Source organism: Zingiber officinale, chromosome 1B (genome assembly GCF_018446385.1).
Source record: "Zingiber officinale cultivar Zhangliang chromosome 1B, Zo_v1.1, whole genome shotgun sequence".
Lineage (NCBI taxonomy): Eukaryota > Viridiplantae > Streptophyta > Magnoliopsida > Zingiberales > Zingiberaceae > Zingiber > Zingiber officinale.
Window position 1 is genome coordinate 68,750,368 of NC_055986.1, and position 72,089 is coordinate 68,822,456.

General features: G+C 41.9%; 2 protein-coding genes across 2 annotated transcripts; one reads left to right on the top strand and one right to left on the bottom strand.

Moving 5' to 3' along the window:
• The first annotated feature begins 17,563 nt into the window (after window positions 1-17,563).
• Window positions 17,564-31,528, top strand: LOC122038739 (vegetative cell wall protein gp1-like). Its single transcript, XM_042598655.1, has 2 exons — window positions 17,564-18,341; window positions 31,440-31,528. Exons 1-2 carry the CDS (start codon window positions 17,564-17,566, stop codon window positions 31,526-31,528), a joined length of 867 nt encoding a protein of 288 aa, XP_042454589.1.
• A 14,571-nt stretch (window positions 31,529-46,099) lies between these two features.
• LOC121970647 (thaumatin-like protein) lies at window positions 46,100-47,489 on the bottom strand. The gene is made up of 2 exons (XM_042521527.1): window positions 47,245-47,489; window positions 46,100-47,129 (listed from the first exon to the last, which is right to left on the bottom strand). The coding sequence occupies exons 1-2, from the start codon at window positions 47,309-47,311 to the stop codon at window positions 46,444-46,446; spliced, it is 753 nt and encodes a 250-aa protein (XP_042377461.1). The 5' UTR covers window positions 47,312-47,489; the 3' UTR covers window positions 46,100-46,443.
• Window positions 47,490-72,089: the final 24,600 nt, after the last annotated feature.

A 72,089-nucleotide genomic window follows, 5' to 3' on the forward strand; every position in this document is an offset into this window, starting at 1 on the left:
TCCGTCTATCTCCTTTAGAATTTCTCTTCGTCTTATGAGATAAACGAGATTGTTCTGTGTATATGTTGATCCATCAATTTCCGAGCATACTCTTTTCCTATAAATGTCATACTGTTTTCCAAGCGTCAACTCAAGTTCCGAGGAAATCCCTTCACCTTCTCCTTCCTTATAAAAGGTCCGAGTATACCTCTATCATCTTTTCTTCAAGCTATCCTCTTGTTAATAGAGTATCAAGCATTCATGGAACCTGCAACGGAATCCAGCGAACTTGCTTCTTTGCTTCAACAAATTGCACATCTGACGGAGTTATTGGCTCAGAAAGAGGAAGCCTCGCTGGAGATAACTGCAAGCAGAGATCTTCAAGTGTCCCTTACTCATGAAATGAAAAACCTCTGGCTGGCCGCCAAATCCAGAACCCGGGCCGAGATTGCTCTCAAGCTTAAAGCTCAATCAGACTTCCAGAGCCAGGTTCACTAAATTATCCATTTGAAGATGAAACATGAGGACGAGGTGGCCCTCCTGAAAGAGGAAGGACAGATCAACGATGAGACTATTGGCCAACTGAAGCGCGCCATCGATCTCATTAAGAAAGATCTAACTAGAGCTCAAGCTCATCTGGCTAGGAAGGATCAAGCCTCTGGATCTGGTAGCCATGTAAACCCTTAAAAAATGTTCACCTTGTTAACGAAATAAAACATGTTTCTTGGATTCCGTTCATGGTGTAGCCCCATGTCCTCTTGCTCTGGTATCATTGTGTGTCTATAAAACACCTGCGTTCCTCTAACATTTCTAGCAAAAATAATAAGCATAACCTGCTTACCCCACCTTCCTCTTACCTCTCACCAGAAGATCCCAAGGATTGAGGAGTTAAGACGCCTGAGAATATGCCTATCAATTTTCATATTTAGCATAAACAATGAAAATATGGCTTACTGACCGGTTAGGCACGAGAACATGGCTTGTTATATTTTGACTCAGCGAATATAAAGGGTACCGACCGGGAGAGTCATTGCACCAACCAGGAAGATCGTTGGGCGTGAGAGCATAGCTCACTTATAACTCGCACTGGGGCGAGATTCTGGGACAGCCGACCGGGAAGGTCGTTGGGCGTGAGAACATAGCTCACATATAACTCGCACTGGGGCGAGAGTCTGGGACCCGACCGAAAAGGTCGTTGGACGTGAGAGCATAGCTCACTTATAACTGGCACTGGGGCGAGAGTCTGGGACAGCCGACCGGGAAGGTCATTAGGCGTGAGAGCATAGCTCACTTATAAGTCGTACTCGGGCGAGAGTCTGGGACAACCGACTGGGAAGGTCGTTGGGCGTGAGAGCATAGCTCGCTTATAACTCGCATTGGGGAGAGAGTCTAGGACAGCCGACCGGGAAGGTCGTTGAGCGTGAGAGCATGACTCACTTATAACTCGCACTGGGACGAGAGTCTGGGACCCGGCGTGAGAGCATAGCTCACATATAACTCGCACTGGGGCGAGAGTCTGGGACAGCCCACCGGGAAGGTCGTTGGGCGTGAGAGCATAGCTCACTTATAACTCGCACTCGGGTGATAGTCTGAGACCCGACCGGGAAGGTCGTTGGGCGTGAGAGCATAACACACTTATAACTCAAACTGGGGCGAGAGTCTGGGACAGCCGACTGGGAAGGTCGTTGGGCGTGAGAGCATAGTTCACTTATAACTCGCATTGGGGCGCGAGTCTAGGACAGCGGACCGGGAAAGTCGTTGGGCGTGAGAGCATAACTCACTTATAACTCGCACTGGGGCGAGAGTCTGGGACCCGACCAGGAAGGTCGTTGGGTATGAGTGCATAGCTCTCTTATAACTCGCACTGGGGTGAGAGTCTGGGATAGCCGACCGGGAAGGTCGTTGGGCGTGAGAGCATAGCTCACTTATAACTCGCACTGGGGCGAGAGTCTGGGACCCGGCCGGGAAGATCGTTGGGCGTGAGAGCATACCTCACTTATAACTCGCACTGGGGAGAGATTCTGGGACAGCCGACCGGGAAGGTCGTTGGGCGTGAGAGTATAGCTCACTTATAACTCGCACTGGGGCGAGAGTCTGGGATAGCCAACCGGGAAGGTCGTTGGCCGTGAGAGCATAGCTCACTTATAACTCGCACTGGAGTGAGAGTCTGGCATAGCCGACCGAGAAGGTCGTTGGGCGTGAGAGCATAGCTCACTTATAACTCGCACTAGGCGAGAGTCTAGGACCCGACCGGGAAGGTCGTTGGGGGTGAGAGCATAGCTCACTTATAACTCGCACTGGGGCGAGAGTCTAGGACAGCCGACCGGGAAGGTCATTGGGCATGAGAGCATAGCTTACTTATAACTCGCACTGGGGCGAGAGTCTGAGACATTCGACCGGGAAGGTCGTTGGGCATGAGAGCATAGCTCACTTATAACTCGCACTGGGGTAAGAGTCTGGGACAGCCGACTGGGAAGGTCGTTGGGCGTGAGAGCATAGCTCACTTATAACTCGCACTGGGGCGAGAGTCTAGGAACCGACCGGGAAGGTCGTTGGGCGTGAGAGCATAGCTCACTTATAACTCGCACTGGGGCGAGAGTCTGGAATCCCGACCGAGAGGTCGTTGGGCGTGAGAGCATGCTCACTTATAACTCGCATTGAGGCGAGAGTCTGGACAATCGACCGAGAGGTCGTTGGGCGTGAGAGCAAGTTCACTTATAACTCGCATTGAGGCGAGAGTCTGGAGGCGTGAGATCATAGCTCACTTATAACTTGCACTGGGGCGAGAGTCTGGGACCTGACCGGGAAGGTCGTTGGGCGTGAGAGCATAGCTCACTTATAACTCACACTGGGGCGAGAGTCTAGCACCCTACTGGGAAGGTCATTGGGCGTGAGAGTATAGCTCACTTATAACTCGCACTGGGGCAAGAGTCTGGGACTCGATCGGGAAGGTCGTTGGGCGTGAGAGCATAGCTCACTTATAACTCGCACTGGGGCGAGAGTCTGGGACACCCGACCGGGAAGGTCGTTGGGCGTGAGAGTATAGCTCACTTATAACTCTCACTGGTGCGAGAGTCTGGGACAGTCAACCGGGAAAGTCATTGGGCGTGCGAGCATAGCTCACTTTTAACTCACACTGGGGCGAGAGTCTGTGACAGCCGACCGGGACTTCTTAGGAAAGCCCGTTCGGGGGTAGATGCTGTCGACCTAGGGGTGAGTTCCTGACCAGGGATTGCTTAAAGGGAATACTCTGACCCCGTCTGCAGTCAAGAAATATATAGTGTCAGACGTAAGTAGTGAAGATAAAAAATATTAAAACCTTACTCAGCCCTCGGGAAAATGGCGTCGAGTAGCCTTGCAACATTCAAATTTATCTCCCGCCAATTTCCTTTGCCGCTTCCCAAGAAGAGCGCATGGCAAACGCTTTCGTACGCTTGCTTCCTCTCATGATTTCCTTATCACGTCTATCATTAATACGCTTCCTAGGGGTGTGACACCTGTCCCATGCCTTTATTGCTTACACCGTATGACGCCGCCGACTTAAGTCCTTTTTGTACACGACTTCCCATAAGAGTATGTCATTCTATGATCGGACGGCATGGGCGCTTTACCCAAGAATATACTCGACTCATCTTTCGATATTCCCTAGGAAAGACCGCTTAATAAGCCCTAAAGGCATACCTCAATCGTTGTCTTAGCGCTTCGACTACCTCCGCCGCCTCGTTATTCTGCTGTCCCCGGTGCCTTAGCCCTTCCCCTTCTCGATTCCCCACGCCTGGTTCTCTTCCTCCTTTCGTCTGATTTCTTCTTCAACCTTCCTCATTTTGATAATGGCAGACGGTAAGGCATCCTTCTGGTACTCTTATTACATTTCTGACATAGACGACCATGACCTGTCCATGATCCGATCTAACCTGTAACTTAAAGAAGATTATGAACTGCGACTCCCCACACCCAGCGAACATCCCTCCTCCCCTCCTGAAGGCTTCATGACTGTTTTCAAGGACCAGCTTCTAGGAGGCCTTCGTTTTCCCCTACATCCATTCAGCTCCTCCCTGAGCCAATACTTTGGTATTTGCTCTTCTCAATTCGCTCCTAATTTCTTCAGGGCTATATGTGACACCGTCATTTTGTGTCGCGTATACCAAATCCCCTTGACCATCCAGCTATTTCATCATTTTTATTCCTTCAAACGATCTGAACCAAGGGTATTCATGGTGAAAGCTAGACCTGGTTATAAATTCTTTTCTGACATGTCCTCTTCCAATAAAGGTTGGAAGTCTCGTTTCTTCTTTATTAGATTACCTGAACCGCTGATTGTACCAGCCCAATGGCATTCTGATCTTCCTACTAATCTTCCTGTGCACCATCACCAACCCTCCTGCCACTCAGCTTTAAAAAAACTCCGAGGCGTGAGTGTTCGCTTGTCTATAATACTATTGGAAGGATTTTTTGTATTCTTTCGGGTTCAGCCCAGCTCATGCAGAGATAGGGGCTCCGCTAGGTAAGACCATGCTTTCCTTCTTTCTATTCTTCGCTAACTGAGGTATTCTCTTCCACTTTGCAGAGGCTGCTATTGTCCGAGCCTACTCTTCAAATATAAATCAACAGTCCCTCGCCGTTTTGAAAGCCCTGAGCGTGGACCTTAAACAGGGCCTGGCAGCTTCCTCACAGTCTGTCCCTCCTGCGCCAGCCTGGGCGGAAGCCCCCCTACTCTTCCCCTGGATGATGCCCCTCTGGAAGACCTTGCTACACTAGAACAGACCGAGGAGGAATGGGTCGCTTCTCCCCCTCCCGCTAAACGACTACGTCTCCAGCGCAAAAGGAAGAGAGTTATTCCCGCGGTCCAGGCGTCTCCTCCGCCTCTTCCTTCCGGCCAGCGTTCATCCGTAGCCTCCTAATCTTCCGAGGCTAAGGATGTTACTCCCGATCGGGAGATTGCTCTCGGGTCGTAGGTTCCCACCTTGTCGCCCAGAATATCAGCCCCTATACCCGTTCGGGTTCTTCTCCCGAGCAGACTTCTCTTCCTGTTCGGGCCTTATCTCCTGGGCAGATCCCTCTTCCCGTAATGGACCAACCCGGGAGCTCTACAACTTTGTCCGCCTCGTTTCCTGTGGCTGCTTCGGCCTCCAGTTCTCAAACCCGAGAGAGAATCCCCAAAATGTATGCCTTCACCACTTCTTGGCGCCTGCCCTCCTCCACCGAGCCTGATGCCGACGAAGAAGCTGCGGAAAATGCTCCTCCTGCGGTTGGCTTGGTTCAGCTACAGGGCGAGTTAGCCACATCCAGGCGGTCAGGCAATCGAAGATTTTGGAACAATCTGCCAATGGAAGAGCTGGACCAAGCCTCTCACCAGATAATTTCTATGAGTTTTCTTTTATCAGGGCTCCTCCTATAGAATTCCTTATAATCCTTCCTTCTGTGTCTTATGCAGGCCTGCTCCGCCAGCCTGAGCGCGATCCAATATGCCGCTAATTTACAAAGGGAGCATGAGGTGTTGAAGGCTCGTCTTCAAGAATTGGAGCTACCGCTTGCACCCCGCGATCTGCTCAATCCAACACCCGGCGACTTGGCGGGGTATCTGCGGTTGATTGGGGAGTTTGCCAAGTTTTCCCGAAGCATCGCCCATGCAGCTTTTGACAAAATAAAGACCTTAGAGGTAGCTTTGTAGACTAGCGAGTCCAAGATGGCTTCGGAGGGGGAGCGTCGTCGCTCACTTGTGGCAGAATTAGATGAGAAAGATGCAAAGTTGACCTCTTTATCTTCCGATCTGAAGAGTTTACAAGAAACTCAAGAGACTCTTCAGAAAAACTTAACAGATGTTCAAGCTCAACTAGCTTCCAGTGCCGACCGGGAGAAAGCCATTGAAAGTCGTTGGGAGGCCAACCAAACTGTTGGTTGCTACTCGGAAACCCCAATGGCTCCACTGTACAAAAATTTTGTACGTAATCTGAACCTTTCCTAGCTACCATGTGTTCTTTTAAGTTAAACTTGTATCTCCTGCGGAACTTAAAATGTTTGATTCCAAGTTTAACTTATATTTCTTTTAGGTTTAGATTTGGATCTCCTGCAGAACTTAACACGTTTGATCCAAATCACCTAGGATATAAATTCAATTAAATATTAGTTTCCAAAATTGGCTTCCAGTACTGCATGGCGAGGCACTTGGCCTTCTTGGATATGGGAGCAACCACCGCCGACTAGACAAAGCCTTTTAAGGAAAGTTAATATTTAATTTCCTTATATAACTCTAGGTTAACCAAAAGGAACAATCAAATCACAAGGAAAAAGAAAAAGAACACAACATCAAAATTAAATTCGAAAAACAAGAATCGAATGCCTCTTGTATTTGGTATTTATACAAAGAAAAATTAACTAGTATGATGCGGAAATTAAATACTAGTTATACCTCTTCCTTGTATGCTAAAAACCTCGAGATCTTCTGCCGTATCCCTCGCCTCCTCTTAGACGTCGTGTGGGCAACGATCCTCCAAGATGAACACCATCCGGAAAGCTTCTCCTCCATCTCTAGAATTCGGCCACCACCACCACAAAGGAGCAAAAGAGAGCAAAGGGAAGAGAGGGAGAGGGGCCGGCCACTTGATGATCTCCAACAACACAATATCAATTGTTATGTTTCAAGGGCTCCCCTTCTCCCCTTTTTATATTAGTTTCCCAACGGAAAATTTTGGAAAGAGTTTTATAAAAAATTATACTCATTCCTATTTCCTTTTAATTTTTTCTTTTTCTTTCTTTTTAATTAATCAATCCTAGATTGATTTATTAATTAAACAACTATTTGTTGATGTTTAATTATTTGACCGGCCCCTTGCTTGGGCACCAAGCAAGGTGGCCAGCCACTTATTAAAAGGGAAAGAAAGAAAAAAATTTTATAAAATTTTAAAAGAAGAAAACTTCTAATAAAATTTTACAAACTCTCTTTTTTTTTTCTAATGTGGATATTAAAAGGAAAGTTTTAAAATTTAAAACCAAGTTTTAAAATTTAAAACATCTCTAATAATATTTCTTTTTAAAAGAAAGTTTTATAAATTTTACAACTCTCTTTTAAAACCTTGTGGCCTAATTTAAATTAGCAAAATTTTATAAATTTTTAAAATCTCTCTTTTTACAAATTGTAAATATCTGAGAAAATTTAAAAATTCAAAAACAACCTTCCTAATTTAAATATTACGGCCAGCCCCTTTGCTCAAGGCAAGGGTCGGCCACTTCTAGAGAATATGTGGCCGACCATTACTTGGTCACCAAGCAATGAACCGACCCCTTCTTGGACACCAAGATAGGCTTTTCTTTGGATGGACTTGAGGCTTTATTGAGGCTACAACAGGGACCTAGAGGAGAAATGGTTTTGGCCTTCCGATGAGCTCGAGTATCCCGTGCTCGCCCCAAACACACAACTCAAGTTCATCGATAATAACTCATTCCACTAGAGAGTTATTACCGCACTACCGCACCAATCCCAAATTACATTATGGGCTCTTTCTTATCATGAGTGTGTTAGTCTCCCTGTGTTTAAGATTACGAATGTCCACTAATTAAGTGAGTTACTGACAACTCATTTAATTAATATCTAGCTCCAAGAGTAGTATCACTCAACTTTGTTGTCATGTTGGACTAGGTCCACCTACAGGGTTTAACATGGCAATCCTTATGAGCTCCTCTTGGGGGCATTCTCAACCTAGATAACTAGGACACAGATTTATTCTATAATCAACAACACATACTATAAGTAATATCATTTCCCAACTTATCGGGCATATTGATTTATCGAGCTAAACCTCACCCTTTGATAAGTCAAACAAATAAATATTAAATATACATGCTTGTTATTATATTAGGATTAAGAGCACACACTTCCATAATAACTAAGGTCTAGTTCTTTTACTAAGTCAGTACAAAAAGAACTTACCTAAATGATCCTACTCAATACACTTAAAGTGTATCAGTGTAATTTATTAGTCAAGATAAACTAATACTTAATTACACTACGTCTATTCTGATGGTTTGTTCCTTTCCATCTTAGTCGTGTTTATAATTTATAGAGAACCGACAACATGATCTTCTAAGTGTGACTCCACACTCCATGTTATCTACTATATAAATTAATTGAACAATTACATTTAACAAATAAATGTAAACATTTGACCAATGTGATTCTTTATTTCAAAATAAATGTGTACAAAAGCTAAACTTTTAAGTATACACTCCAACAATCTCCCACTTATACTAAAAGTCTAATCTGCCATATCTGTTGCCATACATCTGATTCCCATCCCCTCCACATGTCGATCAAAAGCTTTCGTCGGAAGGGCCTTAGTGAAAGGATCTATCAGGTTATCTGCTGATGCTATCTTGGCGACAACAACTTCTCCTCGCTTGATGATGTTTCGTATCAGGTGGTACTTGCGCTCCATATGTTTACTTGCCTTATGGGCTCGTGGTTCCTTCGAGTTTGCAACTGCTCCACTATTATAACAATAAATTGTGACGATCTTGGGCAAACCAGGAATCACATCTAAGTCCATTAGAAAGTTCATGAGCCATACAGCTTCTTTGGCTACCTCAGAGGCTGCCACATACTCAACTTCCATGGTTGAGTCTGAGACGCATTTCTGCTTAACACTCCTCCATGCAATGGCTCCACCTCTTAAAGTAAATACATAGCCTGATGTAGACTTACTGTTGTCCCTATCTGATTGGAAGTCCGAATCCATGTAACCCACAAGAAGTAAATCGTCTGCTTGGTAAACTAGCATATAATCTCTAGTCCTTCTCAGGTACTTTAATATATGCTTTACTACAGTCCAATGTCCTTGTCCAGGGTTACTTTGATATCTGCTAACCATGCCCACGGTAAGTCTCGTACACAACATTGCATACATAAGGCTTCCTACAGCCGAAGCATAAGGAACTGCCTTCATGTCCTCAATCTCCTTTGATGTTTTTGGAGACATCTCTTTAGATAAGGCTACTCCATGCCTAAAAGGTAAGAAACCTTTCTTGGAGTTTTGCATGCTAAAACAAGCAAGGATTGTATCTATATATAAAGCTTGAGATAGGCACAACATTCTTTTCTTGTGATCCCTTATAACTTTGATCCCAAGGATGTGTGCACATTCTCCTAAGTCCTTCATATCAAATTGTTTGGACAACCATACCCTTACGTCCGATAATACCTTGACATTGTTGCCAATTAACAAAATATCATCTACGTATAGTACAAGAAATACCACCATGTTTCCGTTACACTTCTTGTATATACAAGACTCATCCGGACACTGAATAAATCCATATGACTGGATGACTTCATTAAACCGGATGTTCCAAGATCTTGAAGCTTCCTTCAGTCCATAAATGGACCGATTAAGCTTGCACACTAGATGCTCTTTTCCCTTTTCAATGAACCCTTCTGGTTGCTTCATATGGATGTTTTCTTCAAGACTTCCATTAAGGAAAGCTGTCTTGACATCCATTTGCCAAATCTCATAATTCATATGAGCGACAATGGATAAGAGTATCCGGATAGACTTAAGCATAGCTACCGGCGAAAAGGTCTCCTCATAATCGATTCCCTCTTTCTGAGTGTACCCCTTCGCAACAAGCCTTGCTTTGAAGGTTTCTACCTTCCCATCTGTCCCTCTTTTCCTTTTATAGATCCACTTGCATCCAATGGCTTTTACACCATCAGGTGGTTCTACAAGCTCCCAGACCTTATTAGAATACATAGATTCTATTTCGGAATTCATTGCCTTTTGCCAAGATACTGCATCTATATCTTGGAGTGCTTCATCATATGTCCGGGGATCTGGTTCATGTTTGCCTGGGATCAAGTCTGAAGACTCACCCAAAAACATGAATCTCTCAGTCCCACTATGACGAGGTACCGTCTGTGGTTGTGTATCATGTGTGACACGTGTTGCAGTCTCTTGTGGTACTTCATCTTGTACTGTTGGTACTGAAGTAGACGTGTCCTCTCTAAGTTCTTCTAGAACAATTTTACTACTAGGCTTGTGATCCATTATATAGTCTTCTTCTAAAAACTAGGTATTGGTGCTAACAATGACCTTCTGTTCTTTAGGACTATAAAATAAACCGCCTTTCGTTCCTCTGGATACCCCACAAACATACGAACTTCTGTACGAGATTCTAACTTATCAGCATCTTGTTTCAGCACATGTGCTGGACTACCCCAAATCTGAATATGTCTTAGACTGGGCTTCTGCCCATTCCATAATTCTGTGGGAGTAGAAGATACTGATTTAGAAGGTACTAAGTTCAGAATGTGCGATGTTGTTTCCAGAGAGTATCCCCAAAACGAATTTGGTAATTCTGAATAACTCATCATCGATCTAACCATCTCCATAAGAGTCTTATTCCTTCATTCTACCACACCATTCTGTTGGGGTGTACCAAGTGCGGACAATTGAGATTGAATCCCGACCTCTGATAAGTAATTCCTAAACTCTCCTAAGAGGTATTCGCCACCACGATCAGACCGTAGTGTCTTGATACTTTTACCTAGACGCTTCTCCACATCAGCCTTGTACTCTTTGAACTTATCAAAGCACTCAGACTTGCGGCGCATTAGGTAAATGTATCCATATCTTGAATAATCGTCTATAAAAGAGACAAAATATTCAAAGCCACCTCTAGCCTGGATAGACATAGGACCACACAAATCAGAATGAACCAATTCTAACGCTTCTTTGGCTCTATACCCCTTGGCCTTAAAAGGTCTCTTGGTCATCTTACCTTCCAAGCAGGATTCACACGTTGGAAAGTTTTCCAACTCTAATGGACCCAAAAGTCCATCGTCTACAAGCCTTTGAATCCTACTTAAGTTAATATGACCAAGCCTTAGATGCCAAAGATGTGTTTGGTTCATTTCCGAAGGTTCTTTTCTCTTATTAGAGTTAGAAGATGTGTTATTAATTTTCATATTTTGCTTTGTGGGAGAAATTAGATTTAAAGTATATAAATTGCCAACCAATGCACTAGAACAGATAATCACTTTATTTCTCTTTATAACCACATTGTTACTAAAGGAAACTGAATATCCATCCAAATACAGTTTAGAAACTGAAATTAAATTCTTTCTAAAACTGGGTACATAAAGACAATTCCTTAAAACCAATTTCCTATTCCTATCAAATGATAAGTAGACGTCTCCCACTGTAACAGCCTCCACCTTAGTAGTATTGCCTATGTAGACAGTTATCTCTCTATCAAATAGTCGTCGGGTTTCGAACCTAAGAATTGCAGACATGATCAAGGCTCCTCGTATCTACACACCAGCAAGTAGATAACACCGCTAAACATGTTTCAACTACTAGAGTATGAGATATAATCTGCTTGCAAATAAAGCACTTGCCCTTTGGCTTCTTTATTCCATGTCCTGCACCTTGAGGTTTATTCACCTTCTTTGTCGAGCCATTTTGTTTCTTCTTCTTCTTGCCTTTGGCTTAGAAGTAGAACCATTTTCAAAGATAGTGAATTTGAGAATATTGACGAAATAACCCTTTCAAAAGTTCCGCCAATGAATACATCCTTTTATTCATATTATAGTTCAACGAAAATGCTCAAAACTTTTGATGATACCTGGGTTTCCCCATCAATTTCCCTCCAAGAACTTGTATTTCGCTTAAGTAAGCCATCATCTTGAGAATATGATCCCTCACGGAGTCCCCTCACCATGGTGGTTGTCATCAGTTTTCTTTTTGATGTCCGAAGAGTTCCTTGAGATTGTTCATTATATCATAGGTTGTTGGTAAGTCCTGATGCTGATGTTGCAATACATTTGACATCGAAGCCAAGATGTAACACCGCGCAATCTCATCAGCTTTTACCCATTTACTATGATGTTGAATCTCCTCTGGGGTAGAATCATTGCTAGGTGTTTCTGGGCATTCCTCTGACAGTACAAACTTATAACCCTTAGCAGTTAAAACAATGTCCAGGTTTCTTTTCCAATCTATATAGTTGGGTCCAGTAAGTCTATTTTTTTTTAGAATAATGGCCAGTGGGTTGAAAGTCATCCTAAGAATCACAAAATAAATTTTGGTAGAACTCTAAATTTAGAATAATATTGATTCCTTAAAGAATATTATTTTAAATTAACCAACACCTTAAAACACCGTGAATTTTGTATGCCACGATAGTGTGGACGTATACAAATTCAACATTTGTAAAAGGAGGGTATATCCCATTAATTTTATTATCTTGTCAACCTAACTTTTTGACAAATAAAATTAATAGTTGGTTTCCTTCGGTCACACAAATAATAGCAGTGACTCCGATGGGGAGGATACTATTAGACGTGCCTAAGTGTATACCATTACTTGACACTAAGTCCATTAATAAGATTGTGCCCCTTCCGATGGGGAAGATCACACGCTCTTAATTAATTTCCTATAGTCATCCGAAATGGAAGTTTGATCTAGTGATCCGCAAACAAACTAATCCGATATGGAGGAAGGCACTTAGAGCCAACGCGCAAGTTTGTTTGCATCACTTACAAACCAGTAATGGAGACTGTGGAATTCATTAAAATAAATTCCTCTCCCACTTAGTTATTTAAAGTGAGGAATTTTGATGCTAGCCTACTAAACATGTACACTAACATTCACACACAGCACAATACAAAAGCAATAAATAGAAAAACTAATTTTCAACTATTATGGCTTTTATCTATTGTTGTCCTCCGTGTGTTGTCATCCCTAGCTGCTGCCATCTTTGGCCACTGCCACCGGGTCTAGTTGTCGCATCCATCTTGCTCCTTGTTTCGCTGCGCCACTCTGATCCTCAAAAGGTTCCATGCCTTGCAAGATTCGATCCGTGACATAAATAGAATTTTACATTTTTCGATCCTATATTCCTCGAAGGAATGTACATGTAAACTAGATCGAACATAAAATAAAATTTACATCCATCGATCCTATATTCCATAAAAGGAATGTACATGTATCTAGATCAAAAAATAAAATCCTAATAAAACTAAATACAGCTCCTGCTGTATTTTATAATACAATCATGCACACATAATAAATGCCCTTGACATGTCCAAGGGTCCAATCACACACATAATAACTATAAGCCAAAATAGTTGGATCCTGCATCCACAAAATTAGCACATCCTACTATTAACTTGCCTAAATTATGTATGACATGTGCATAAATAAACTAATACCAAATACACAGAGGCAAAACCCTAGCTCTGATACCAATTGTTGGTTGCTACTCGAAAAACCCAATGGCTCCACTGTACAAAAATTTTGTACGCGATCTGAACCTTTCCTAGCTACCATGTGTTCTTTTAAGTTAAACTTGTATCTCCTGCGGAACTTAACACGTTTGATTCCAAGTTTAACTTATATGTTCTTTTAGGTTTAGATTTGGATCTCTTGCGGAACTTAACACGTTTGATCCAAATCACCTAGGTTATAAATTCAATTAAATATTAGTTTCAAAATTGGCTTCCAGTACTGCATGGCGAGGCACTTGGCCTTCTTGGATATGGGAGCAACCACCACCGAATAGACAAAGCCTTTCAAGGAAATTTAATATTTAATTTCCTTATATAACTCTAGGTTAACCAAAAGGAACAATCAAATCACAAGGAAAAAGAAAAAGAATACAACATCGAAATTAAATTCGAAAAACAAGAATCGAATATCTCTTATATTTGGTATTTATACAAAGAAAAATTAACTAGTATGATGCGGAAATTAAATACTAGTTATACCTCTTCCTTGTATGCTAAAAACCTCGAGATCTTCTGTCGTATCCCTCGCCTCCTCTTGGGCGACGATCCTCCAAGACGAACACCACCCGGAAAGCTTCTCCTCCTTCTCTAGAATTCGGCCACCACCACCACAAAGGAGCAAAAGAGAGCAAAGGGAAGAGAGGGAGAGGGGCCGGCCACTTGATGATCTCCAACAACACAATATCAATTATTATGTTTCAAGGCCTCCCCTTCCCCCCTTTTTATATTAGTTTCCGAACGGAAAATTATGGAAAGAGTTTTATAAAAAATTATACTCATTCCTATTTCCTTTTAATTTTTCCTTTTTCTTTCCTTTTAATTAATCAATCCTAGATTGATTTATTAATTAAACATATATTTGTTGATGTTTAATTATTTGACTGGCCTCTTGCTTGGGCACCAAGCAAGGTGGCCGACCACTTATTAAAAGGGAAAGAAAAAAAAATTTATAAAATTTTAAAAGAAGAAAACTTCTAATAAAATTTTACAAACTCTTTTTTTTTTCTAATGTGGATATTAAAAGGAAAGTTTTAAAATTTAAAACCAAGTTTTAAAATTTAAAACATCTCTAATAATATTTCTTTTAAAAAGAAAGTTTTATAAATTTTACAACTCTCTTTTAAAACCTTGTGGCCTAATTTAAATTAGGAAAATTTTATAAATTTTTAAAATCTCTCTTTTTACAAATTGTAAATATCTGAGGAAATTTAAAAATTCAAAAACAACCTTCCTAATTTAAATATTACGACCGGCCCCTTTGCCCAAGGCAAGGGCCGGCCACTTCTAGAGAATATGTGGCCGGCCATTGCTTGGTCACCAAGCAATGAACTGGCCCATTCTTGGACACCAAGATAGGCTTTTCTTTGGATGGACTTGAGGCTTTATTGAGGCTACAACAGGGACCTAGAGGAGAAATGGTTTTGGCCTTCCGATGAGCTTGAGTATCCCGTGCTCGCCCCGAACACACAACTCAAGTTCATCGATAATAACTCATTCCACTAGAGAGTTATTACCGCACTACCGCACCAATCCCAAATTATATTATGGGCTCCTTTTTATCATTAGTGTGTTAGTCTCCCTGTGTTTAAGATTACGAATGTCCACTAATTAAGTGAGTTACTGACAACTCATTTAATTAATATCTTGCCCCAAGAGTAGTATCACTCAACTTTATTGTCATGTTTGACTAGGTCCACCTGCAGGGTTTAACATGGCAATCCTTATGAGCTCCTCTTGGGGGCATTCTCAACCTAGATAACTAGGACACATATTCCTTCTATAATCAACTACACATACTATAAGTAATATCATTTCCCAACTTATCGGGCATATTGATTTATCGAGCTAAACCTCACCCTTTGATAAGTCAAAGAAATAAATATTAAATATACATGCTTGTTATTATATTAGGATTAAGAGCACACACTTCCATAATAACTAAGGTCTAGTTCTTTTACTAAGTCAGTACAAAAAGAACTTACCTAAATGATCCTACTCAATACACTTAAAGTTTATCAGTGTAATTTATTAGTCAAGATAAACTAATACTTAATTACACTACGTCTATTCTGATGGTTTGTTCCTTTCCATCTTAGTCGTGAGCAACTGTTTATAATTTATAGAGAACCGACAACATGATCTTCTAAGTGTGACTCCACACTCCATGTTATATACTATATAAATTAATTGAACAATTACATTTAACAAATAAATGTAAACATTTGACCAATGTGATTCTTTATTTCAAAATAAATGTGTACAAAAGCTAAACTTTTAAATATACACTCCAACACAAACCACACTCAAATCACTGCAGACCGATCTTCTGAAGGCCCAAGAGACTGCTTCTCAGGGTCAAAAAGAGTTGGTTTCTGTCTGAGCCGATGCTGAGAAGGCCCAGCCAGAGCTGGCGGATTATCAGGCAGGTGAAGCCGGTCGTCTTAGAGCGTACAGGTTATCCTACGTCACTTCTCATTTCTTCTTGAGGAAGATGGGAGGTTTGATGAACATTATGTTATGTTCCGGAGCGGCCGACGGGGCTCGTCAACTATTTGAGCAGGGCCTACTCCACTCTGTACCTTTAGAGAACTTTCTGGAGGCTGCCCGCCTGATGCGTGAACTTCCCGTAGGGTCGTATCCTACCTTCAAAGACGACGACGACCTCTTTCTCCTCCCAGCGCCTCCTACTGATGATGAACTATGATGTAAAAATGAAACTACCAAACCTTTGACAATATTATTTGCCTGCAATTTCAAATTTGTTGCTGTCTCGGACTACTTAACCTTTTTATGATATGTTATGATATGACTACCTATTTTCGATCTTCCCTTGGCTCGTCAATTTCCTGACAATACCTTATGTATTTTCATACCAGTATAAACTATGGCGATATGGATGTATACTTCGACCTTCTAGTTCAGGTTTTAACTGGTCCCAGTCGGGGCTCACTTTTTTACCCCGACCTGTTTCACTCTCCTTTGTTCGCTAACCGCCCTGGCTCAGCCAACCACCCTGTTCTGATTTTCCATCTTAATCCAATATAAGATAATACCAGAGCAGGAAAATGAGGGTTAAGAGTTCATAGGACACTTATAACTGTTACGTCTTTTCTTAAAGTCTATCTCCTCGTACTTCGCGTCGACACTTTTCCAGATATACCCTTGGGCGTTGTTTTCTAAGACGATCCATTGGCCCTCTTTGCTCCCGCCAATTGTTGTGGACTGGTGGATGATAACTGACTAAATTACCCCTTCGCCCAGCGGCTATAAATACTTTCCCCCCATCTCTACCTCCCTCCTTTTCCCCGCCTTCTTCTTCCTCCCTCCTGAATCCATTGCTGCGCTTAAACCTCCATTTTTACGTCGGTAGCTTCTTGCTTGATTTCTCCTCCTTCTGTTTCTTTTCACATGACATCCTCCTCTCATCTGTCTTCTCTGGCGGCAATGTATTTTCCTAGCTCATCCATCTTCCATGAATTAGACCTGGATGATCTGCGTTATAACTACGGGTTGCTGCCAACACACATGTGATCATCCCAACTGGAGTGCACCAATTTTTCGCCCCTCCCAACAGCTATTGCACCTTCTTTAAAGAGCAGTTTACGGCAGGCCTTCGTCTCCCTCTTCACCCCTTCTTTTCTGATGAATGTCGCTACTTCAAAATTCCCATAGGCCAACTAACACCCAATTCTATAAGGCTCCTCTGCGGATTTGTAGTACTCTGTGAATTATGCGAGCTATCTTGGTCTGCCCCTTTGTTCCACTTCTTCATCACCCTTTGTCGGCAGGAATAAGGCTCATTCCACTTCCATTCGCGCATTCGAATTGCCTTTTTCTCACCCCTACAGCCTTCTGAAATGAACTGGAGGAACAAGTTCTCTTCATTCAATTTCCTCATGAAGTGGAATGGCCTCTGCAATGGCAACTGCTGCTTCCCCCGACCCCGCAGTTAGGGGAGTTCCATCTTGATACCTCCTATATAGAGGCTTCATCTCGCTTAGCAGGATAGCAGCTGAACTTAACGCGCTTATTATCTGAGGAATTGTTGTCCTATTTTCGACTGAGCCACCTTACTTCTGAAACACCTCACTCCCTGGGTAAGCCTTTCTTTTGGTTCTTTTATGACTTCATGCATTTTGTTTTACCTACTGTAACTGACCCCATACTATGTCTTATACAGCTAACGCTTTAACCCGTGCCTCAGAAATCCAACCTCTTCCTCTAAGTGATATGGAGATAATGTGATGCAGTCGAGTCATCCTAGAAATGAGATCGCTCCCCTACTCGACTTCAACCCAGGTCGGTATGACCGCCTCTGCAAACCCCCGACCCAGTCGTCCTCCAAGAGCCTCATCTACTTCCAGGCCTGCCTCCTCTGCTCTTCCTAAGACCTCGCCTACCTCCCGGCCTACCGCCTCTATTCATCCCCAGGCCTCGCCTACGGCCTGGCCATCTGCCCCTAGGCATCCCCAATCAGTTAATCCTTCCCAACCGACTTCTAGCCCGGGTCGCGACCGTGGTAGAAGGACAACCGATGAAACTTATGCCAACCCTGCCTTCAGAGAAGCATCTCAAATGGCTCGTCGGGCACGTTCTGTAAATGACCGCTCGAGTCGGGATACACCCTCTTCTTCTCGGCGTAGGGCTCGGCTGCCCTCTAAGGATTCTGATTCGGACGATCCGCCTTTGGCTCATAGATTTCGTCGTAGAACTACCAATCCGAGCCAAGACTTGGGCCCTTCCCCTGTTCCTCATCCTTCGCCTCCGGTTGCAACCGCTACTCCTGTCCCGAGCCAGGCAGATGCTCCTCATGATCCTCCCGAGGTTCCGGCCGAGCCTCCACCAGCTCAACCTTCACCCTCGCAACAGCACCGAAGAACTGAAGCTGGCCCCTCACCTTCTTTCTCCCCCACCACCTCGCCTCCGGAACCTTCTCATGTGCCCCCTTCAGCTCCCTCTGGCTCAGCTGCTGGGCCTTCACAACCACCACCACCTGCTCATCACCATTACCATACCACTACCCCTTCTGAGGTCGGGTTAAGGTCAAGGAAAGACGTTCCTACCAGCACCTTGACAATGAAAGGTTATTTGGCCACTTTATGGGAAGAAAGTATTGTAACGCCCGCCCCTTCAACTACCCTAAGGGAGGGACGGGGTTACTTATTTGAATCATACATACACACCTATATATGCATATGAAAATCATGGCACCGGAAGTATATATATAAGAAAACTAACAACTAATCATGCTATCATAAAAGCATACTAATAAAACATGGCATGTGAGCTATAACATCATGTAACATAATAAACGTGTCAACATGTTAGTGCATATAACTTGATTCAATATTTACTACTTGCAACATGATCATCTTACTAAAGCATAAAACATGAAACATAAGTTCACATCAAGTATAAACCATCCAAAAGTATCTAGTAGGAAAATTAATTCATAAGCAAAACTTAGAGAATGAATAAGTCTTGAAATATAAAATAGATCTTCTTTCCACCATGCCACTTCCACACACATCTTTCGCCCTTCCTGCTGTTAGTTAGAGCCCTAGAGCCAATCATTTGATGATTGTATGGACTCATTGTATCATATTCTTGTATATTAATAAAGGCATTTTGTTTGGTTATTATACTTATTTGTATTAGTGCCAAATAGACTAAGTATAATAGCGTCCTTGAGTAGAAGGTTCATACCTATATCAATCGATTAGTTGAATCGATAGTGAGATGATATAGGGAACACTACTCTAAATCATTCCTAGTCGAGTATTAATATTCAGGGACAATGTTAATACAATAAGACTAGCATGTAGGTCAGCTCGATGACTTGATCTCACAAGTCATGGATATAGAGATATCAAGCTGACACATGGGTATGCATTAGAGAATGTATACTGAATGACCCGCCGTGAGAAAGTATCATAGATCGTTATATGAGTATCATATACTTTCTCATGTGGCTATTAGTATGACTATTAGTCCTTTGACCTGAAGTCACCATGGATCCCTACATAAGGAGTTATGTACTTTAGTTTCGTCAAACGTCACCCGTAACAGGGTGGACTATAAAAGCGATTACTGGGTATGTAACAAATTATGCAGAGGGATGTGAGTGATGTAGATGGGATCTATCCCTCTCATATGACGGGAGCGACATCAATATTCTTGATAGAGTTAGACCACGAAATGCATGGCCATGCCCAAATGAGTCAACATTAGATGTTGAGCTCATTTGATCGAGTGAGTCTACTTGGAGTTCAAGATTTAGATTGATTAGAGGATGACACGATCTATGCCTCACATTGATCAATCTATATGTCTAGGATAGAAGGACAATGTCATATATTGTGAGGAGTCACAATTAGTAGTCACAAGGTGATGTTGGATCTCGACATTTCTTGTAACTTGGGTAGTAATGATGTGTTGCTAGATACTGCTCATTACTTATGCTCCTAAATGGGTTTAGGGCATTGCCAACGTTACAAGAACCTATAGGGTCACACACTTAGGACAATTAGATAGAGATTTGGTTCATATGATGAACCAAGAGGATTAGATTCATTTGATGAATCAAATTGGATTAAGAGTAATCCAAATTGGGCTAATTGAGTTAGACTCAAATTGATTCATGTATTTAATGAGTCTAATTTAGATTATGACTCATTAGATCAATTTAATTTAATGAATTAGATTCATTATATTAAGTTGGCTTGAATCAAATGGTTTGATTAGATCAACCATGAGAGAGATTGAGTCAAGTTTGACTTGACTAGAGAGGAAGAGGAAGAGTCAAGTTTGACTTGACTCTTTGCCACATCATGAGTGAGGTGGCAAAATGTGGACCAATAGTGTTGTTCCACATCATCTTGTTTTGCCACCTCATGGAGGTTACAAGCCTGCATTGCATTTAATGTGGGTTGGCCACATTAAATGAGTGGAGGTTACTCATTTGCCACATCATTGTGAGGTGGAAAGATGTGGACCAATGGTAATGGTCCACATCTTCATGATGTGCCACATCATAGGAGTTACACAACACCTCTTAATGGCCTCCACTTAATTGTAATTAAGTGGAAATGGGGGTTACACACTAAAATGTGGCCGGCCACTTTAGAGGTGGGGATGAAAATTCATTTTTCATTCAACTCCTCATTTACTCCTTCTTCTTCCTTGTGCTCTCTCCTTGCTCTCCCTCCTCTTCCTTGCCGTGACCTATCAAGGTGCTAGCACACCTTTGTTTAGGTTTTCTCCATCAAGAATTGTTCGTGTGGATACTTGTAGAGGACCGACACTTGACGGTCTCGAGATCCGGCGTACCGTTGGACGAGCGGGATTTGCGAGGGCACGCTTCGAAGGTATAACTCTCATCTAGTGTAGATCTAGAGGTTTTTAAACTCGTACTCGCAATTTTATTTCGGTTTTCCTTGCACGGATCTACGGCATTGGGTAATTCGGGGTTTCCGCGATGCGAAAAGCAGTTTTCGCGGCCCGAAAAACCCAACACCTGCTGCTCCTCTTAGTGTAGTCATTCCTTACCCTTTTCTGTAGTACAAGGAAAACATAAAACTATAAGCACATAGGCTTAGTAAGATTCTTTCCTACTCACAAAACATAAATCATGCATCTAAACATAAAGTGGTGACAGGTTCATTTAACCAACATCTAGATATAAATTTGCATGCTAGCATAAAGTAGAGTCATACTCATGTAAGTAAATCATAACATAGCATGTGAGAAACTCATACATAAGTAGTAGCATGATCATCTAGGCATCATAGACATATTTTCAAAAAAAGAAACATCTTACTAAAACATAAAGAAACATTTAGCATGAATAAACATATGCAAGATGTTCTTTGAAAACATGTATCATGAAATGAGTATATGCAAGATGTCCTTTGAAAACATATATATCATATAAATACTCAAAAATAATCTCATCATGAGGGCCCGGCTTTGTACCACATACATGAATTTGCGCGCATCCTAAATAAATCTAAGGTAGCTAATCTTGAACCTACTAGGAACTAGGCTCGTTTCCTTTACCATCGACCTAGGGGCACTTAGGAGCTCATCCCTTACTAGGCCCGTTTCATTGACCATCGACCTAGGGACAACTTAGGAGCCCATCCCCGGTATAAGGCATACAAAGTAAAATAACATATCATGTTTCATATCATATCATAGCATATCATGTTCTTGTCATATCATGGCATATCATATTCTTGTCATATTATGAAGAATGCTCTTAGTCCCAACTTAAGGGAAGCATCTCTTAGGCTTTTCATCATAAATAAGCCTTGCATAACATAATGGCATAAAGTGCACATAACATATAGCATTTCCTAGAGAAAACATACATGATGGCATAAGTGCACATAACATTTAGCAAATCTTAGAGAAAATATAACATGATGGCACAAGGGTACATAACATATAATGTGGTGACATAAAATCCATATTACATCATAAGAAGTCATTATCATGCATGGTTAGGGTTTTGATCTTCCTACAAAACCTAAATCACAACTTAGCCGAGACCTAGAGGTAGGATTCTAAGTTTTTAACCCAACATGAAGAATGGAAACTTAAACTAACCATATATCAAGAATCATACATCATGAGGAAACATAACAAGCATACTTAGGTTTTAAAACTTTTCCCTAAACCTTTCATTCAATCTTGGCCGAACCCTAAGGGTAAGGTTCTTAAACTTTTAATACAACAAGAAGCATGAAAACTTAAACTATAACATATAAGAGATCATACATCATAAAGAAGCATAAACAAGCATGGTTAGATTTCAAACTTTGCTCTAAGCCTTATATTTCATCTTGGCCGAAACCTAAAGATAGGGTTCTAAACTTTTGAATACAACATGTAGCATCAAAACTTAAATTAACAACATATAATGGTCTACATATCATGAGGACTAATAAACAAGCATAGTTGAGGTCTTAAATTGTCTCTAATCCCTTTATCCTTCATTGGCTGAAACCCTAAGAGTATGGCATGAAATTTCTAAGCAACATGAAGCATGAAAATTTTATACTAACATCATATAATGGTCTACATATCATGAGGACTAATAAACAAGCATAGTTGAGGTCTTAAATTGTCTCTAATCCCTTTATCCTTCTTTGGCCGAAACCCTAAGAGTGTGGCATGAAATTTCTAAGCAACATGAAGCAAGAAAAATTTATACTAACATCATATAATGGTCTACATTTCATGAGGACTAATAAACAAGCATAGTTGAGGTCTTAAATTGTCTCTAAATCTCTCTTATCCTTCTTTGGCCAAAACCCTAGGAGTATGGCATGAAATTTCTAAGCAACATGAAGCATGAAAAATTTATACTAACATCATATAATGGTCTACATATCATGAGGACTAATAAACAAGCATAGTTGAGGTCTTAAATTTTCTCTAATCCCTTTATCCTTCTTTGGCCAAAACCCTAAGAGTATGGCATGAAATTTCTAAGCAACATGAAGTATGAAAATTTTATACTAACATCATATAATGGTCTACATATCATGAGGACTAATAAACAAGCATGGTTGAGGTCTTAAACTTCCTCTAAAGCTTTTATCCCTTCTTGGCCGAAACATATAATAACCTAATCCTAGGTTTTTGAACATTATCAACACATGAAACACACGGAACTACTTGTACTACAGGTGAGAGAGATACTTACTTCCTTTCGCTTGGTTTACTAATGAAAAGTACCCTTGCTTTTGTGAAGTTTCCCTAGGAGAAATCCTTTGGCTTGGTTTCGGCAATGGTGAAGGTGAGGGCTTAGGTTTTTGGTGGAGAGAAGGAGGGAGGAAGAAGAGAGAAGAAAAAAAATGAAGTTCTCTTTCCCTTTCTCTTATTTATGCTAAATGAAGGAAGAAGGCAAATTCATCTTTTCATTAGGGAGGAAGAAGGCAACTCAAACTTTTCCTTCTAAGTCTCCTTCTAAGTGAAAGGGCCTTCACCTTAACTGCAATCTCCCTTCTTTTCCTAACAGCAATCCCCTGCTGGGGCTACTAGTTATCACATACATGCATCTAACAAGAGGTCCAAGGTTCAAATCGTTATTATGCCTCCTCTTTTTGGTTCTATTTCCTTTTTATTTTTGAAAAATCTACATAAAGCCTATTTTAATCATCGGAAAATAATTCATAAAATTTCTAGGGATCCTATGGTGTTACAATCCCCCATACCTCATAAAAGTTCGTCCTCGAACTTAAAATAACTCCGGGTACTTTTGGGTTGGGATAATACCTATAGTGATATTAAGGCGGCACAAGATTTCATGCTGAGCGCATCGGCCACTTTGTTGACTTTTCCCGGATGGTAGAAGATTTCGCAGTCATAGTCCTTGACCAGTTCGAGTCATCTGTGCTGTCTCATGTTCAGGTCCTTCTGTGTGAAGAAGTATTTCAGACTCTGGTGATCTGTATAAATCTTTCACTGAGCTCCATATATGTAATGTCTCCATATTTTAAAAGCAAAGACCACGGCAGCTGGCTCTAGATCGTGAGTGGGATAATTTTTTTCATGTTCTTTGAGTTGCCTAGAGGCGTAGGCAATGACCTTGCCATCCTGCATGAGTACAGCTTCGAGTCCTAATCTGGAAGCGTCACTGTACATATCGAAGCTCTTGTTACTTTCTGGAAGAGTGAGAATTGGAGCGCTGGTCAGTCTCCGTTTCAATTTCGTGAAACTCTTCTCGCAGTCGTCGGTCCATTCATACTTCTTGTTCTTCCTGGTGAGAACGGTCATTGGGGCTGCAATTCTAGAGAAACCCTCCACAAACTTCTTGTAATAGCCTGCTAACCCAAGAAAACTTCTGACCTCACTAGCATTCTTTGGCCTGTTCCAGTTACTCACAGCTTCGATCTTTATTGGGTCCACCATCACTCCATCCTTGGAGATAATATAACCCAAGAATGATACTCGATCGAGCCAGAACTTGCATTTGGAGAATTTCGCATACAGTTGCTTCTCCCGAAGAATCTGTAATACCATATTCAGGTGCTCAGCGTGCTCGTCTTGGTTTCTCGAATAGATAAGGATATCGTCAATAAAGACGATTACGAATTTGTCGAGGAATGCCGAGAATACCCAATTCATCAGATCCATAAACAAAGCAAGAGCATTCGTCACTCCAAAGGGTATAACTACGAACTCATAGTGTCCATATCTTGTTCGGAAAGCCATCTTCGGTATATCATCCTGTTTCACTTTTACTTGATGATATCCAGACTTCAGGTCAATCTTAGAGAAGACGGTGGCACCTTTTAACTGGTCAAACAGGTCGTCAATCCGTGGTAGCGGGTACCTGTTCTTGATCGTCACTTTATTTAGCGCTCGGTAGTCTATGCACATTCGCATAGACCCATCTTTCTTTTTTACAAACAGTACCGGAGCTCCCCATGGAGAGTGACTAGAGCGTATAAGTCCCTTGTTGAACAACTCCCGTAGTTGTTCCTAAAGTTCCTTCAATTCAGCTGGCGCCATACGGTAAGGTGCTTTAGAGATCGATTTAGTACCGGGAATCAGTTCAATCTCAAATTCAACTTCTCTATCGGGGGCTAACCCTGGTAGTTCCTCGGGGAATACCTCTGGGTAGTCGCATACAACTCTAACATCTTCCCGTGTTTGGTCCTCTGCTTAACTGGTATCGACTACATGTGCTAGAAATCCAGTGCATCCGCGGTCTAACATCCTTTACGCTTTTAAGGCTGACAAGAATTCCTTAATCTCCTTCCTTGGCTCTCCCATAAACTCAAATGTCGGTTCTGCTTCGGGCTGAAAAATTACTTTTCTTTTACGGCACTCGATCGAAGCACCGTATTTGCTCAGGAAATCCATGCCCAATATCACGTCGTGATCCTGCATGTCGAGCACTATCAGATCACAATAGAGTTCTTTGTTTGCAATTCTGATAGGTGCGGCTTGCAGCACATGAGTAGAAGGCATCACTTCTCCCGAAGGTAGGGTTGTTAAGAACTTGCAATTTAAAACTTACGGTGGCATGTCTATCTTCCTTGTGAAAGGTGCAGAGACGAACGAGTGTGTTGCCCCAGTATCAAATAATACAGTAGCATGCTGACTGAAAATAAATATCTGACCTGTGACAACCGTAGAAGCATTCGCCATGTCTTCCTTGGTGAGGGAGAAAATCCTAGCATTCGTTGTAACTGGTGGGGCTTCAAATCTCCCTTGGCTTATCTGAGGGCCTTCTATTGCAGCTTGCATCTGATGTAGCTGTGGGGGAACACCCTTGTTCTGGACGTACTGCTGGAGAGGTGTCTGAACCTGAGTAGGCCAGTCTCTGGCTCTATGCCCTTCCAGTCCACAATTGTAGCACCTATTTGTGCCCATACGGCATACTCCAAGATGCTTCTTTCCACATATAGTACACTGAGGGTAATCGGTTGCTTGTTCGCTGGCCCACTCTTGGTGTCGTTCCATTGCTTTCTCTTGCCATTGTTATTTCCTTTCCAGCTAGCTCGGGTGCTTTGAAATTTCTATCCTCCCGACTGGGCTTGACTCTTGCCCTCGTTCAGCGCCTTCAAATAGTGCTAAGTGATCAGGGCAATGCTGATCAGCTCTTCGGTGGTCTGCGGTCTATTAACTCCACCGGCCACATTCAGGGCTATCTCGGGTCTGAGCATCTTCAGCATAAGTCTGACCCTTTCTCTTTCTATACTGACCAGCTCTGGGCATAGGCGCGCTAATCGGTTAAACCTCTTCACAGCTTCATTGACTGATAGGTCATCTTGCCGGAACTCGGTGAACTCCTCGTAGTGCTTGTTTGTCACACGTATGTGGAAGAATTCTTCGAAAAATTCTGTTTCGAAGTTCGTCCATCGCATTTGATTCACTTGTCATTTTACTTTAACTCTGTCCCACCACATTCTGGCATCTCCCGTAAGGCAGAACGATGCACACTTGACTTTCTCGTGTTCAGGCCAGTCCAATAGCTCTACTATGCTTTCTACAGTCTTGAACCAGGCTTGAGCGTCCCATGGTTCACAATTACCAGAGAAGGCTTCCGGCTTCAGTCTCTGCCACTGAATCAGGTACGCCTCTTGTCTAACCACTGGAGCAGGGCCCACAGGTGGTACTGGTGCTGGTGGTACTGGCACAGCCGTAGGTACTACTAGTATCGTATTCTGATTTCCTGGTGGGGTAGCAGGGTTCCCCTGCTGATTCATCAGAGTATTAATCACCTGCTGTTGTTCTGTAACCTGACGTTGGAGCTCGGTAACTACATGCATCAGATCAGGTGGGGGTACTGTCTCATCCGTTTTGGTATTACGTCTTCTAGCCATTCCTTATCTTCATCAACAACAACAAGGCTAGCATAAGATTACCATTCTAACCTATATCCATGCATACTTACACTAAAGTATTTCTTATCATAATTAAAGAAGAGAGTAAGCATGCATACTTATACTAAAGCATTCTTTATCATAATTAAAGAAGTAGGGTAGACATAGAGATTCTTACTTGGAGCGGCAGGATGGAGGCTCGATGTGTGTGTAGTGGAAAGGCAGACCTGCTCTGATACCAAACTCTAACGCCGCCCTTCTACTACCCTAAAGGAGGGACGGGGTTACTTACTTGAATCATACATACACACATATATATGCATATGAAAATCATGGCAGCGGAAGTATATATATAAGAAAACTAACTACTGATCATGCTATCATAAAAGCATACTAATAAATCATGGCATGTGAGCTATAACATCATGTAACATAATAAACGTGTCAACATGCTAGTGCATATAACTTGATTCAATATTTACTACTTGCAACATGATCATCTTACTAAAGCATAAAACATGAAATATAAGTTCACATCAAGTATAAACCATCCAAAAGTATCTAGTAGGAAAAATAATTCATAAGCAAAACTTAGAGAATGAATAAGTCTTGAAATATAAAATAGATCTTCTTTCCACTATGCCACTTCCACACACATCTTTCGCCCTTCCTGCTGCTCCTCTTAGTGTAGTCATTCCTTACCATTTTCTGTAGTACAAGGAAAACATAAAACTATAAGCATATAGGCTTAGTAAGATTCTTTCTTACTCACAAAACATAAATCATGCATCTAAACATAAAGTGGTGACATGTTCATTTAACCAACATCTAGATATAAATTTGCATGCTAGCATAAAGTAGAGGCATACTCATGTAAGTAAATCATAACATAATATGTGAGAAACTCATACATAAGTAGTAGCATGATCATCTAGGCATCATAGACATATTTTCAAAAAAAGAAACATCTTACTAAAACATAAAGAAACATTTAGCATGAATAAACATATGCAAGATGTCCTTTGAAAACATGTATCATGAAATGAGTATATGCAAGATGTCCTTTGAAAACATATATATCATATAAATACTCAAAAATAATCTCATCATGAGGGCCCGGCTTTGTACCACATACATGAATTTGCGCGCATCCTAAATAGATCCAAGGTAGCTAATCTTGAACCTACTAGGAACTAGGCTCGTTTCCTTTACCATCGACCTAGGGGCACTTAGGAGCTCATCCCTTACTAGGCCCGTTTCATTGACCATCGACCTAGGGGCAACTTAGGAGCCCATCCCCGGTACAAGCCATATAAAGTAAAATAACATATCATGTTTCATATCATATCATAGCATATCATGTTCTTGTCATATCATGGCATATCATATTCTTGTCATATAATGAAAAGTGCTCTTAGTCCCAACTTAAGGGAAGCATCTCTTAGGCTTTTCATCATACATAAGTCTTGCATAACATAATGACATAAAGTGCACATAACATATAGCATTTTCTAGAGAAAACATACATGATGGCATAAGTACACATAACATTTAGCATATCTTAGAGAAAACATAACATGATGGCACAAGGGTACATAACATATAACGTGGTGACATAAAATCCATATTACATCATAAGAAGTCATTATCATGCATGGTTAGGGTTTTGATCTTCCTACAAAACCTAAATCACAACTTAGCCGAGACCTAGAGGTAGGATTCTAGGTTTTTAACCTAACATGAAGCTTGGAAACTTAAACTAACCATATATCAAGAATCATACAGCATGAGGAAACATAACAAGCATAGTTAGGTTTTAAAACTTTTCCCTAAACCTTTCATTCAATCTTGGCTGAACCCTAAGGGTAAGGTTCTTAAACTTTTAATACAACAAGAAGCATGAAAACTTAAACTATAACATATAAGAGATCATACATCATAAAGAAACATAAACAAGCATGGTTAGATTTCAAACTTTGCTCTAAGCCTTATATTTCATCTTGGCCGAAACCTAAAGATAGGGTTCTAAACTTTTGAATACAACATGTAGCATCAAAACTTAAATTAACAACATATAATGGTCTACATATCATGAGGACTAATAAACAAGCATAGTTGAGGTCTTAAATTGTCTCTAATCCCTTTATCCTTCTTTGGCCGAAACCCTAAGAGTATGGCATGAAATTTCTAAGCAACATGAAGCATGAAAAATTTATACTAACATCATATAATTGTCTACATATCATGAGGACTAATAAACAAGCATAGTTGAGGTCTTAAATTGTCTCTAATCCTCTTATCCTTCTTTGGCCAAAACCCTAGGAGTATGGCATGAAATTTCTAAGCAACATGAAGCATGAAAAATTTATACTAACATCATATAATGGTCTACATATCATGAGGACTAATAAACAAGCATAGTTGAGGTCTTAAATTGTCTCTAATCCCTTTATCCTTCTTTGGCTGAAACCCTAAGAGTGTGGCATGAAATTTCTAAGCAACATGAAGCATGAAAAATTTATATTAACATCATATAATGGTCTACATATCATGAGGACTAATAAACAAGCATAGTTGAGGTCTTAAATTGTCTCTAATCCTCTTATCCTTCTTTGGCCGAAACTCTAAGAGTATGGCATGAAATTTCTAAGCAACATGAAGCATGAAAAATTTATACTAACATCATATAATGGTCTACATATCATGAGGACTAATAAACAAGTATAGTTGAAGTCTTAAATTATCTCTAATCCCTTTATCCTTCTTTGGCCGAAACCCTAAGAGTATGGCATGAAATTTCTAAGCAACATGAAGCATGAAAAATTTATACTAACATCATATAATGGTCTACATATCATGAGGACTAATAAACAAGCATGGTTGAGGTCTTAAACTTCCTCTAAAGCTTTTATCCCTTCTTGGCCGAAACATATAATAACCTAATCCTAGGTTTTTGAACATTATCAACACATGAAACACACGGAACTACTTGTACTGCAGGTGAGGGAGATACTTACTTCCTTTCGCTTGGTTTACTAATGAAAAGTACCCTTGCTTTTGTGAAGTTTCCCTAGGAGAAATCCTTTGGCTTGGTTTCGGCAATGGTGAAGGTGAGGGCTTAGGTTTTTAGTGGAGAGAAGGAGGGAGGAAGAATAAAGAAAAAATGAAGTTCTCTTTCCCTTTCTCTTATTTATGCTAAATGAAGGAAGAAGGCAAATTCATCTTTTCATTAGGGAGGAAGAAGGTAACTCAAACTTTTCCTTCTAAGTCTCCTTCTAAGTGAAAGGGCCTTCACCTTAACTACAATCTCCCTTCTTTTCCTAACAGCACACCCCTGCTGGGGTTACTGGTTATCACATACATGCATCTAACAAGAGGTCCAAGGTTCAAACCTTGATTATGCCTCTTTTTTGTTCTATTTTCTTTTTATTTTTGAGAAATCTACATAAAGCCTATTTTAATCATGGGAAAATAATTCATAAAATTGCTAGGGATCCTATGGGTGTTACAAGTATGCACCAGATGAAACTCTTGTCGCCGCCTGCCCAAATGGATAGATTTTTAGAGCTGTATACTAAGGTAAACTTTAATGATTCCAGCACCTATTATCATTCCCACTCTTATGAAATATTTTTTTTATGTCCCAAGCTTGTGCAGAATCCCTGATAATAAATCAATCCTTCCATGCCACTCATTACCATAATAAGGTGCTGCGGGACAGGGTAACGAAATTGGAGCTTCAGTTAAATGACCCTGCGCAGGCTAGTTATGCCCTGAGAGCTTAAATAAAGGATCTTACCAAAAGGAATACCCATCTGGAAGTATCCCTGGCGCAGGCTAACCGTAAGCTAAAAGGCCTTCAGGAAGAAAAGAGTCGGATTGATATCGTGCACCAGCAACACATAGATCAACAAGCTTTGGTGCATCAATGAGCCATTGACCAGTTAACCCAGAGACTACGTTCTGAAGAAACCCTAGCACAAGATCAGAACAAAAGATTAGAGTCTCAAGTGGCACAACTGGCGTCTCAAGCAGCAGAACTTCTGGTCGTTCGGGCTGAACTTTCGCAGGCTCGTGGTACTGCAGAGGGGATATCCACAGCCCTGGACGTCTATAAGGAAGGGGAGAATGACCGCTGCAAACAGAGTCGCGACTTGTACCTGCACTCTCCAGAATTTTATGCACAAGCGGGACAACGTTTCTCCTCGGCTATTATTTATGGTGTGACTGAGACTCTGCGACAACTCTATGAACAAGGCTACTTGAAATCCGCTCCTCCTACCAAGTTTTTGGATCATGACCGGATTCTTAAAGAGATTCCGGATGATATTTTTGCTCCTTTTAAATGATTGACACTAAATGCCTACACATATTATGACTTAAAGATGTCATGTGGAATACTTTATTACTTTGCTTCCCACACAACCACTTGCACTTTGAGGTTTAATTTATTGAAATATCTTAGTCTGTTAAAAGAAATGTTAGGATATACAATCCCCGTTCTGACATATCCTTTTACTATACTATCTGGTCAGCATTTGGCCCTGGTCTGGCATGCATTTTACAGCCCGACCTCTTCTTCTTTATATAATTCTTTAAACCCAGTAAGGTCGCAAGTAGTTAGTACTCCATGGCCGATCTAACTTCTTGCCCTGGTTATCCTGTAAATAGTAAGCTCCAGACGACAATTTCTTAATGACCTTATAAGGCCCATCCTACTGTGGTGCTAGCTTAGCCACATCCCCCACGGGTTTTACTTGCTTCCAGACCAGGTATCCCTCTCCAAAGAATCGAGGAATTACTCTTCTGTTATAATTTTCCTCATTCTTTGTTTGTAGGCCTCCAGTCTGGCTGCTGTCCTCTCGCGGATTTCACTAATGAGATCCAGCTCAGCCAATCGCCGCTCTGTATTTCATTCATCGTATAGCGTCCTCCTGATTGACGGCACTCTAATCTCTATAGGTACTACCGCTTCGTTCCCATAAACTAGATGAAAGGGTGTCAGACCTGTGCTTTCTCGGGGTGTTGTACGATAAGCCCATAGAATGCTTGGTAGCTCTTCCACCCAGTTGCCTCCCACATGATCCAGTTTAACCTTCAGACCTCATACTATTTCTTGATTAACCACCTCAGTCTGACCATTGCTTTGAGGGTACGCCACTGAAGTGAAGGCTTGCATTATACCAAACCCCTTGGACCAGGCCTGAATTTTTTGCCCTTGAAATTGCCTCCCATTATCTGATACCAATTTGTGCGATATGCCGAACCTACAAAGAATATTTTTCCATAGAAACTGGATGACAACATCTTCTGTGATCCTGGTCAGGGCCTCTGCTTCCACCCACTTGGAGAAATAATCCACCGCTACCAGTAAGAAGCATTTCTGACCCGGGGCCATTGGAAATGGTCCTACAATATTCATGCCCCACTGATCAAAGGGACACGAGACTATAGATGTTCTTAGCAGAGTCGTTGGTCGGGTGTGGCAAGTTCTGATGTTTTTGTCAGGACAAGCAGGTATTCACCAACTTTTGAGCGTCCCTTTGTAGAGTAGGCCAGAAATAACCGGCTAGGATTACCTTGCGATATAATGTCCGACCTCCCACATGACTACCACAGCATCCCAGATGTATTTCTCGTAAATCCTGATCTGCTTCATCTATACCCAGACATTTGAGTAAGGGTCTAAAGAAGGACCTCTTGTATAGTTGATCCCCAATCATGACATAGACATGGGCTTGTTTCCTGACCAGTCGTGATTCCTCTGGGTCAATCGGTAAGGTACCCTACCGAAGATAGCTGGTCATGGGTGCCCGCCAATCAATGGGTGCTTCCTTATTATTCTGCAGATCAATCTGAGCTATAAGGAAGATTTGCGTTATGGATCTGTCCAACACCCAGGTAGTTAGGGAACTAGCCATCTTTGCCAACTCATCCATTTTCTCATTCTCTATCCTGGGGATCTTAGTCACGGTAACTTCCGTAAATTCTTCCTTCATCTTCTCATACGCTTCCCGGTATACTTGTAACTTATCACAATTTACCACAAAGTTGTCGGTCACTTGTTGAGTTACTAGCTGGGAATCTAAGTAAACGATTACCCGGGTAGCCCCTACGTGCCGAGCCGCCTGCAGCCCTGCCAACAAAGCCCTGTATTCTGCTTCATTGTTAGTGGGTCAGAAATTTAACCGGACAACCAACTGAAGTATATCCCCTTGGGGAGATATCAACATAACCCCTTGGGGAGTTGCTGACCCATCTACGTAGATCTTCCAAGTTTCCTCAAGGTTAGTCTGATGGATTTCTGTTAAAAAGTCTGCCAAGGCCTGTGCTTTAATGGTTGTGCATGGCTGATATTGTATGTCGTATTCTCCTAGCTCAGTTACCCACTTGATAAGCCAGCCTGCCACCTCCACGTTAGTCAGAGCTCTACCCATTGTGCTATTAGTCAGTACTATGATAGGGTGTGCCAGGAAGTGTGGTCTTAACCGCTGAGCCATGAGAACCAATCCATAAACTAATTTTTCCAGGTTGTATATCGACACTCGACCCCTTTCAATAGGTGACTGAAGAAATACACTGGCCGTTGTACATTATCCTGTTCTTTAACAAGTACCGCCCTCACGGCCTCAGGGGTGGCAGACAAGTAAACCCACAATGGTTCTCCGATGACTGGCTTGAATAAGGATGACAAAGCCTCCAAATACTTCTTTAGCTCTTCAAAAGCTCGGGTGCATTCTTCATCCCACTGGAACTTGGAGGCTTTTCTAAGTACTTTGAAGAAAGGAGCAGCACGGTCTGCAGATCTGGAGATGAACCTTGACAGGGCTGTTATTCTGCCTACCAGCTCTGTGTTTCCTTCAAATTCTGGGGAACTTACATATCACGTAGTGCCCGAACTTTTTTTGGATTAGCTTCTATTCCTCGCTCGGTCACTAGGTAGCCCAAGAACTTTCCTCCTTTAGCTCCAAACAAGCACTTCAATGGGTTTAGCTTCAGCCCGTATTGTCGGAGAGTCTTGCAGGTTTCTTATACATCCATGATCAGATTCACTGCTAAAGGGGACTTAATGAGTATATTATCCACATATACTTCCACGTTACGCTCGATCTACTCCCGAAAAATCTTATCCATCATCCTTTGATATGTGGTCCCTGCGTTTCTGAGATGAAAGGGCATGACAGTATAACAGAAAGTATCGTCAGCTGTAATGAAGCTAACCTTTTCTTGGTCCTCCGCTGCCAAGGGGATTTGATGATACCCCTGATAAGCATCCAGCATGCAGATCCTCTCACAACCGGCAGTTGAGTCCACCATCTGGTCGATCCGAGGCAGGGGATAACAATCCTTGGGACTAGCTTGATTGAGATCTCGGAAGTTTATGCATACTCTCCACTTGTTGTTGGGCTTCTTTACTAAGACTACATTGGAGAGCCAGAATGGGAACTGCACCTCTCGAACGTGACCTGCCTTCCTGAGATGATCCATCTCAGCTCTGATTATTTTGTTCTGGTCGGCCAAGAAGTTCCTTTTCTTCTGTTTGACCGGTCGGGAGTCCGGTAGTAGATGTAACTTGTGCTCTGCTACTTCAGGTTTAACTCCAGGTAAATCCTCTATAGACCATGCGAAGACATCCCGGTTGCGGATTAAGCATTGGACTAATTCTTCTTTGAGAGAAGGAGGCAGGTCGCTTGCCATGCGAGTTAGAGTTTCAAGGCGTTCAACATATAGTTGTACCTCATCCCAGGGGATGGGTTCTTCAGCCATAGTCGGAGGCTCTTCCTGGATGGCATGAACTCCACCATCTTGCATCCTTTGATTCTTACGAGCTTCTACCTGGACCATATCAATATAGCATCTCCGAGAGACTTTCTGTTCTCCCTTAACTTCCCCGACCTGCTCGCCTATGGGAAATTTGATTTTTTGATGGAAGGTAGAAACAACATCCCTAAATTCATGCAGGGCGGGCCTTCCCAGGATGACGTTATAAGAGGAGGGGGAATCAACCACTATAAAAGTGCTCCTCCTAGTGCGCACCAATGGATTGGTGCCCAAAGATATGGACAGCTTGATCTGACCCATTGGCTTCACTTCATTGTTGGTAAAGCCCTATAGAGAAGTGGCCACGGGCTGGAGTTCAGTGGCGTCGATCTGCATCTCCTCAAATACGGTTCTGAACAAAATATTAACCGAGCTCCCGGTATGCACGAAAACCCGGGCTACTCGGCTGTTGGCAATAATGGCCTTGATGATAAGAGCATCATCATGAGGCAGCTCTAGACCTTCCAGGTCTGCTGGCCCGAAGTTGATGACAGGGCCAGAAGCCTGCTCCTGGTTACATCCAATGGTGTGGACCTCCAAGCGATGCACATGGGACTTGCGCGCTCTCCCCGAATCTCTATCGGTTGGCCCTCCAGAGATCATGCCAATCTCTCGGACGGCGGTGTTGCCTCTATTCTCGGCCTCCCTCACTGCTTTCAGTTCTCCCCCCTCCCCTCCCCGACCGGGTTGATGAGTACTGGGTCCGGTTAGGTCGGGGCGGGGTTGCCCGACCTGTCCAGCCGCGGCTCGCTGCTCATCAATCATCTTGAGTACTTGAGGGGCTAGCTCGGGCGGAGGTAAGCCTAACTCGGCAGGCCGCTTAGAGTCCCGCGCGAATTGAAAACAATGATTAGTGTCATAAGTATGAGATCGATGATAGGTGCAATACTGAGTGTTCCACGGTCCAGGTCGGGTGTTAGGACCAAAAGTAGCTAGAGAGGGGGTGAATAGCTCGTCGCGTTCGCTCGGTGCTCGGCGTTGCTTGTTTCTTCAAAGATATGGCAGCGGAAAATACACAAACAATCACACAACGCTAACACGGTTGGTTTACTTGGTATCTACCTCACAAGAGGTGACTAATCCAAGGATCCACACCAACACACACACTCTCCACTAATAAAACTCTCCTTTATGGTAACTACCAAGGGCGGAGAAGTCCTACAAGACTCAATACAAGAAGAGAGGGAAAGGATACAAGAAATACAAGCTTACAAGCTTACAATGAGTATAAACTCTAACCCTAGCTTCTCTTCTTGGCTTTGATCCGCCTCTTGACTTGGAGAACTTCCAAGATCCTTCAAGAACTGACGATCTGAGCTTTGTGAGTGATGTGGAGGAGCTGGCGAAAGAACTGGCGATCTGAGCTTTGTGAGTGATGTGGAGGAGCTGGCGAGAGATCTGGAGTGAATCGGTGAAGAGATGCCGAAGGAAATGAACGCCTGCGGCTTAAATTGACGCTAACGGTCGAATCCCGATCGATTGGAATGCTCCCAATCGATCGGGGAGGCTTTGGATCGATCCACGGATCGATCCAGAGCGCCTCTGTGCTCTGGAAAAACTTCTGGATCGATCCACGGATCGATCCAGCGCTTATCGCGCGAAGCAGCAGCGTCCCAATCGATCCACTAATCGATTGGGACCTCTGGATCGATCCACCGATCGATCCAGAGGGGTTCTGTTTGTGTGGACTCACCGGATCGATCGGCCGATCGATTGGGCATGATCCAATTGATCGGTTGATCGATCCAGATCTGCTGGATCGATCCAGATCTGCTGGATCAATCGGCTGATCAATCCAGATCTTGGTTTTTGCCCAAAACCAAGTCCAAAGCCCCCTAAACCAACATCTAGTCAACCATGACTTGTTGGTACATAAGACCTAGCATCCGGTCACCCTTGACCAGCTAGGACTCTCTCACCAAGTGTCTGGTCAATCCCTTTTACCCACTTGGACTTTTCTCTTCTTGCCAAGTATCCGGTCACTCCCTAAGACCTACTTGGACTTTTCTTTCTCGTGCCAAGTATCCGGTCAATCCCTTTGACCTACTTGGACTCTCACCAGTTGTCTGGTCAACCTTGACCCATCTGGATTTCTCTTGCCTGGCTTCACTCACCAGGACTTTCCCAATTGCCTAGCTTCACTCACTAGGTCTTTCACCTGGCTTCACTCACCAGGATGTTTCTCCTGCCTAGCTTCACTCACTAGGACTTCCAAGTCAAGTATCCGGTCATCCTTGACCTACTTGACTCTTCTTCAATCAACCTTGCATTGTCAAACATCGAAATCCAAACCAAGACTCAAGCTTGGTCAACCAGGTCAACCTTGACCTAAGGGATATTGCACCAACAATCTCCCCCTTTTTGATGTTTGACAATACAACAATAACACTTACAATACCACATGTAAGTTAGGCTAATCTCATAGCCTCCTTCTTCATGCCACTAGGTAATGAACACATAAGTTAAGCTCTCCATTCTCCCCCTAAGAGGGCAAACTCCCTCTAGGTAATGAAAGCCTAACTTACACCCATTCACAGGTCCTTTCATTCTCCCCCTATTGGCACACATCAACCCATCTTTGGGCACACATCAACCCATGCCCCAATTTTGGGTACACATCAACAAATCCATTTGTTGACGACTCTCCCCCTGAAGAGTTGCTCATCGTTGTTCACAACATCACTCGTTGTGATCAACACGATAATGAAGGTCCCATACCATTCATTTATCCTTAACTTCTCCCTCAATGTAGACAAATACCCAACCTTGAGCATTTTCTAACCACTTGAGTTCCCACTTGAAATAATGAGGATATCCACTCCCCATTTCAAGTTCAAAAGCTCATACATGAGCATTTTCTTAAAAGAAGGTTAACCACCTTCCAAGGTTCATGAAAAATAAATTTTTCATGTCTTTAAAGAGTCCCTCCCCCTAAAGACATGGTGGTAACTTCTGTCATTGCACCAACAATTACTTAGAATCCCTAAACCTTTAGGAAACCCAAATTTAGAAGTTTTGAGGTTCAAATACTCAAAATTTGAAACAAACCTCAACCTAAACTTCAATGAAGCCTTCCTTAACCAATCCATCCTTGTTTTCATATGAAAACACCCTTTGTATGTATACAAATGTATTTTAGGGGTTTGGATTGGTTACCTAGACTCAAAGAGATTCAAAGATGCTAAAATCAGGCCTTCCCAGCCAAAATCAGCAACTTGGATCGATTGGAGTTGGGTTCTAATCGATTGAACCTTTCTGAATCGATCCACTGATCGATTCAGACTACCTGGATCGATCGGCTAATCGATCCAGCGAGCTTCTGCTCGCGGGAGACTTGTCTTCTGAATCGATCCACGGATCGATTCAGGCACTCCAATCGATCCATGGATCGATCGAAGCTCTGATAGTTGCTGAAATTTCATTTCAGTCAACTTCAGAAACCCCTAGAAAATTCTACAAAAATCCAAAAATCATAAAATTTCGTGTTGACATTATTTAGGGCATACTTAATCATGGAAAAATAGTTTTCTATGAAAATACATCATATTTTCAAAGATTGACACAAGCTTGAAAACTTGCTAAAACTTTAGCGTTTTCTTCAAGTTTGTGTCTAACTATTCAATGGTGATTACTATCAAAAGATAGCCTTCACCATGGTTTTCCAAAAGCATTTTAAAAACATTTTCAAAACCAATATCCCATCATGTTCCTTGGGCATAATGCACATGACTTGTACATTAGTTTTCCCAATGATGGGAAAACACATAACTATGTGTTTTGATGAACCTAAAAACTCAAAAGAATGCACTAAATCAACATCTTGAGCTTTGTTCATCATCCTAACATCTCACTTGTATCTAATGTGTACTAAAAACACATACAAGTCATCTTATAGGTCTTTGTGAGATGTATATTTTGGTTTTGCCCTAATCTAGGGATCATGCATATCTATCTAGACATTTTGGAGATATTAGACACCCACCTAGGATGTCACTTGTTAATAAGTGTTGTTAAATGCCTTTTGTCCTTAATTACAAGGAATTAAACTAATGCATGATAATGTTATGGCATACATCAAAATAAAATAACTTTCAAAAGAAAAATTCCTATAACTACATGATGTATGAATGTCATGACATGGTATTTTTGGATTTTGCATAATAAAACATGAATGCAAAAAAAATAGACATGATGTCATGGCATATGATGGGCAAACAATCATGGCAAGATTTAGCATAAATAAAATATACCTAGATTAACTATCTAAGTATCCTTAAGATCTTAGCTAAACTTACAACTTAAACCTAGATTGCCCTAAAGTGCTTCAAGAAAATGCCAAAGCCTAAATTGGCATTTCTAATTCCCTTGATTAATGCATGCCAATTGAAAATAAGCATATCCTCAAATATTGGCCTATTTCATTTTTCCACAAGAGTAGCACCTTTAAATTAAGACTCGGATCGCCTTAAATTTCCTAAGAACATACCAAAATCCCAACTTGCTAGTTCTTATGAATTTCCCTATATGCGCCATTTAAGATTAAAATCAATTCTTCCACCATTATGCACATTTTACTCTTTCAAGGAGTAAATAATAATTCCATTTCATTTTCAAAGGTTAACAAAACCTTAAAAATGCTCCTTGAGTGTCAATTTCCTCAAAGTTGGGTTAACTACCATTCTAATCGGAGTTGACACTCTCTAACCCATTTATGGGGTAGAGAAAATGCTCCTAGGAACCCAACACCTATTGGTGCTCCTTGGATGCTCTAGGTACACTAGGGATAACTTCCCTAGATACCTTCCTAGTGACCTTGTTGGGCATCTTAGAAGCCTTGGTCACATTTTCTAGGTCAACTCTAGGGATAGCCTCCCTTGTGACCTTGTTAGTGACTTTCTTAGACTTCTTAGAAGTCTTAGTCACTTTGGTTGCAAAGATACTTCTAAGGATATCTTCCCTTGTATCTTTGACTTGACCTCTAGACTTAGGGTCTGTTCCATAGCTATATGGAACCCTATGATAACTAGGCACATCCTTTTTTGCTTTGGGTTTGTATCCCAAACCTCTATGGCCATTGGATGGCTTTTGTACCCCTAAACCTAGGTTATGCTCATTTTGCCCTTTTAGGATATTTTCCATCCTTTTTAGGGTCTTTTCCATTTTATCAAGTCTTGATTTCAAGACTTGATTTTCTATCATTAAATCCTTAGATTTTGATTTTTCATTACACCTATGAGCATTTTTGTTTTTGGGCTTGTATCTATTATCCTTAGTGTTCTTTCCCAAGTGTCCATCTACCTTCCTAACCTTAGGTTGGGTAGTTTTGGCATGTAGGGCCACATGCTTTTCCTTAAAGCCCTCATGCTTTCTATTCTTATGGTAAATTACATTAAAATGATAAAAATTAGAACTATCATGCTTTTTACCATAATGTAAAGGGGTAGGTTCAATAAATGTTACATTCTTCTTTACCTGGGAGGCTCCCCCTTAACTAATGCCTCCTTGAGCCTTGACCATCTTCTTCCCCTTGGGGCATTGACTCCGGTAATGCCCCTTTTGATTGCAAGAGAAGCACACAATGTGCTCCTTGCTCTTCTTTGTTCCGGGAATGGTCTCCTTTGGCTTCTCCTTACCCTTTGGTGCCACTTGACCCTTCTTCTTGGCCAAGTTTGGACACTTGCCCTTGTAGTGCCCATGTTCCCTACATTCAAAACATATAATATGATTTTTATTATTAATTGAACTATTTTTACCTTCTTGTGTAGGGATGGCACTTGCTCCTCCATTTGATATTTCTTGAATGTTGGAGGTGGCACCATCTTCTTCTTCTTCACTTGACCCGGATGTAGAAGCTTCTCCTTCTTCTTGATCCGGTGTCACCAAGGATTGCTCCCCCTCAATCCTAGAGGTGGAGGCTTCATCATCTTGAATATGAAACAAAGAGTATACTCCCTCCTTGTTCCCTTCGGTGCATTCCCTTGAGGATGAAGCTTCTTGGATTTCCTCTTCTTCGGAGGTTGAGCATCTCTCAATCTCGGAGTCCTCCTCTTGGTCTTGCTCCAAAGAGTCACCCTCTTTGGATTATTCATGATCTTGTGCAGTGGAGGGGATCTCTTCATGAAGCTTGACCAATTTGCTCCATAATTCCTTTGCATCTTCAAATTCTCCAATTTTGCAAAGGATGGTGCTTGGCAATAAATTGACCAAAAGCTTGGTCATTTTGTCATTTGCCTTGCACCTTTGAATTTGCTCCGAGCTCCATTTGCTTTTCTTGAGAAGCTTGCCCTTGGAGTTTGTTGGAGCTTCAAATCCTTCCATTAGAGCAAACCATTGCTCTATCTCCATCATAAGAAAATTTTCGATTCTTGATTTCCAAGAATTGAAACTTGTGGAAGTGTACGGTGGAGCCACCCTTGTGTCAAATCCAAGTCCATCTTGGAATTGCATCTTGAAGTTGAGCTTGATAAAGTCTTGAACTTGAAGAATTTGCTCCAACTTCTTCACCCTCTAGCTTTTCTTGATATGCTTGACCCTTCCGGCGATGATTCCGGTGAAGAGCGGCCTTGCTCTGATACCACTTGTTAGGACCAAAAGTAGCTAGAGGGGGGGTGAATAGCTCGTCGCGTTCGCTCGGTGCTCGGCGTTGCTTGTTTCTTCAAAGATATGGCAGCGAAAAATACACAAACAATCACACAACGCTAACACGGTTGGTTTACTTGGTATCCACCTCACAAGAGGTGACTAATCCAAGGATCCACACCAACACACACACCCTCCACTAATAAAACTCTCCTTTATGGTAACTACCAAGGGCGGAGAAGCCCTACAAGACTCAATACAAGAAGAGAGGGAAAGGATACAAGAAATACAAGCTTACAAGCTTACAATGAGTATAAACCCTAATCCAAGCTTCTCTTCTTGGCTTTGATCCGCCTCTTGACTTGGAGAACTTCCAAGATCCTTCAAGAACTGGCAATCGAATCCCGATCGATTGGAATGATCCCAATCGATCGGGGAGGCTTTGGATCGATCCACGGATCGATCCAGAGCGCCTCTGTGCTCTGGAAAAACTTCTGGATCGATTCACGGATCGATCCAGAGCGACTCTGTGCTCTGGAATCATGCATCGATTGACCTCCTGATCGATCCACCGATCGATCCGGAGGCCTTCGCGAGGACTCACCGGATCGATCGGTGGATCGATCCGATCTTCGATCGATCGCGATCGATCCATATCTTTGGATCGATCCAGCGGCCGATCCGGATCTGCTGATCGATCACGGATCAATCAACCTCTTGGATCAATCACGGATCAATCAGCTGCTTTGGATCAATCGGCTGATCAATCCAGATCTTGGTTTTTGCCCAAAACCAAGCCCAAAGCCCCCTAAACCAACATCTAGTCAACCATGACTTGTTGGTACATAAGACCTAGCATCCGGTCACCCTTGACCAGCTAGAACTCTCTCACCAAGTGTCTGGTCAATCCCTTTTACCCACTTGGACTTTTCTCTTCTTGCCAAGTATCCGGTCACTCCCTAATACCTACTTGGACTTTTCTTCCTCGTGCCAAGTATCCGGTCAATCCCTTTGACCTACTTGGACTCTCACCAGTTGTCTGGTCAACCTTGACCCATCTGGATTTCTCTTGCCTGGCTTCACTCACCAGGACTTTCCCAATTGCCTAGCTTCACTCACTAGGTCTTTCACCTGGCTTCACTCACCAGGATTTTTCTCCTGCCTAGCTTCACTCACTAGGACTTCCAAGTCAAGTATCCGGTCATCCTTGACCTACTTGACTCTTCTTCAATCAACCTTGCATTGTCAAACATCGAAATCCAAATCAAGACTCAAGCTTTATCAACCAGGTCAACCTTGACCTAAGGGATATTGCACCAACATCGGGGAGTGTGCACAGCTTCGACTCGGGGGGCCGGTCTAACCTCCGGACCGGGCTAGAAGGTAGGCATGGCCTCTCGAGCGCGTGGAAGAGGTTGAGGGGGTGGTTGAGGTATCCTTCTTTCCGTCTTATTGACAGATGGAGGTGGTCTCTCGGCTTTCCTCTTGGCCGCCTGTGCTTCCTCCACCTTGATATAGCAAGTGGCTTTTTCCACCATTTCATCAAAATTCCGAGCAGGATTCTTGATGAGATCTCTAAAGAATTCTCCCTCTCCTAATCCATGGGAGAAAGCACTCATTAGTATCTCTGAAGTGGCTGTGGGAATGTCCTGGGCCACTTGGTTGAAGCGGTTGATGTAACTTCTCAAAGGTTTGATCGGCCCTTGCTTAAGAGCGAAAAGGTAATGATCCATCTTTTGATTTTTTTTCTACTAGCAAAACGACGAAGGAAGGTCATCTTGAAATCCAAGAAGAATGTGATGGATCCTTGTGGTAACCCATTAAACCACTTTAGTGCCAATCCAGATAGAGTATTTAAGAAAACCCGACACTTGACAGCATCACTATATTGGTGCAAAGAGCTGCATTCTAAAACTTACGTAGATGATCCTCCGGGTCTTTGCTTCCATTATATTCCCTGATCGACGGGGCCCTATTGCCCTTAGGTAATTTTTCGTTCAAAATCCTAGTGGAGAAGGGTACTTTCTCATCCGGATCTTCTAGGAGCATTTCCGGTATGATGAGAGCCTTCCCTTTCCTTGAGTATCAGGGTAGGGAACTCTCAGCCATAGAGACTTGAGGTTGTTCTTTCTTAAGGCTAGGGCCATGGAGTCCTGGCTGATAATACCCCAGGTCAGGCTCGCGATAAGGAACCTAGGGAAACCCCTCGGGATGTTTTCTCTTAAATCATCGATCTGAAACAGGGATGGGTTCCTTGGAGGCTTCAGGAGCTTGGCGCGGTCGCGAGACGGTTGCTTGTTTCTCTGAGGCCGCTCGCCTCTTGGCCTCCTTAAAGAGCTCGTATTCTCCTGCAGTCATGGTGACGTTGATGCGACCAGACTCCTCCATCTTCACGTTCCGGAATAGGTGGTTGTGTTCCCATAGACGGTGCCAAATTTGATCCCGTCCGAAATCTGAGTCGGATGAAGGCTGGCCTCGATGTACTGGGGGTTGACGGAAAGTCGCTGCGGTGTCCGATCTATCTGGCACTCTTCGAAAGGGTTCACACGGGCGGATGATGAAGGGTGATGACTAGGATGATGACGCTAGGGCTTTGCGCACACTCAGACGAGCCCCCCGAGTCGTTAGAGACCAGAAACTAGGAAAAAAGTCCCTGGGTCAGGTCCTCCGACGCTCAAGTCAGGTATTTTTTTCCCAGAAGAACAGAGCCCATGTGTCCTGTGCCGCAAGGCTGTCAATCCTTACCTGTATCATTGGTTGGCATATTCTGACCTATATGCTTTTGCCCATGTGTCCTGTGCCACAAGGCTATAAGTCCCGACCTGTATCCTTGGTAGGCATATCCCGACCTGTACGCTTTTGCCCATGTGTCTTATGCCACAAAGCTATAAGTCCCGACCTGTATCCTTGGTCTGTATACCGACCTGCTTCTGTCCTTTGTAATCTATGATTTGTACGTCCCGACATGTACATTTCATCGATCCATGTATCCTGAGCCATAAGGCTATAAATCCTGACCTGTATGCTTCAGTCTGCTTCTGCTTATCTTGAGTTCCGACATGTACTCTTTGATCCCTTTATCTAATGTCGTGAGGATATAAGTCCCGACCTGTATCCTCGGTAAGCACACTCCCGACCTGTACGTTTGTCGATGTATCTTGCGCCGCAAGGCTAGAAGCCTCGACATGTATCCTTGGTAGGCACACTCCCGACCTGTACGCCAGGTCTATATACTGACCTGCTTCGATCCTCTGTAATCTATGATTTGTACGTCCCGACCTGTACATTTCATCGATCCATGTATCCTGAGCCATAAGGCTATAAATCCTGACCTGTATGCATCAGTTTGCTTCCGCTTATCTTGAGTTCCTACCTGTACTCTTTGATCCTTTTATCTAATGTCGTGAGGATATAAGTCCCGACCTGTATCCTCGGTAAGCACACTCTTGACCTGTACGTTTGTCGACGTATCTTGCGCCGCAAGGCTAGAAGTCTCGACCTGTATCCTTGGTAGGCACACTCCCGACCTGTATGCCAGGTTTGTATACCGACCTGCTTCGATCCTCTGTAATCTATGATTTGTACTCTTTGATCCCTTTATCAAAGGTCGTGAGGATATAAGTCCCGACCTGTATCCTCGGTAAGCACACTCCCGACCTGTACGTTTGTCGACGTATCTTGCGCCGCAAGGCTAGAAGTCTCGACCTGTATCCTTAGTAGACACACTCCCGACCTGTACGCCAGGTCTGTATACCGACCTGCTTCGATCCTCTGTAATCTATGATTTGTACCTCCCGACCTATAAGGCAGAAATATATACCAACCTGCTTCTGTCCTCTATAATCCCTGGTTCGTACGTCCCGACCTGTATGCCAGATTTGTTCTACGCCAGAGGCCTTTCCTTCCGCGCCTTTACCTGGCCTGTGGGCCTTACTCTTAATTGCCATCGAGGCTGGATCTTGTCCAACTTGTAATCTTATCTTTTGACTGCTCCGTCAGCTGAGACTTTGACCCTGGTCATGCAAATTTGACTTCTGACCTCCACAAAGGTTAGACTTCTGATCATCCCATGAGCTTGACCTTTGACCATATCATCCACCTGATCCCCTTCTCATGCATCATATTAATATGAAAGGGAGTCTTGATATAATGATGAAATTGTTACTTTCTGATTTAAATACCATGAGTTCGAGTCCTATAAACGATATCAGAAAAGAGAGAAATCAATTATGCGATTGTCCAAAAGAAAAGACCAGTTAATTATTTGATAGAAAGCTTTGCCAATTTGATGTGACATCAATGCTATTATCTCCCTTTTTTGGTTTTTCATGTTCAGCTTATCACTTCTTAATCCTCTTTAAGGTCCAAAAATTTTAACCAGTGAAGGCGTCAAGAGCCTCAGGCAACATTCTCACCTTTCTGTAGGCAACATTCATCATGCTTAAAAAAAAATTCTATTTTTTTTCTTAGTTTTTTCGTTTCTATTGGGGTTGATATCTCCTCATATAAAGTTCGGCTTGATATAAAAAGATATCAGACCCAATAAAAAAAAAATAGAGAATTTTTTTAACCAACATAGTTACATACATGGTAGGATGAATCATGATGAGATATCAAACCCATAATAAGTTTGAGAAAAAAAAATTATTTTTTTTAAAGACAGCAACCACCTTTAGGAATTTCTTATCATTTTAAATAGTTATAATATGAAGTTTTTAGGTCAATTAATGAATTTTAGTCGATTTCAATCGAAACTCATTTATTGAACTAGAAATATCAAATTGTAATTATTTCATGTTCTGTGAATTTTTAAAATTATGAGTATAAATATATTTTTCATTGTTATTTTTTTGTTATTTTTAGTTTAACTAGTGATATAAAGAGCTTTTGAAAAAAAAAAATAATTAGTATTGAATAAAATAAAATAAATGACAGTAAATGAAGAAAGAGATTAAATTATTTTCCACGAGAGTGGAGAGAGAGATTCAATGTAGAGATAATTGTTAGAAGGGATAAAATAGAAAGGTTAAATATACTAATGCACCCTTTAATAATTATAAAATGTGATATATTTTTTGAGCAATGCAAAAAGTTAGATACTCGTTTTAGTAAATTACCGAATATTCGATATTACAAGCCACAAGTTATACAAATGACAGTACTGAATCCACTGCTGCACCTCACAACCACAACTAACTACGTACTTTGCTGTCTTCCATAACATTAATCAATCATACTAACATATAAGAATGAAGCCTTTTAAATAAACTAATTCCACTTTCCCCCGTGATGCATGTTTGATCATTTAACACTTTAACCTCCAAGCTTCTAAAATGGTAATTTGAATCCGCTTAATTTTCCTCGCGAAAGCAAATTAAAATATTCTAGAACTTAAGGGTCAAATGATAAATATGAAAACTTCACGAGGAACTGGGTTTTTCTTCATCGTGCTCTTGCAGGTGGACAAAAGGTAATGAGATATCTTGACGCCCTGCACATGTTCAAGCTGGAAGCGTCGTCGTAGGCGAAACTATACGCGCGGGGGCAGATGGCCTTGAAGAGGTGGGAGAATAGCGTGGGCTTGCAGATTGCCGGCGACGCGTAGTCCCCACGGCAGCAGTACTTGTCCGCCCCCAGCGCGAGGCAGGCACTCTTGCACCCCACCGCCCTCCCACCCTGCCCCTTCACCTCGAACTTGCTGGGGCAGCAGGCGTTCAGATCCACCTCGCACCCTGCAACTCCGCACCCTACTCCACCTCCCACCGGAGCCACCGTCACCGGCAGGTTGAACCCGTCCACCAGGCTCACGTCGTAGTAGTGAAGGGGGGAACGGTCGGTGCCGAAGGTCACCTCCACCACCGTTGCCGGAGGCGCCCCGCCCGAGCCCCTGCACTGCAGCACCCCTCCACAGTCGCCCGTTTCGCAGCGCCCTCGGCCGAGGCCGTCGAAACCACAGCCTTGGCGGCCCCAGATCCGCCCCGACCACTTGTTCGGCACCTCGAAGACCGCTTCCTCGCCGACTTCCAGGTGGAAGCCGCCGTTCTCAGGCGATGGGTGTCCGGCGCTGCCGAGGATGCCCGGCCACACGCTGTAGTTGCAGTTGTTCACCAGGATCAGCTGGATTCCATCTAAAACAAAGCAAGAATTAAAACAGGAATGATTAGGAGCAACGAGGTCGCAATTCATGATTAATGGTCGATGAAATACCCAGCGTACACGCATGAAGTTCGATGTGGTATTCACCTGAGAATGCGATTGGAATGAGGAGGCAGAGGAGGAAAAGCTGCCTGGTGGATGAAGAAGCAGGCATTCTACTCTGCACTTACCGATATCTTTGTGGGATGTGATTAACTCTTCCCCGGATTCAATTAAGTAGTGGATAGGGTGGTGGAGTGGGAAGAGTGCCGGCCTTTGATTTCGTCGCCGTCGAGCAGCGTGGCAACTGCTAATGAGCGGTTTAAAGGGTGAACATGGAAACCGCAGGTACCATAATCAGTGCCAATCCTACATGCTTTACTTTCTTTTCCTTTTTTTTTTTTTAAACCCTTTTCCTTTTCCTTTTCCGTTTTCTTTTATATATAAGCATACCTTACTTGCTGTTGGGTTTTCTTCAAGTGTACTTATACTTAGCCAAAAGCCTTTTTTTTTTAAAAAAAAAAAACTAATTAGTGTAGTTCTCCTGTTTGGCATATCAAAGTTGTACTTTTATCGGTACATAATTCATATAACATTGAGTTATTCCTACATAACATAGTGTTCACTTAGCTAGAGTATGATAATTTAATTATAATAAGATAATAGATTAATTTTTAATAAATATATATCCTTAGAAATTTTGTTTTCTCATTCTTTAATCATTTGATGGTAGATTATACTTTGATCATGTAATTTATCTCCTTTTATCTAATTTAGGGATGGATTATAAGAATCATATAACATGATCTCACCATCTTTTGCTAAAAATTTAACATTGAGTGTATTCGGAGGAGAAGAAATAGGAGAGAGGCAATTCGTGGGAAGCCAAATATTGGAAATGGATACGGATGCCTATGCCAGGTATACATGAATCCATTTAGAATATGAAAAAGAAGTTATTTGATTGAGTAGCACAATATTTACTACTTGTTTCTATTGGTACCATCGAGCCCAAAACATACGATGGAAATGTGATTTTAATATTTGGACAATTAGGAAGATAATTTTTAATCTTATATTGGATGTCAAGTACTGTCTACGAAAAAAATAGATGCCATGTGTTGAAATTTTCGTTCTCTTTTATAGTTAGACAATTAACTGTTTAGATGAGTTAGACAAATAATTTAATTTACATATGTTCTTTGATCTAATTTGTGTGTGAAGTCGTGCAAGATGTACCATGTATATAGTTGATTTGGTATGACCAAGGTGTTTGTTGCCTTGATGACTCATGGGACATAGAGATCAAAGCAAGATGACACAAGCATTCGAGGGATCGCACGGTGAGGTCCATGGAGATAGAGAAAGATGATAGTATATGAGGGACTGCATGATAAGGAGCATCCTAGCATGACAAATCGAGGAGGTGAACTACATAAGCAAAGAGGTAAAGAGTGATATAAGGAAGAGCTAGGGGTTTGAAGCATCTGAAAAACATAGGTTAACAAGAGAAGATCTCGACACTTGAAAGAATTTCATAAGAGATATAAATGAAGTGACCTATATATTAGGGACAATGATAAATAGCAATTTAGATGGGCATGGTGGCAAAAAGATGAATATGTTCGCCCCAGCGCCTCTCCGCTAATTCGTCCCAGGGCCAATACGGAGGAGGTATATCACGGACGGTTCACTACAAAAAAAAAACCGGACTTACCGACGGAATTTTCCGTCGTACTTCCGTCGGTATAGTTGTTTAGTGACGGAATTATGACGGAAAATCAGTTGTCGGAAGATAATTTGTCGAAAATATATATACCGACGGAATTAGGATTTCCGTAGTAAAATTTACCGACGGAATTTATATTTCTGTTGGTAAATCATGCCAGAAACAGTGCTTCCGGTAGTTGTGGTTACCGACGGAATTTATATTTCCGTCGGTAAATAATTTTGTAAATACCGACGGAAATAGCGTTTCCGTCGGTAAACCATTATGATAATTGCCAACGGAATACTTATTCCGTCGGTATTCCGTCGGTAAAATAAAAAAAAATTATAACAAAAAAATTATATTTCTTTTTGTACCTTGTTTACAATCCATATATACACTAAATCATCACAGACGATGACATTTCATATATACAAACACATACAAACAATCACATCCATACAAACACATACAAACAATTACTTTCACACCTACAAACACATTTCATATATCCTAATAATTCATACAATTCATACAAACATAAATAAACTATAACATCCATACAAACAAAGTAATATAAATAAAAACAATCACAATCATCTAAATCAAATAAAATCTAAACAAATCACAATAATAGAAACAAACTAAACTATCCAAATTTCCATATATAAATCCAAATTTATAGAATCAGATATTTAAATACATATCATGATAGAAAATACTCCAAATTATACATCCGCATACAATAGAAAATCCTGCAGAAAGTAAAATGCAATAGAATATGATTATTTATGAATAAGATAAAATTTTTGTAGTGATTTATATATAGCTAATTTTGATACCTGGATATAAATGAGCATATGATGATGACGACAACGACGACGACGATGATCAATATGTCAATAGGAACTCCTGAAACATACAATAATATAATATTTAGAAATGTACAGATTAAAATATCAAAACATAATAAATATAATTTTGTAATACTATAATCAAATGCTAAAACCTAAAAAAGAATGATGCATGCCTCAACTATTCATGATTAGATCTTTCAAAAATACACAAACAAACAAAAGATTAATAATTAAAACTAAGTAGGAAAAATACTTACAAAAGGATGATCCCTCCAAAACTCTATAAAGACTTCCTCTAGAAATCATTACAATGACACTCGTTAAATATGCAAGAAAAGAAATGAGAGCAATGCACTAAAAAAGTATAATGTTTAACTAATTTTACATGTCAACGAAAAAAGATACCTAAATCATATTTTGGATATATCTACTGATGGTGATGAATTGTTCCTGAGAAAATGTAATACAATTAATATCATATTTTAGAGGTGAGCAGATTATAATTAATATCAAAATAGAATAAATATATTTTGCATGTTTTATAAGTGATAAATAAAAAAAGGTAAGTTATAGTTATACAAACCTAATCAGAGTCCTGTGGGTCTTGAGTCTCTCGTAGAAGAAGAACTAGGACGAGCCCTGGCTCTTGGATCTTCAGATGATTTAGAAGTCTTGGAAATTGATGAACCTATTATAGTTAGTTATAAACTGACACTATCCTCTGGAACAATTTTAGATTCAAAAGCTACTAGATTATTCCGTTGGGAGAAGGATAAGATGAAGATATTCTTACAAAGAGATGAAGGTGGAACGAAGCGAAAGAGGTACAACATTGAATATGCAACAAATTTTGCAGATGTGATAGCAAAGCGCTCACATCTGCAAAATTTGTTGCATATTCAATGTTGTACCTCTTTTGCTTCGTTCCACCTTCATCTCTTTGTAAGAATATCTTCATCTTATCCTTCTCCCAACGGAACAATCATGTAGCTTTTGAATCTAAAATTGTTTTAGAGGTTAGTGTCAGCTTATAGCTAACTATATTGGATGTTATATTGGTATAGTACCTAGTTTGGGTTTTGGCTGCATTAGAAGATGTGGTAATGAATTAAATAAAATCAAATATCCGAGGCCATAAAGGATTTTGAAGTTGAGGTTCAATAGCTGATTGATACTTAGTTCATGAGTCAATACAACATCATATCAATTGAACAAAATGTAACAAAAATTAGAATTCATGTGGTCGATGTCATTCACAAGTAAAAAAACATAAAAACAAACTATTAGTACTAATAATTTATGTGGTCGATCATCTCTTCGATCGCATATATATATAATGTTTGCACAAACTAACCCAACTTAATTTGAACCACAATTTTCATTTTCTATAAGGAAATTAAACTGATTAATTAATTAATTAATCATTTGTGGGTTAAAGAGGCGACACTAAGAAATTAAAAACTACCCATGAATACCTAATGCATACTATATTTTCCAAAAGTACATAAGTTGGATTAAATCTTATCAGAATTTGGTTTAACACTGACAAGATTATCATTTTATATCAATCATGTAGATGGTACATTCCTAGCCAATGTGTTGAAGACATCTTCAGACAATTTTCATATATATGAAGACCCAGCCCATCCTAGCTAAAATCTCTGGTCATGAGGGAAAATCTTATAATCGTTATTAACAAAGGTACACAAACTAAAATTTTGAATTTTTTGAAACTCCATTTAATTAGTTTAAAAGATTGGATTAATACTAACAATTGGATCAGTTTAACTAGCTAGCTTGAGTCATTCTCTATTGGTTGGCTAGCTAGCAAGTTATATAAAATACCAAGTCATCTCTTGTCTCCTCCATTAGTTACTCCATATATTCATATAATATTCCTCATTTATTTTGTGTCCCTACACAATAGAGAAAAATATTGTAGTAGAAACCACTTGCTGGCAGCCAACACAGCCATCGGCCGGCACAGCCATCGGCCGCTTGCAAGCGCTCGACTCACTTGCAAGCGCTCGGCACAGTCGCCGACCACTTGCTAGTAGCTGGACGACCGCTTGCTAGTAGCTGACCGGCACAGTTGTCGGTTGTTTGCTAGCAGCCGCCGGTAAGCGACAGACCGCTTGCTAGCGGCCGGCATAACCACCAGTGTGTAGCTAGCGCCCGGCAAAGCCGCCAGCCATGTGGTAGCGACTGGCGGAGAGGAGAAAAATGGAGAGGAGAGGAGAGAACTTACCTGAAGATCATCGGAGAGGAGAGATCGCGCCGGAATCGCCGAAAAGGAGAGATCGCGCCGGAATCGCCGAAGAGGAGAGATTGCGCCGGAATCGCAGGAGAGGAGGAAATCGAGCGCACGAGAGGAGAAGGGCTGGTGCCCTAATTTTATTTTCGGGATTACCGACGGAATCTAAATTCCGTCGGTAATTACCGACGGAATCTAAATTCTATCGGTAATTACCGACGGAATTTAGATTCCGTCGGTAATCTTGATATTTTTTGTTTTTTATTTCAGGATTACCGACGGAATCTAAATTCCGTCGGTAATTACCGACGGAAATTAGATTCCGTCGGTAATCCTGAATTTTTCCCCGTTAATAAATAGTTCCCATCATTGTATCGATGGAAATTTAATTCTGTCGAAAAATATTACCGACGGAATTAAAATTCCGTCGGTGATATTATAATTTTACCGACGGAAAATTAATTCCGTCGGTAATATTTGAGATTACCGACGGAAATTAGATTCCGTCGGAGATTACCTATGGAAATTAACTTTCGTCGGAGATTACCGACGGAATAATATTCCGTCGATATATTCCGTCGGTAAACCCGATTATTTTTATAGTGGTTACTAGCTTTTGGAATAATGACTAGCACATAAGGAAGACATTTACCTCGGCTTGGTTGTAACATCTCATGCGCTAGTCACTCGACGTCCCGAGGGGACGCAATTTAGATGGACATGAGTATAGATGTGGTTAAAGTAAAGGGAATGAGTCAACAAGTATTGTGATCCAATTGACTAATGCCTTAAAATAAATCACACCTCAAGTGTTTTAGGGTTTCATGGATTGATCAGTCGATTGATGGTGGTATATCTATTAATTGGTGGTCGAGAGAGTACATACTCAAAGTGTTTAGGATTTATGATTTTCCCAGTCATCTGAAAAATGGGGACTAGTTGATTGGTGGCTAGATATCACAAGTTCTTATCTTAGGGATATTATAGTCACGTGAGGGGTAAGGAACAATCGACTAAAAGTTCAAACCTTTAGCAAATGAATAAAAGGTTTATAAGTCAACTAACCTAGTCGAGTGAAGATCATTTGATCATAAACATAATGTTTTTGATCGACTGGAATAGCTAACTCAAGAGCCATCAATTGACTCATGGTAGGTTGAGTTGACTAATGTTGCAATGACCGGTTCAAATACAACCAAATATAAATTAAAAGTTTCAACTGCAAGATTAAGATAAAATACTTTGGATTAGTTGATTGATGGTCAATGAATTGCTGACTGATGTTCAACAAAATGATAGGAACTATGAAGAAGGCTATAAAAGGAGCTCCAAGGGCTATGGGAATTGATTCATCTATCTAGTGAAAACAATGCCACTTTTAAATTCTGTTTGCACTCCTTACTCTATTTTAACTTATTTATTATTTTTCATCTCTTAAAGTTAGTAAACTTATTTAAAAGTTAAAAAGAATACTATTCACCCCCTCATGCACACCCAATACGATCCTACAATTTGCTAGTTAGACACAACTAAACTCTAATGCTCCTCATCTTGTGATCCTTCAAATATCTTATATCATCCTTCTTCAATCTCTATAGATCTTAAGCCATTAGGTGTTAGGTAATCACAAGCTTGGCTATGCCAAATATCCTTTATATGTGTATTCACCAAATCCTCGCACACTCATACACATATATCAAATCATAAGGCAAGACCTAAGTTAAACTCTTTTCTCAAACATCGAAACTCATAGTCGCATCAGACAACTTGAGGCTTGTTTGCACCAACAAATTAAACCTTTTCCTTCAAACTATCCAAAGAATTAGTTGTTGGTGCAAGGAGCACCGCATCGAAACTATGTTTTAGTGTATAACAAGGAAGTTTAAAGTTAGAATGTTATGTGTGATATGATGTGTATTGTTGGGTTTTTCGGACCACGAAAATCACTTTTTTGCGTCGCGGAAATCCCGAATCACCCTAGCCAACGGATCTCGTGCGAAGAAAACTTCGAAAACATACGAGTACGAGTTACAAAACTTCTAGATCTACATGATGAAGATCTTTACCCTTGTTGCGTGCCCTTTTTGCGTATCCCGCTCGTCCTCGGTACGCCGGATCTCGAAGTTGTCAATGTAGACAACTCTCTACACGTATCCACACGAACACACTAGGTGGAGGTGACCAAAAACCAAGGTGTGCTAGCACCTATGTGGTTCGGCCAAGGAAGGAGGAGAGGGAGAGCTTGAGAGGAAGAAGATGTAATAATACACTTTAATGAAAAATGAATCCATTTCATTCAAAAATGTGGCCGGCCACTTCTCCATGTGTAACCCCAAATTAATTACATTAATTGCAATTAATGTGAAGCCATTAAAGAGAATGGCTTTGTAACTTCCATGAGGTGGCACCCATGATGATGTGGAGTAACATCATTAGTCCACATCAATGCCAACTCACCAATAAAGTGGCATAAAGTCAAGTCAAACTTGACTTTCTATCTTCCTCTCAAGTCAAGTCAAACTTGACCAAATCTCTTCCATGGTTGATCTAATCTAACCATTTGATTCAAGCCAACTTAATATAATGAATCTAATTAATTAAATTAAGTTGATTTAATGAGTCATAATCTAAATTAGACTCATTGAATACATGAATCCACTTGAGTCCAACTTAAGTTAGCCCAATTAGGATTACTCTTAATCCAATTTGATTCATCAAATGAATCTAATCCTCTTGGTTCATCATATGAACCTAATCTCCATTTAATTGTCCTTAGTGTGTGACCCTATAGGTTCTTGCAACGTTGGCAATGCCCTAAACCCATTTAGGAGCATAAGTAATGAGCGGTATCTAGCAACACATCATTACTACCCAAGTTACAAGAATGTCGAGATCCGACATCATCTTGTGACTACTAATTGTGACCACTCATAAAATATGATAAGTGTACTTCTATCCTAGACATCTAGATTAATCAATATGAGGCATAGACCGTGTCATCCTCTAATCAATCTAAATCTTGAACTCCAAGTAGACTCACTCAATCAAATGAGCTCAATATCCTATATTGACTCATTTGGGCATGGCCATGCACTTCGTGGTCTCACTCTATCAAGAATACCGATGTCTCTCCCGTCATATAGGAGGAATAGATCCCATCTACATCACTCACATCCCTTTGCATAATTTGTTATATACCCAGTAATCGCCTTTATAGTCCACCCAGTTACGGGTGACGTTTGACGAAGCCAAAGTACGTAACTCCTTATGTAAGGAACCATGGTGACTTCAGGTCCAAGGACTAGTAGTCATACTAATAGCCACATGAGAAAGTATATGACACTCATATAACGATCCATGATACTTTCTCATCGCGGGTCATTCAGTATACATTCTCCAATGCATATCTATGTGTCAACTTGATATCTCCATATCCATGACTTGTGAGATCAAGTCATCGAGTTGACCTACATGCTAGTCTTATTGCATTAACATTGTCCCTGAATGCTAATACTCGACTAGGAATGATTAAGAGTAGTGTTCCCTATATCATCTCACTATCGGTTCAACTAACCGATTGATATAGGTGAGAACTGTCTACTCAAGGACATTATTATACTTAGTTTATTTGGCACCAATACAAGTAAGTATAATAACCAAAAATCCAAATGCCTTTATTTGGCTCTAAGTATCATATAGAATATTCTTGGCTCTAAGTACTTAAGAATATTCTTGACTGCTATCCAGTGACTTTCACCTGGATTTGACTGGTATCTGCTCGTCATGCTCAAAGCATACGAGACATCAGGTCGAGTACATAGCATGACGTACATGATCGATACTATGGCTGAGGCATAAGGGATATGATCCATGCGGTCTCTCTCCTCTCTAGAAGAGGGACCTTGAGTCTTCGAAAGACTCACGCCATGTGACATCGGCAGAAATCCCTTCTTGGAGTTCTGCATGGCAAACCGTAGGAGTACCTTGTCAATGTATGTACTCTGACTTAGGCCAAACAATCTCTTAGATCTATAGATCTGTATCCCTAGAATACGGGATGCCTCACCTAAGTCCTTCATTGAGAAGCAACTCCCTAGCCAGGTCTTGACAGACTGAAGCATAGGGATGTCCTTCCCAATGAGTAGTATGTCATCCACATACAATATGAGGAAGACAACTATATCCCCTACAACCTTCTTGTAGACACAAGCCTCATCTTCGTTCTTGATGAAACCAAACTGTTTGATTGCATCATCGAATCGAAGATTCCAGCTCTGAGAAGCTTGATTTAGTCCATAAATGGACCTATGCAGCTTGCATACTCTGCTAGTATGCTGTGGATCTACAAAACCTCAGGTTGTGTCATGTACACATCCTCGAGCAGGTTTCCATTCAGAAACGTGGTTTTGACGTCCATCTGTCATATCTCATAGTCATGGTAGGCTGCAATAGCAAGCATGATCCGAATAGACTTAAACATCGCTACTGGAGAAAAAGTTTAATCATAGTCAATACCATGAATCTGCTTGAAACCTTTAGCTACCAAGCGACCCTTATAGATAAGTCCATCCATGTCAGTCTTTCTTTTAAAGACCCACTTACACCCAATGGGTTTTACCCCTTCAGGTGGATCAACCAAAGTCCATACTTGGTTGGTGTACATGGATTCCATTTCGGATCTCATGGCTTCTAGCCATTTCTCGAAATTTGGTCTCATCACAGCTTCCTGATAGGTGGTAGGCTCATCCTCTATGAGCATAACGTCATCATGGTCAGACAAGAGAAATGAGTATCTCTCAGGCTGACGACGTACCCTATCAGACCTGCGAAGAGGTATGTCTACTTGAACTGGTTGTTGTTCCTCAACTCCTTGTGGAACAACATCATCCACAACATTTTGTGGTTCCAGTTCAATTTCCATCGAGGCATCAGTGCTATTGTTCGCATCTTGAACTTCTTCAAGATCGAACGCGCTCCCACTAGTCTTTCTAGAAAGACCCCAGTCTTTGCCATAACTACCTTGTGCTAACTGGGAATGTAGAAATAATATCCCTTAGTTTCCTTGGGATATCCAATAAAATAGCACTTGTCGGATTTGGGTCCTAACTTGTCTGAGACTTGACGTCGAACGTAAGCCTCACAACCCCAAATCCTCATGAAAGACACCTGGGCATCTCTCCCTGTCCATATCCTATATGGTGTCTTTATCACGGCCTTGGATGGAACTCGGTTGAGTATAAAAGCTGCCGTGTCTAGTGCATAGCCCCAAAGGTATGTCGGAAGATCTGTGTGACTCATCATAGACCGTACCATATCTAATAGGGTACGATTCCTCCTTTCGGATACACCATTCCACTGTGGTGTTCCAGGAGGAGTGAGTTGGGATAGAATCCCACACTTAGCTAGGTAGTCACGAAACTCATGGCTAAGGTATTCTCCACTTCGATCTGATCGAAATATCTTAATACTCTTGCCAAGCTGGTTCTGTACTTCATTCTTGAATTCTTTGAACTTTTCAAAGGATTCAGACTTATGTGTCATCAAGTACACATAACCATATCTACTGAAATCATCAGTAAATGTGATGAAGTATCTATAACCGCCTCTAGCAGCAACATTGAAAGGGCCACATACATCACTATGTATGAGTGCTAACAAATCAGTTGCTCTCTCGCTGTGCCCACTAAAGGGAGTCTTGGTCATCTTGCCTCGTAGGCATGACTCGCATATCTCATATGATTCTAAATCAAATGAGTCCAGCAAACCATCCTTATGGAGCTGGGATAAGTGCTTGTCATTTATATGACCTAAGCGACAGTGCCAGAGGTAGGTTTGGTTCATGTCATTTGACTTGAACCTCTTGGTATTTATGTTATAGATAGGACTCTCAAGGTCTAGAATATAGAGTCCGTTTATCAGAGGTGCACTACAATAGAACATATCGTTTAAATAGACGGAACAACATTTGTTCTTTATACTAAACGAGAAACCTTTCTTGTCTAAACAAGAAACTGATATAATGTTCTTAGTTAATGCAGGCACATAACAACAATCGACTAACTCTAGTACAAGCCCAGAGGGCAGAGATAGACAGTAAGTCCCTACAGCAACAGCAGCAACCCGTGCTCCATTGCTTACTCGTAGGTCCACCTCGCCCTTTGTCAATGCCCTGCTATTTCTCAGCGCCTGCACATCAGTACAAATGTGAGAAGCACATCCAGTATCTAATACCCATGATGTAGAAATAGATAGATTGACTTCTATAACATATATACCTGAAGTGGAAGTCTCACTTCGCTTCTTCTTAAGATCCTCCAAGTATACCTTGCAGTTCCTCTTCCAGTGCCCGGTCTGACCGCAGTGGAAGCAGGTAGCATCCTTGGCGACCCCTCCTTTAGGCTTCAATGCCTTGCCTTTGCCCTTGGCTTGGGACTTTCCCTTGCCTTTGGGCTTGCCCTTGCCCTTATGTTTCTGAACCATCAGAACAGTGTTGGGCTTAGCCTTCTTAAGGTTTAGCTCAGCAGTTCTTAACATGCTAAGCAGCTCGGGCAGTGGCTTGTCAATCTCGTTCATATTGTAGTTTAGAACGAATTGACTGTAGCTATCCGGCAAGGATTGCAAGATCAGGTCAGTAGCCAGCTCTTGACCAAGTGGGAACCCCAACCTTTGTAGGTTTTCTATGTACCCAATCATTTTGAGTACATATGGGCCTACGGGAGCCCCGTCTGACATCTTGCACTGAAACAGTTCCCTTAAGATCTCAAATCTCTCATGCCTCGCTTGTCCTTGATACAGCTGACGAAGATGTTCAACCATATCGTAAGCGCCCATTAACTCGTGTTGCTTCTGAAGCTCAGAGTTCATGGTCGTGAGCATTAGACAGGACACATCTAATGCATCATCTTGATGCTTCTTGTAAGCATCTTTGTCAGCTCGCGGGGCATTGGCAGGAGGAGCCTCCGGAATGGGCTGCTCCAGAACGTACAGTTTACGTTCTTGGGTAAGAACTATTCTCAGGTTCCTATACCAGTCCAGGAAGTTTGCTCCATTGAGCTTGTCCTTCTCGAGGACAGATCGCAGGGAGAAGGTGTTCGTGTTCAACGTCATGACAATTCTACAACAGAAATAAATGCAGAAATAAGTATCATATTCTTAATCATTTAATTAGGCCTTTAACTAAATGATGCTCCCACTGAATTCTATAATTCATGTGGGACAAGATCCACATCATACTAACCCTTGAGTTAGCTTTGGCTAATACGCCCAAGACTTAGTATGATCGGTAGGTAACGATTACCAATTACATCTCTATGCAACTCTTGTTTATAGAATCAAAATCCGCATTTATATTAAAACTCGAGTTAGCTTTGGCTAATACGCCCGAGAGTTAATATATATGTGATTTTTACCTAACTTTCCAACCGTTAGAAGAATGCCTATAGTTATGCTCGATCCAACCGAGTTAACTAGGAATACCCAATCTAATTGAGTTGTACTCACCCATGCGTTGATAGGCGGGACCAAGATTGTCCCTCCGTACCCTACCAAGATAGTATGTGTTGCTCTGCTTTGGCAGATTCAACAACTACATGCGATCGAGGTAGTGGTAGGTATCACGGCATGGTAGGCATTACGAGTTGACGTGATTTAGATCTAATCTAAATGATGATGCGTATCAAATGCTTTGATTTAGATCTAATCTAATCGTGGGGTGCATCATGTGCACAACTTAGATCTAATCTAATCGTAAGGTACTAATTAATTACTTAATTAACTAGCATGCATCACATACAAAACAATTAATTAAATAATTAATCAAATAATTTTGTGATTATGTCATGACCCTACTACGATCTTCTCAAGCCAATGAGAATATCGGATGGCCAACCTAAGGTCAACAGCTTCTCAAGCTCCTTCCTTTGACCACCTCGTGTTGCTCGCGCCCTCCTTGTAACTCCGTCTCGAGTGGACCTTTCCACCGCTTCAAAATTTACATTACATTTTGAAACTCGAGTTACATTCGAGTCTAAATCTAATTTACAATAAGAATAAAAGAGAAAGGCACGACGCGTAGGTCGCGAAAAATAAAAACATACAACACGCAAACGCAAATGACGGCGCGCAGGCCGTATTATAAATTACAATACAATTTCCAAATCTAATTTGGGTCATTTGGGCCATGACTATCACAAAATTAATATATAATTCAAAATTATATATTTATGTAATTTTTTTGTAATTTTTCATAATTTTACAGATTTTATGAGTAAATTTTCCAGGCGGTCCCGATTAGCGATTTCGGGCGCAATCGCGGAGCAAATCCCCTTGCGGGGTTAGGGGCAGTACCCCTACCCGCGATCTAACCATCGCGAGTTGCTCCTAAGCGATCCAAGAGCACCTTATCCCGCTGTCCCAAAAAAATTTGGGTCGAAACGATGCCGTTTCGGAAAAAACTTCTCGGTAGTCGAAGCCTACAAGTGTATAAACACTTGTGCTTCGCTTCTACGAGAAATATTACTCTTAAAACTATAAAAAAACATAAATTTACAGAAATGTACAGAAGCTTTAATTTTTCATAAAAATCAAATTAAACTTGTACAAGCTTCGCACGTGGCTCTGATACCACTGTTGGGTTTTTCGTTTCGCGTCGCGGAAACCCCGAATCACCCTAGCCAACGGATCTCATGCGAAGAAAAATTCAAAAACATACGAGTACGAGTTACAAAACTTCTAGATCTTCATGATGAAGATCTTTACCCTTTTTGCGTGCCCTTTTTGCGTATCCCGCTCGTCCTCGGTACGCCGGATCTCGAAGTTGTCAATGTAGACAACTCTCTACACGTATCCACACAAACACACTAGGTGGAGGTGACCAAAAACCAAGGTGTGCTAGCACCTATGTGGTTCGGCCAAGGAAGGAGGAGAGGGAGAGCTTGAGAGGAAGAAGATGTAATAATACACTTTAATGAAAAATGAATCCATTTCATTCAAAAATGTGGCCGGCCACTTCTCCATGTGTAACCCCAAATAATTGCATTAATTTCAATTAATGTGAAGCCATTAAAGAGAATGACTTTGTAACTTCCATGAGGTGACACCCATGATGATGTGGAGTAACATCATTAGTCCACATCAATGCCAACTCACCAATGAAGTGGCATAAAGTCAAGTCAAACTTGACTTTCTATCTTCCTCTCAAGTCAAGTCAAACTTGACCAAATCTCTTCCATGGTTGATCTAATCTAACCATTTGATTCAAGCCAACTTAATATAATGAATCTAATTAATTAAATTAAGTTGATTTAATGAGTCATAATCTAAATTAGACTCATTGAATACATGAATCCACTTGAGTCCAACTCAAGTTAGCCCAATTAGGATTACTCTTAATCCAATTTGATTTATCAAATGAATCTAATCCTCTTGGTTCATCATATGAACCTAATCTCCATCTAATTGTCCTTAGTGTGTGACCCTATAGGTTCTTGCAACGTTGGCAATGCCCTAAACCCATTTAGGAGCATAAGTAATGAGCGGTATCTAGAAACACATCATTACTACCCAAGTTACAAGAATGTCGAGATCCGACATCACCTTGTGACTACTAATTGTGACTACTCACAAAATATGACAAGTGTCCTTCTATCCTAGACATCTAGATTAATCAATATGAGGCATAGACCGTGTCATCCTCTAATCAATCTAAATCTTGAACTCCAAGTAGACTCACTCAATCAAATGATCTCAATATCCTATATTGACTCATTTGGGCATGACCATGCACTTCGTGGTCTCACTCTATCAAGAATACCAATATCTCTCCCGTCATATAGGAGGGATAGATCCCATCTACATCTCTCACATCCCTCTGCATAATTTGTTATATACCCAGTAATCGCCTTTATAGTCCACCCAGTTACGGGTGACGTTTGACGAAACCAAAGTACATAACTCCTTATGTAGGGATCTATGGTGACTTCAGGTCTAAGGACTAGTAGTCATACTAATAGCCACATGAGAAAGTATATGACACTCATATAATGATCCATGATACTTTCTCATGACGGGTCATTCAGTATACATTCTCTAATGCATACCCATGTGTCAACTTGATATCTCTATATCCATGACTTGTGAGATCAAGTCATCGAGTTGACCTCATGCTAGTCTTATTGCATTAACATTGTCCCTGAATGCTAATACTCGACTAGGAATGATTAAGAGTAGTGTTCCCTATATCATTTCACTATCGGTTCAACTAACCGATTGATATAGGTGAGAACCGTCTACTCAAGGATATTATTATACTTAGTTTATTTGGCACCAATACAAGTAAGTATAATAATCAAAAATCCAAATGCCTTTATTTATATAGAATATGATACAATAAGTCCAAAATACAATCATCAAATGATTGGCTCTAGGGCTCTAGCTAACATGTATGTCAAGTGTATAAATGTATACAACTTGGCAAGGAAAGAAGTCTTGGTCGATCAGGTGACCAGATACCAAGCAGAAAATCCTAGTGGATCAGGTGACTATCAACTAATTAGGAAAAGTCTAGATGAATCAAGAAGACCAGACATTTGAGAAGTAGGTCAGGTGACCTAACTCTAATGGGTTAGGTGACTAGATATTAAAAGAAGTGGAAGTCTAAGTGGGTTAGCAAGTAGTTGGACCGGACACATAGCAAGGTAAGTTTGGGAGGTACCAGATAGGTAAGCTATGAGAGACTTTTTGAGACATAAAGTGGTGAGGATTGTATCTTTTTCTAGGGTCAGGATAGTCTAATAACTAGGTGTAAACTTGATTAAGAAACTGGCCTATGTTTCAAAGTCAAGATGGGCAACACTTGTTATCCAAATCATAGAAACTATATTATGGACTAACTTTGTGGTATAATAATTAACTAGGTGATCCAAGCAACTAGAAGAGGTATAGGTGACTTATTGTAGATAATGTTGGTGCAATATCCCTAGGTCAAGGTTGACTAAGTTGACTAAGTTTGAGTTGACTCAATCTTGAGTCTTGATGTTTGAGTTTCGATGTTTGACAATATATGAAGATTACAGGAGCAATTGTCACGCCCCAGATAGTCCCTGCCAAAAGAAATTTCGACAGTATCTCCCCTGTACGGGTGACAATCTGAGACTATTTTATAAGCCCTCAGGGCCACATATACCTCGACCAACACGGCCGGAACAATAACAATAAACATGACCAGACAACCACATAGTTAATATGTATTTCAGCCTCTAACTGTTACAACCACGTAGTTTATATTGAAAGCCACCTACTCCACTACACAACGAAAAGCGCAAAACCACGACAGAGAAACCAATGCAACGGAAAATAAGTGTAGCAGACCAAAAACTCGCTAAAACTCTTCGAGTACATACATACAAATTAAAAAATATATATGAAATGTAACAAGGAACCAAAAGACTAAAGAGTAGAAAACTGACGCGATGCGAAGTGATCAACTTGAAATATATCAACGGGGGTGAGTCCAACACTCAGCGGATGCCAAGTTGACATGCATAGTAAATAATAACCAACAATAATAAATATGCGTACAGTGTTCTGAAGTAATATAACAATGCGTAACTGAAGATAAGGGAGAAGTTGTACTCACCAGGACCTCCTATCAGGATAACAAGGTCGTCAGACCGAAAATAATATGGCCCTGTATGCATGTCAATCATATGCATCCATCCAATATGCAGCAAACAAAGTGCAGCAAACACAAGAAATAAATACAAAATGCATATGATGCCAATGACATGTCCTGATTGTTGGATCGTGATCATTCGATAGAGGGGGGGTGAATATCGAAAAACGTTCAAAAAGAGTGAACGCAGCGGAAAGACTAAAGACAAGCCATAGAAGACACAACGATTTACATGGTTCAGAGCCTTTGGCGACTCCTACTCCAAGGCCCGCACACGAGGGTGCTTTCGGTGGGCAATTCACTAGCAATTCGAAAGTCTGAATACAGATTGAGCACAAGAATGCTAAGTAAAATAATACCAACAATGAAAGAAGAATAATAAGAAGCAGCGCATGGTCGGAGTATCTCAGCAGCGTCGCAAGACCACAAGTGCGCAGATTGTTCGTTATGAGTTGTTGTTGAAGCTCCACCCCTGCCCCTTCTTTTATATGAAGCTCGGGGTGCCCCGGATCCCTTCCGGGCGCCCTAGTGAGACGTGGCAGGTCCAACCAGCGAGCTCCACGTAGCGACGATGCGTTCAGGATAAAACTGCCTCCCGGGCGCCCGGATCCCTTCCGGGTGCCCTAGTGAGACGTGGCAGGTCCAACCAGCGAGCTCCACGTATCGACGATGCGTTCAGGATAAAACTGCCTCCCGGGCACCCGCACCTCCTTTCTTTAGAAATTCCTTCTCCTGCAAGACAAGGTTAGTCCGAGGCAAATATATAATTTATAACCTGCAAAACAGAGTGTTAGTTCAGTTTATAGTTTGGCAAAAAGAGTATGACTTAGATTTCGTTTTTCCGAGACCGGAATCTAGTCACGATCTTGACTTAGATATCTGAACTGGATCTAAGCCGGATCGACGCCTAATGTTCCCTTCCCGAGAACGCGTCCTCATAGTCACTCCCTTCTAGTGACTTACCTTTACTCACCTGCCAGACGTCCGGTCAGCCCTTCGACCCGTCTGGACTTCTCTCCAAGCGTCCGGTCAGCCCGTCGACCCGCTTGGACTTCTCGCCAGCTATCCAGTCAGCCCGTCGACTTAGCTGTGTTGGTGCAACCTTAGGTCAAGGTTGACCTGACTCGAGTTGTATTTTGATGTTTGACGAGAATAGAAAAGTTCTATTCTGATGTTTGACGAGAATAGAAAAGTTCTATTCTGATGATTGACGAGAATAGAAAAGTTGTATTCTGATGTTTGACAGAATACAAACTTGGGAGATTGTGGGTGCAATCTTTGGTCAAGGTTGACCTGGTTGACCCGAGGTGAGTCGACCTGATTCGAGAAATCCTGGTGAGTGAAGCCAGGTGAAAGTCCTGGTGAGTGAAGCCAGGCAAGGGAAAGTCCTGGTGAGTAAAGCCAGGCAAGTGAAAGTCCTGATAAGTGAAGTCAGGCAAGGGAAAGTCCTGGTGAGTGAAGCCAGGCAGTTGGAAAGTCCTGGTGAGTGAAGCCAGGCAAGGGAAAATCCAGATGGATCAAAGATGATCGGACATCTGGTGTTGAAAAGTCCAAGCAGGGAGCTTGGCACGAGAAAAGTCCAAGCAGGGAGCTTGGCACGGGAAAATTCCAAGTATGGAGACTTGGCACGAAAAAGTCCAAGCAGGGAGCTTGGCACGGGAAAAGTCCAAGTATGGAGACTTGGCACGAAAAAGTCCAAGCAGGGAGCTTGGCACGGGAAAAGTCCAAGTATGGAGACTTGGCACGGAAAAGTCCAAGCAGGGAGCTTGGCACGGGAGAAGTCCAAGTATGGAAGCTTGGCATGGGAAGTCGGAGAGGGCTCGGCAGCTCGTTCTCCGGACTAGGTCAGAGAGGGCTTGGGAGCTCGTTCTCTGGACTAGACGAAGTCAGAGAGGGCTCGATAGCTCGTTCTCTGGACCGGACGAAGTCGGAAAGGGCTCGGCAGCTCGTTCTCCGGACTAGGTCAGAGAGGGCTCGGTAGCTCGTTCTCTGGACCGGACGAAGTCGGAGAGGGCTCGGTGGCTCGTTCTCCGGACTAGGTCAGAGAGGGCTCGGTAGCTCGTTCTCTGGACCGGACGAAGTCGGAGAGGGCTCTGTAGCTCGTTCTCCGGACTAGGTCAGAGAGGGCTCGGTAGCTCGTTCTCAAGACCAGGTAGGGTTTTGGGCTGGGAGCTCTAAACCTGGATCGGTCTGGTGACCGATCCAATGATACAGCTGATCGGTCTGCAGACCGATCAATAACCAAACAGTGTGGTTCTGTGAAGTACCTGATCGGTCTGGTGACCGATCAGAAGCGAAGAAGATTGGGAGAAGAAAGAGGGGGGATCGGTCTGTGGACCGATCAGAACACTCCTGGACCGATCAGGAGTGTGCCTAATCGGTCCAGGCCTAACCGTTACGACACAACGGCTATCTCTGCTTCCTCTGTTTTCGTCTGTTCTTCTTCGCAGGTTGCAAGGAGATGCCAGATGATATAAGGCCTCTACAGTGAAGAACGAAAGACAACATTGAAAGAACTGCTTCTCCTAATTCTTCTTCTTCCTCTTGAGCTTTGCTGAGCTCTCGGTTTGCTGAAGCTTCGCGTGAGCTTCGTGCTGGTTTTCTAGCTGCTGGAGCCGTGAAGCTGCTGCTTCATCAACGGACTCCGACGAGAAGGCAAGCAAGTGTGTTTACAATTTCTATTGTTCTTGTTTGTTTCCTCTATTGTTGTACTCCTCTGTTTTGCTGTTGCAAAGACTTTGTGGTGAGGTTTCTCCACCCAAAAGGAGTTCATATTAGCCGGTTATCCGGGGTTTCATCCACCGACGGATTGATAGGCTTCGTCCACCTTACGGACACGCCGAGGAGTAGGAGTATCATCTCCGAACCTCGTTACATCGCTGTGCTTGAGGTTTGATTTCTCCATTTACGTTTCTGTTGTTATTTTTCCGCTGCGCTAACTTGATTTGTAGAAAGAAACGCAAATTTAGGGTCGGCTATTCACACCCCCCCTCTCTAGCCGTCTCCGAAGGTCCTAACAAGTGGTATCAGAGCAAGGTTGCTCTTCATCGGATTAACACCCGGGGGAGCACAAGCTAGATAATGGATCGACTCGGAGAAGACATCACGATTCCACCCTTCTACGAGTGCTGCGACTTCGCGTATTGGAAGGTAAGAATGATGTATTTTCTTATGACTAACCTAGCAAATTGGAATTGTGTACAAGTAGGTTTTATTCCTCCGGTGGATAGAAAGGGAGAACTTCTCAAGAAAAAGAAATGGACGAAAGAACAAATCCACCAATCCACAATCAACGACGAGGTAACAAAAATCCTTGAATTTTCATTACCTAGTGATATCTTGTGTAAGATAGGTGGATACAGCAATGCCAAGGAGTTGTGGAATAACTTGGCTAAGTTCCATGAGGAGAGCTCCAATTCAAGTCATGAAGAGGAGTCAAGTGAGCCAAGTAGCTCACATCATGGAGGTAAGGAATTAGAAGTTGAGGGCTACTCAACATCTAAGGAAGAGGAGGAGGAGAGTTCTTCTTCAAGATTGGAGCAAGAAAAAGAAGCCTCTACTTCCGGAAGGGATGAAGAAGAAAGCATACAACCATCCTCAACCCTAGGTAACTCAAGCGATTTAATTTCAAGTAAATTACATATAATGTGCTTTGAGTGTAGGGAATATGGGCATTACAAGAGTAAATGTCCAAAGAGGATTAGGAAGACTCCACCGGCACCAAAGGTCAAGGAAGCCGGAGTCCCGAAACGCAAGAGCAAGGAGCACGTGGTGTGCTTCCAATGCAAGCGAAGGGAACATTATAGAAGCCAATGTCCGAGGGGGAGGCAACCTCACAAGGACAAGAGACCAAGCACATCTATGGGGGGAGCTAAGGCAAACCCTAAGGTATCTTTTAAGGCACATTATTGCAATTCTAATAAGAAACATGCTAGTAGCTTTATTGCAATTGCCAATGATGATAAGCATGATAACCATAGAAGCCGATACATGTGCTTAGGTGCCAAACATGTTAGTCTAGGTAAGGATGATACTAGAAATGGCAACCCTAGAATTAACTCATCTAAGGTTAAGGAAAACCAAGATAGGAATCCCAAAACAACTAGACATATGCCTAGGAATATCTCAAAGAAAAATGACAAATTAAAACTTGAGGTATTAGAGAAGGAAAATCAAGTCTTAAGGTCAAGACTTGACACTTTAGAAAAGGCCCTTAAGAATTTGGAGAAGTCAACTCTAGGGTCTAAGGGTCAAAAACAAAAGCCCAAGGACATGAGAGGTTGAGTCACAAACCTAAGTCTCAAGTGGTCAAGCCCACTTATCATAATGTTCCATTCGATTATGGAACAAGACCTAGGGCTAGGAAGACCATCACCAAGGTCACAAGGGGAGTCACCCCTAGAGTTGATCTTGATGAGTCCCAAATGACCAAGGCTTTAAAGCCTAGGAGGGTCATTAAGAGGGTTGCTAGGGAAGTCATCCCTAGTGAATATTTAGTGAACCCAATGAGCTCAAATAGGTATTGGGTTCCTAGGAGCGTGATTCCTTCACGCTAGATGGTTTAGGGTGTGCCAACCTTAATTGAATAGGTAGTTAATCTATTCATGACAAAAGGTGGCACTTTAGGAATTTTCAAGGTGTAATCAAGCCTTGAAAATGAAATTAAAAATTATTCCTAAGGTGATTAGGATGTACCAACCACATTTGAGGAGTTTTCTAGGGTCAATCTAATTGGCACATAGTGATCTAAAAATCTTGAGTATATGTTTTTAGGTCTATTACACTTAGGAATATAGAATTCATGGCAAAATGATCAAAATTATCAAAAATGGCAACTAAAGCTAGAATTAGGTATTTTCTATACCTTTATATGTTATTTGCCATATATTGTTTGCCATATGCCATGTCATGACATCATATCTAATTTACTATCATTTGAAATGTCATGATAATGCTTAGGTTAGTTATATGTCATGCCTTATTTAAGTTTCATTACTTTATGACATGACATCATGACATTGGCACATGTTTTCACTTATGATATTATTTTATGCCATGTCATCATCTCTTGCATTTATGATCAATTAAATTGATTTAAGGACAAAAACTCAATTTGATATGGAAATCAAATTGTTGTCTAGAAAATGCATGAGAACTTAGCTTAAGATGACCTAAACCCATATCTCACATCAAAATTGACTTGGATGTGTTTGATACACCTTAGATGTGTGTGGGATATTAGGATCATGAGTTAGGATCAAGGTGCATAGTTCTTGTACCTAGATGTGCCTAATTCAAAATGGAGGATCATAGGGAAAGGTTGTGTACAAGTCACGTACACTTAGCCCTAAGATTGTGGTCCTAAATTGAATGGTTTAAAATCATTTCAAAATTGATTTGAAAAACCTTGATGAAGCTTTTCTAGTGATAGCATTCATCATTGAGCAAGTTGATACAAAGTTGAGGTAAACTTGAACTATTTCAAAGTTTTTAAACTTTATATCAAGATTTGAAAATGGAAGTTATTTTCACAGAAAACTATTTTTCCATGATAGTATATGTTATGAGGAATGTATCCTCAAAATTTTATAATTTTTGGAATTTTCTATAATTTTGTAGGGGTTTCTGAATTTCGGGAGGAAGAAATTCAGAAATGAAATCAGAGCTTTGTGGACCGATCAGAGGGGATTCTGATCGGTCCAGGAAGGTCTGGATCGGTCACTGGACCGATCCAGGGAAGTGTGGATCGGTCTGGTGACCGATCCAGTAAAGGGCTGATCGGTCTGGTGACCGATTAGAGGTGCCAAAATGCTGATTTTCGACTGATTGTCTGAAATTTCAGCTCTGGAAGTTGGTATTTTAGATTTCTAAAGGATTGAAACTCTCCAAAATATTGTTGGTGCAATGGTCAAGGGGGAGTTGACCTTTAGGGGGAGTTTTACCTATTGGTCAAGTGGGAGTTGACTTTTAGGAGGAGTTTTTACTCGATTTTTGAGGATGAGTGATATGGGATTATCACTAAGTTGATTATTGTCTTTGATATCAAGGGGGAAATTAAGGGTTTCAATGAAAGGTATGGGACTTTCATTAGGAAGAAACTCTTAACCTTGATTCACTCTTTTTGATGTGTGTCAAAAAGGGGGAGAATGAGAGAATGTCCAAAAAATGTTCAAGGAAGAACATTAGAGTTTGGGGAGAATGTTCAAGGAAGAACATTGGAAAACCTAAGTTAGGTTATCGGGTTAACCTAACTTGATTATGGTTTTTGTCAAACATCAAAAAGGGGGAGATTGTTGGTGCAACCTTAGGTCAAGGTTGACCTGGTTGACCTGACTCGAGTTGACCTGACTCGAGTTGTATTTTGATGTTTGACGAGAATAGAAAAGTTCTATTCTGATGTTTGACGAGAATAGAAAAGTTGTATTCTGATGTTTGACAGAATACAAACTTGGGATATTGTGGGTGCAATCTATGGTCAAGGTTGACCTGGTTGACCCGAGGTGAGTCGACCTGATTCGGGAAATCCTGGTGAGTGAAGTCAGGTGAAAGTCCTGGTGAGTGAAGCCAGGCAAGGGAAAGTCCTGGTGAGTGAAGCCAGGCAAGTGAAAGTCCTGGTGAGTGAAGCCAGGCAAGGGAAAGTCCTGGTGAGTGAAGCTAGGCAGTCGGAAAGTCCTGGTGAGTGAAGTCAGGCAAGGGAAAATCCAGATGGATCAAGGATGATCGGACATCTGGTGTTGAAAAGTCCAAGCAGGGAGCTTGGCACGAGAAAAGTCCAAGCAGGGAGCTTGGCACGGGAAAAGTCCAAGTATGGAGACTTGACACGAAAAAGTCCAAGCAGGGAGCTTGGCACGGGAAAAGTCCAAGTATGGAGACTTGGAACGAAAAAGTCCAAGCAGGGAGCTTGGCACGGGAAAAGTCCAAGTATGGAGACTTGACACGGAAAAGTCCAAGCAGGGAGCTTGGCTCGGGAGAAGTCCAAGTATGGAAGCTTGGCATGGGAAGTCGGAGAGGGCTCGGCAGCTCGTTCTCCGGACTAGGTCAGAGAGGGCTTGGGAGCTCGTTCTCTGGACCAGACGAAGTCAGAGAGGGCTCAGTAGCTCGTTCTCTGGACCGGACGAAGTCGGAGAGGGCTCGGCAGCTCGTTCTTCGGACTAGGTCAGAGAGGGCTCGGTAGCTCGTTCTCTGGACCGGACGAAGTCGGAGAGGGCTCGGTGGCTCGTTCTCCGGACTAGGTCAGAGAGGGCTCGGTAGCTCGTTCTCTGGACCGGACGAAGTCGGAGAGGGCTCGGTAGCTCGTTCTCCGGACTAGGTTAGAGAGGGCTCGGTAGCTCGTTCTCAGGACCAGGTAGGGTTTAGGGCTGGGAGCTCTAAACCTGGATTGGTCTGGTGACCGATCCAATGATACAGTTGATCGGTCTACAGACCGATCAGTAACCAAACAGTGTGGTTCTGTGAAGTACCTGATCGGTCTGGTGACCGATCAGAAGCGAAGAAGATTGGGAGAAGAAAGAGGGGGGATCGGTCTGTGAACCGATCCACCTGAGTCCTGATCGGTCCACAGACCGATCAGAGACGAGGCCAACTCTCACAGAGAGTTGGCTGATCGGTCTGGGGACCGATCAGCCAAAGGCCTGATCGGTCCCAAGACCGATCAGAACACTCCTGGACCGATCAGGAGTGTGCCTGATCGGTCCAGGCCTAACCGTTGCGACACAACGGCTATCTCTGCTTCATCTGTTCTTCTTCGCAGGTTGCAGGGAGATGCCAGATGATATAAGGCCTCTACAGTGAAGAACGAAAGACAACATTGAAAGAACTGCTTCTACTAATTCTTCTTCTTCCTCTTGAGCTTTGCTGAGCTCTCGGTTTGCTGAAGCTTCGCGTGAGCTTCGTGCTGGTTTTCTAGCTGCTGGAGCCGTGAAGCTGCTGCTTCATCAACGGACTCCGACGAGAAGGCAAGCAAGTGTGTTTACAATTTCTATTGTTCTTGTTTGTTTCCTCTATTGTTGTACTCCTCTGTTTTGCTGTTGCAAAGACTTTGTGGTGAGGTTTCTCCACCCAGAAGGAGTTCATATTAGCCGGTTATCCGGGGTTTCATCCACTGACGGATTGATAGGCTTCGTCCACCTTACGGACACGCCGAGGAGTAGGAGTATCATCTCCGAACTTCGTTACATCGCTGTGCTTGAGGTTTGATTTCTCCATTTACGTTTCTGTTGTTATTTTTCCGCTGCGCTAACTTGATTTGTAGAAAGAAACGCAAATTTGGGGTTGGCTATTCACACCCCCCCTATCTAGCCGCATTCGAAGGTCGTAACAAGCTGGACTTCTCACCAAGCGTCCGGTCAGCCCGTCGACCCGCTTGGACTTCGTGCCAGACATCCGGTCAGCCCGTCGACCTGTCTGAACTTCGTCTGCACACTCGGTCAGAGTGTTAGATCATGACAAGCCTAACTTAACCTG

Excerpts from the sequence above, each read along its gene's own strand:
- LOC122038739 (XM_042598655.1), top strand. The coding sequence starts at position 17,564 with ATGACCGCCTCTGCAAACCCCCGACCCAGTCGTCCTCCAAGAGCCTCA. Across the intron at positions 18,342-31,439 it reads CAGCACCTTGACAATGAAAG|GCCTCCAGTCTGGCTGCTGT; the intron begins GTTATTTGGCCA and ends CTTTGTTTGTAG.
- LOC121970647 (XM_042521527.1), bottom strand. The coding sequence starts at position 47,311 with ATGCCTGCTTCTTCATCCACCAGGCAGCTTTTCCTCCTCTGCCTCCTC. Across the intron at positions 47,130-47,244 it reads CATTCCAATCGCATTCTCAG|ATGGAATCCAGCTGATCCTG; the intron begins GTGAATACCACA and ends GCTTTGTTTTAG.